The 72,089-nt window shown below is 46.9% G+C and overlaps 1 protein-coding gene across 2 annotated transcripts; it reads right to left on the bottom strand.

Moving 5' to 3' along the window:
- Positions 1 to 35,435: 35,435 nt before the first annotated feature.
- Positions 35,436 to 65,678, bottom strand: LOC110514776 (RNA polymerase-associated protein LEO1). Of its 2 annotated transcripts, none has more exons than XM_036974367.1 (14): positions 65,503 to 65,678; positions 64,917 to 65,062; positions 64,553 to 64,827; positions 63,948 to 64,423; positions 62,571 to 62,933; positions 61,588 to 61,682; positions 55,749 to 55,897; positions 55,453 to 55,537; positions 52,885 to 52,979; positions 51,051 to 51,185; positions 41,121 to 41,256; positions 38,744 to 38,942; positions 38,209 to 38,306; positions 35,436 to 35,750 (listed from the first exon to the last, which is right to left on the bottom strand). In XM_036974367.1, the coding sequence occupies exons 1-14, from the start codon at positions 65,558 to 65,560 to the stop codon at positions 35,631 to 35,633; spliced, it is 2,430 nt and encodes an 809-aa protein (XP_036830262.1). In that variant the 5' UTR covers positions 65,561 to 65,678; the 3' UTR covers positions 35,436 to 35,630. The 2 variants fall into 2 exon arrangements, with proteins under 2 accessions (XP_036830262.1, XP_036830261.1); XM_036974366.1 differs by having other exon boundaries at positions 62,565 to 62,933; positions 65,503 to 65,677.
- Between the last annotated feature and the right edge of the window lie 6,411 nt (positions 65,679 to 72,089).

Below are 72,089 nucleotides of genomic sequence, written 5' to 3'. Positions count from 1 at the left end.
TAAAGAACAGCAGAGGACCTGTATCCCTCCATACCACAGTGTAAAGAACAGCAGAGGACCTGTATCCCTACATACAACAGTGTAAAGAACAGCAGCTCTCCATACCACAGTGTAAAGAACAGCAGAGGACCTGTATCCCTCCATACCACAGTGTAAAGAACAGCAGCTCTCCATACCACAGTGTAAAGAACAGCAGCTCTCCATACCACAGTGTAAAGAACAGCAGAGGACCTGTATCCCTCCATACCACAGTGTAAAGAACAGCAGCTCTCCGTACCATGGGAACCAGGCAGCAGCAGCACATACAGGGCATGGGAACCAGGCAGTAGGCCGTCATTGTAAATAAGAGTGTGTTCTTAACTGGCTTGCCTAGTTAAATAAAGGTTCAATAAAAAATACATGTTGAAAGCAGCAGCACATACATGGCATGGGAAACTTCATGACTCGCCAGGGAAGAATGAGAACAAAAGAGAGGAAGTTAGAGAGGGAGAGATAGGAGGGGAAGGGAGTGAGAGAAGGGTTGGGGAAAGGAATAGAATGAGAGAGAGAGAGTGAGAGAGTGAGAGAGAGAGAGAGAGAGAGACAGAGAGAGAGAGAGAGAGAGACAGAGAGAGAGAGAGAGAGAGAGACAGAGAGAGAGAGAGAGAGAGAGAGAGAGAGAGACAGAGAGAGAGACAGAGAGAGAGAGAGAGAGAGACAGAGAGAGAGAGCTATAGATCACAGAGAGGGGTACTTTAGTCATGGAGACATTCAACGACCAGTAACAATGTGGTCTAGTCCGTCTGGCTAATCACTCTAGTGACAGGCCAGAGGAAACAGAGAGAGAGAGTCCGTCTGGCTAATCACTCTAGTGACAGGCCAGAGGAAACAGAGAGAGAGAGTCCGTCTGGCTAATCACTCTAGTGACAGGCCAGAGGAAACAGAGAGAGAGAGTCCGTCTGGCTAATCACTCTAGTGACAGGCCAGAGGAAACAGAGGTCACACTTTATGTGGATGGTCTGGATGTTCCATGTGTAGATGCTCTACAGATGGTCATACTATCAACAAACTATCCGCTGATAGACAACTGCTTGCTATGGTTAGGGTCAGGGTCAGGTTTAGAATAAGGGTTAAGTCAAGGGTTAAGGTTAAGGTTAGGGTTAGTAGATAGTTAGTTGAAATGTTACTGATAGTGAAGAGCATCTCCAGACAGACTATCTAAATATAGTGTCAGCAAAGCAGCCAGATGTTGTGACTATAAGTGACCTCCTCACAATGGAGGAGGTGACCGATAACCCACAGTGGAAACCAGCACCACAAGCACGGATGGAAATTAAACCAGCCCGCTTGCCCGAGGCTAGTACTTTTCATGACGGGCTGGTTGAAAATGTGCCAAATTAGCCCGGCTGTGCAAAAACCTCAACTACATTCCTGACTACTAAATGCAGTACAGATGTGGTATCTTAATTTGATTACCCTGTTGTAGGAGAGGTTTAAAAAAATATATGATTTTCTTACTGTAGCAAACTGGCTCAAATGAAGATCCTACATCTGTACATCCACAGCCACTTAACTATCTCTGGTACATCAACGTCTAGCCACAGAACAGAACCCTCAGAGCGACTGGAGAAGCTTTGGTTTCGGTCAGCAACACAACCTGTTGAGTCATTTATTGTATGAGGGACTGAGACTGAGGCTGCAGACGATAGTACATCATTAGAAATGAACATTAACATTTTGGTCTGAACACTAAACCCTGACAGTTCAACATGTACTGAACATCAACTGACTGACTGAATGACTGGGTGTGAGGTATAAGGACAGGACAGGAGGACAGGACAGAACAGGACAGGACAGGGTTTGACTGACTCTTCAACCTCTACACACGCAGAGATATCAAAGTCCACACGCCTCTCCCTCTCCTTCCCTCTCCTTCCTCCTCTACCTCTCCTTCCCTCTCCTTCCCTGTCCAACAGACCCCAGCAGACCACAGACCCCTAACACATCACAACAGACCCCAACACAAATCAACAGAACAGACCCCCAACACAACACACACACACACAAAACGGTATGAAATCCTAAGAAGGGGAAGTATGGGAGGTGTCAGTAGAACCGAGCAGTAAAGGCTGTGTTCTGCAGTAAAACGCTGAGCTGTAGGCTCATGACATGTTGATAATGTGTTGTTGAAACAAACACTTCTAATCTCCCACTGGAGGTATGTAGGTGGGCACGGAACCTTCCAGATCAATCCTGACCTGCTAGTTAAACGGATTATGTCCGAACCAAATGTTTAAGTCCTGACACACGATCCAGCAGGTCAGGTCAGATCAGGTCAGACCCAAAACACGGTTAGAGAACACAATCTGTCCCAAATCTCACCCTGCTCCCTATGGGCCCTGATCAAATGTAGTGCACTATATAGGGAATAGGGCCCTGATCAAATGTAGTGCACTATATAGGGAATAGGGCTCTGGTCTATAGTAGTGCACTATATAGGGAATAGGGCCCTGACCAAATGTAGTGCACTATATAGGGAATAGGGCCCTGATCAAATTGAGTACAATATATAGGGAATAGGGCTCTGGTCTATAGTAGTACCACTATATAGGGAATAGGCCTCTGGTCTATAGTAGTGCACTATATAGGGAATAGGGCTCTGGTCTATAGTAGTGCCACTATATAGGGAATAGGGCCCTAGTCTATAGTAGTACCACTATATAGGGAATAGGGCTCTGGTCTATAGTAGTACCACTATATAGGGAATAGGACTCTGGTCTATAGTAGTACCACTATATAGGGAATAGGGCTCTGGTCTATAGTAGTACCACTATATAGGGAATAGGGCCCTAGTCTATAGTAGTACCACTATATAGGGAATAGGGCTCTGGTCTATAGTAGTGCCACTATATAGGGAATAGGGCTCTGGTCTATAGTAGTACCACTATATAGGGAATAGGGCCCTGGTCTATAGTAGTACCACTATATAGGGAATAGGGCTCTGGTCTATAGTAGTACCACTATATAGGGAATAGGGCTCTGGTCTATAGTAGTACCACTATATAGGGAATAGGGCTCTGGTCTATAGTAGTACCACTATATAGGGACTAGGGCTCTGGTCTACAGTAGTACCACTATATAGGGAATAGGACTCTGGTCTATAGTAGTACCACTATATAGGGAATAGGGCTCTGGTCTATAGTAGTACCACTATATAGGGAATAGGGCTCTGGTCTATAGTAGTACCACTATATAGGGCTCTGGTCTATAGTAGTACCACTATATAGGGAATAGGACTCTGGTCTATAGTTGTACCACTATATAGGGAATAGGGCTCTGGTCTATAGTAGTACCACTATATAGGGAATAGGGCTCTGGCCTATAGTAGTACCACTATATAGGGAATAGGGCTCTGGTCTATAGTAGTACCACTATATAGGGACTAGGGCTCTGGTCTACAGTAGTACCACTATATAGGGAATAGGACTCTGGTCTATAGTAGTACCACTATATAGGGAATAGGGCTCTGGTCTATAGTAGTACCACTATATAGGGAATAGGGCTCTGGTCTATAGTAGTACCACTATATAGGGCTCTGGTCTATAGTAGTACCACTATATAGGGAATAGGACTCTGGTCTATAGTTGTACCACTATATAGGGAATAGGGCTCTGGTCTATAGTAGTACCACTATATAGGGAATAGGGCTCTGGCCTATAGTAGTACCACTATATAGGGAATAGGGCTCTGGTCTATAGTAGTACCACTATATAGGGAATAGGGCTCTGGTCTATAGTAGTACCACTATATAGGGAATAGGGCTCTGGTCTATAGCAGTACCACTATATAGGGAATAGGGCCCTGGTCTATAGTAGTACCACTATATAGGGAATAGGGCTCTGGTCTATAGTAGTGCACTATATAGGGAATAGGGCTCAATTTGGGACACAGTTTGAGGCTGATTAGCTACAAGGTTTACAGTCGTTATCCCCTAAAGCTGGACTGGCAACAGACTGTACAGGAGACCACAATGGTTACATGACGACTGTCTTAATACTGTAACAACACAGTCACTATGAACACTGAGTGTGGAAAACGTGTTGAATAAGATTCATGATTCATTATTCATTATTGGTGTATCTGTATGAAAAATGTATGAACTCACCAGTGTAAATTGCTCTGGATACGAGTGTAAGGAGCCATTTGGGACCCAGTCTTGGAGTGAAGGTAGTTCCGTGTGGCTCAGTTGGTAGGGTATGGCGCTTACGATGCCAGGGTCGTGGGTTTGATTCTCACCGTGAGTTGCCCTGGATAAGAGTGTCTGCTAAATGACTAGAATGTAAAGTGGGGATCTCTGTTCTAACTGATGCCAGGACAGTGTGGGTGTGTTCGATATCCCGAACTACAGGAGGGTCATCTCTCTGTTGGTGTGGGATATACTTTTCCCACAAGGCTGTTGGTCATCGTTGGTGTCTATCCTGTGACTGGGAGGGGTTTTCCCGCCTGTATCCTGATTCCCTGTGTGAGCGTGTGAAAATGTGTCCTCGTCTCATTGCCCCTCTGTTATCTGTGGTTATGAAACGGCCCTGCAGTGAACTACTTTAGGAGCTGCAGTAGTTCAGCTCTCTGCATACACAGAGCATTCACAGTATTCAGACCCCTTCCTGCAGTAGTTCAGCTCTCTGCATATACAGAGCATTCACAGTATTCAGACCCCTTCCTGCAGTAGTTCAGCTCTCTGCATACACAGAGCATTCACAGTATTCAGACCCCTTCCTGCAGTAGTTCAGCTCCCTGCATACACAGAGCATTCACAGTATTCAGACCCCTTCCTGCAGTAGTTCAGCTCTCTGCATAGACAGAGCATTCACAGTATTCAGACCCCTTCCTGCAGTAGTTCAGCTCCCTGCATATACAGAGCATTCACAGTATTCAGACCCCTTCCTGCAGTAGTTCAGCTCCCTGATTAGACAGAGCATTCACAGTATTCAGACCCCTTCCTGCAGTAGTTCAGCTCCCTGCATATACAGAGCATTCACAGTATTCAGACCCCTTCCTGCAGTAGTTCAGCTCCCTGATTAGACAGAGCATTCACAGTATTCAGACCCCTTCCTGCAGTAGTTCAGCTCCCTGATTAGACAGAGCATTCACAGTATTCAGACCCCTTCCTTTTCTCCACATTGTCTTACGTTACAGCCTTATTCTGAAATGGATTAAATCATCGTTTCCCCTCATCAATCTCCACACAATACCCCATAACGACAAAGCGAAAACAGGTTTTTAGAAATGTTATGTTATATATAAATAAAACAAACTGAAATACCTCATTTACAAAAGTATTCAGAACATTTGCTATGTGATGTTTCTAGAACTTGATCGGAGTCCACCTGTGGCAAATTCAATTGATTGGACATGACACATCAATTGAATTTGCCAAAAAGGCACACACCTGTCTATATAAGGTCCAACAGTTGACAGTGCATGTCAGAGTAAGGACCTCAGACTGGGTGGCTGGTTCACCTTCCAACAGGACAACGACCCTAAGCACACAGCCAAGACAACGCAGAACTGGCTTCGGTACAAGTCTCTGAATGTCCTTGAGTGGCCCGGACAAAACCCAGACTTGAACTCGATCTAACATCTCTGGAGAGACCTAAAAATAGCTACTCAGCGACGCTCCTTTCCCATCCTGACAGAGCGCGAGAGGATCTGCAGAGAACAATGGGAGAAACTCAACAAAGTACTCAGTACTTCAACAAAGTACTCAGTAAAGGGCCTGAATACTTATGTAAATGTGATATTACTAATGTTTTTTTTTTTTTTTACATTTGCAAACATTTCTAAAAACCTGTTTTTGCTTTGTCATTATGGGGTATTGTGATGTCATTATGGGGTATTGTGATGTCATTATGGGGTATTGTGTGTTGGTTGATGTGGAAAATCGATATTTTTTAATGCATTTTAGAATGAGGCTGTAACGGAATAAAATGTGGAAAAAGTCAAGGGGTCTGAATACTTTCTGAATGCACTGTATGTAGAAATAATACCCCTGTGATCTATATTTAACCAGGTAGGCTAGTTGGTAGGCTAGTTGAGAACAAGTTCTCATTTACAACTGCGACCTGGCCAGTATAATGCCTCTGTGATCTATTTCCTGTGTTATATATTTAAATAATACCCCTGTGATCTATTTCCTGTGTTTTATATATATATATATAATACCCCTGTGATCTATTTCCTGTGTTATATATATATATATATATATATATATATATATATATATATATATATATATATAAATAATACCCCTGTGATCTATTTCCTGTGTTATATGTATATATATATATATATATATAAATAATAACCCTGTGATCTATTTCCTGTGTTATATATATATATATATATATATATATATATATATATATATATATATATATAATACCCCTGTGATCTATTTCCTGTGTTATATATATATATATATATAAATAATACCCCTGTGATCTATTTCCTGTGTTATATATATATATATATATATATATATATATATATATATATATATATATATATATATATATATATACCCCTGTGATCTATTTCCTGTGTTATATATATATATATATATATATATATAAATAATACCCATGTGATCTATTTCCTGTGTTATATATATATATATATAAATAATACCCCTGTGATCTATTTCCTGTGTTATATATATATATATATAAATAATACCCCTGTGATCTATTTCCTGTGTTATATATATATATATATATATAAATAATACCCCTGTGATCTATTTCCTGTGTTATATATATATATATATATATATATATACCCCTGTGATATATTTCCTGTGTTATATACATATATATATAAATAATACCCCTGTAATCTATTTCCTGTGTTATATATATATATATATATATATATATATATATATACCCCTGTGATCTATTTCCTGTGTAATATATATAAATAATACCCCTGTGATCTATTTCCTGTGTTATATATATATATATAAATAATACCCCTGTAATCTATTTCCTGTGTTATATATATATATATACCCCTGTGATCTATTTCCTGTGTAATATATATAAATAATACCTCTGTGATCTATTTCCTGTGTTATATATATAAATAATACCTCTATGATCTATTTCCTGTGTTATATATATATATATATATATATATATATATATATATATAAATAATACACCTGTGATCTATTTCCTGTGTTATATATATATAAATAATACCCCTGTGATCTATTTCCTGTGTTATATATATATATATATATATATATATATATATAAATAATACCTCTATGATCTATTTCCTGTGTTATATATATATATATATATATATATAAATAATACCCATGTGATCTATTTCCTGTCTAATATATTTAAATAATACCCCTGTGATCTATTTCCTGTGTTATATTCCCTCTTCCTTTACTGTGTCCCTCCTTCAGAGAATCAGACACAGTCATGCCACCAGGAAACCCCTCTGTTAAAGTGCTCTAATATAAATCCTCACTCTTGACATTAACATTAAGAAGAAGTAGTGTTGTGTTAATTCAGGACATCTGACTCAGTCGCTCTGTTTTTATCATGTTCTATTCACACAAACTGTTTTTAGAACAGACGATTGATTGAAGCTGTATCGGATTCATTGAGTACTTAAATGACCCAAGTTCCCCAAAAAGGTCAGACATTAGACGTGTGATTAGCCATCATCATACAGACACACAGGGTATTTAGGCTGAGGAGCGACTCCCAGTGTGAGTCCAAAATGACACCCTATTATGGGCCCTCGTCAAATGTAGTGCACTACAGTATATAGATACAGGAAGTAGGGTGCCATTTGGGACGGACAGGTGCTGTGTGATAAATCCCCCCCCCCACTACTTCTAAATCTGGTTTCATTTGAATGTACATAGCATTCAGATGACTCTTGACATTAACGATGAGATGTGTTACATCAATACGAACACAGCCATGATGGGAAAGACCTCGTTCAGGGGCGGACTGGGACTAGAACACCTCTAACACACCGGGCTATTTTCTTCCCTGAGGCACCACCCACTAATAATTAGATGGTTTTTTAAATGCAATTTAGACTTTAAGATGGACCAGCCCATCTGGCATTTGCCGAAACTGCCCAATGACCAGTTAATTTCTGACTTTGTTTGGTGATATTTCATAACTGATGTATAGATATAAATAAAATAAAAAGCATTTCTGAAAAGAGGATTGATATAGCAAACGATTTGTGTAACACAGTCACTTTGAGGTGGCAGGTTGGGACAGTAACTGAAAGGTCACTAGTTCAAATCCCTGAGCTGACAAGATGAAAAGGTCTGTTGATGTGCTGTTAAGCAAGGCACTGAACCCCTAAATACCTCTATGGTTGCTGTTGATAATGGCAGACCCAGGTCGTGACCCCACTCTCAGGGGTTGGGGTTAGGGTTAGGGTTAGGGTTAGGGTTGCTGTTGATAATGGCAGACCCAGGTCAAGACCCCACTCTCAGGGGTTAGGGTTAGGGTTGCTGTTGATAATGGCAGACCCAGGTCAAGACCCCACTCTCAGGGGTTAGGGTTAGGGTTGCTGTTGATAATGGCAGACCCAGGTCAAGACCCCACTCTCAGGGGTTAGGGTTAGGGTTGCTGTTGATAATGGCAGACCCAGGTCGTGACCCCACTCTCAGGGGTTAGGGTTAGGGTTGCTGTTGATAATGGCAGACCCAGGTCAAGACCCCACTCTCAGGGGTTAGGGTTAGGGTTGCTGTTGATAATGGCAGACCCAGGTCAAGACCCCACTCTCAGGGGTTAGGGTTAGGGTTGCTGTTGATAATGGCAGACCCAGGTCAAGACCCCACTCTCAGGGGTTAGGGTTAGGGTTGCTGTTGATAATGGCAGACCCAGGTCGTGACCCCACTCTCAGGGGTTAGGGTTAGGGTTGCTGTTGATAATGGCAGACCCAGGTCGTGACCCCACTCTCAGGGGTTAGGGTTAGGGTTAGGGTTGCTGTTGATAATGGCAGACCCAGGTCGTGACCCCACTCTCAGGGGTTAGGGTTAGGGTTAGGGTTGCTGTTGATAATGGCAGACCCAGGTCGTGACCCCACTCTCAGGGGTTAGGGTTAGGGTTAGGGTTGCTGTTGATAATGGCAGACCCAGGTCGTGACCCCACTCTCAGGGGTTAGGGTTAGGGTTGCTGTTGATAATGGCAGACCCAGGTCGTGACCCCACTCTCAGGGGTTAGGGTTAGGGTTAGGGTTAGGGTTGCTGTTGATAATGGCAGACCCAGGTCAAGACCCCACTCTCAGGTGTTAGGGTTAGGGTTAGGGTTGCTGTTGATAATGGCAGACCCAGGTCGTGACCCCACTCTCAGGGGTTAGGGTTAGGGTTAGGGTTGCTGTTGATAATGGCAGACCCAGGTCGTGACCCCACTCTCAGGGGTTAGGGTTAGGGTTAGGGTTGCTGTTGATAATGGCAGACCCAGGTCGTGACCCCACTCTCAGGGGTTAGGGTTAGGGTTAGGGTTGCTGTTGATAATGGCAGACCCAGGTCGTGACCCCACTCTCAGGGGTTAGGGTTAGGGTTAGGGTTGCTGTTGATAATGGCAGACCCAGGTCGTGACCCCACTCTCAGGGGTTAGGGTTAGGGTTAGGGTTGCTGTTGATAATGGCAGACCCAGGTCGTGACCCCACTCTCAGGGGTTAGGGTTAGGGTTAGGGTTGCTGTTGATAATGGCAGACCCAGGTCGTGACCCCACTCTCAGGGGTTAGGGTTAGGGTTAGGGTTGCTGTTGATAATGGCAGACCCAGGTCGTGACCCCACTCTCAGGGGTTAGGGTTAGGGTTAGGGTTGCTGTTGATAATGGCAGACCCAGGTCGTGACCCCACTCTCAGGGGTTAGGGTTAGGGTTAGGGTTGCTGTTGATAATGGCAGACCCAGGTCGTGACCCCACTCTCAGGGGTTAGGGTTAGGGTTGCTGTTGATAATGGCAGACCCAGGTCGTGACCCCACTCTCAGGGGTTAGGGTTAGGGTTAGGGTTGCTGTTGATAATGGCAGACCCAGGTCGTGACCCCACTCTCAGGGGTTAGGGTTAGGGTTGCTGTTGATAATGGCAGACCCAGGTCGTGACCCCACTCTCAGGGGTTAGGGTTAGGGTTAGGGTTGCTGTTGATAATGGCAGACCCAGGTCGTGACCCCACTCTCAGGGGTTAGGGTTAGGGTTAGGGTTGCTGTTGATAATGGCAGACCCAGGTCGTGACCCCACTCTCAGGGGTTAGGGTTAGGGTTGCTGTTGATAATGGCAGACCCAGGTCGTGACCCCACTCTCAGGGGTTAGGGTTAGGGTTGCTGTTGATAATGGCAGACCCAGGTCGTGACCCCACTCTCAGGGGTTAGGGTTAGGGTTGCTGTTGATAATGGCAGACCCAGGTCGTGACCCCACTCTCAGGGGTTAGGGTTAGGGTTGCTGTTGATAATGGCAGACCCAGGTCGTGACCCCACTCTCAGGGGTTAGGGTTAGGGTTGCTGTTGATAATGGCAGACCCAGGTCGTGACCCCACTCTCAGGGGTTAGGGTTAGGGTTAGGGTTGCTGTTGATAATGGCAGACCCAGGTCGTGACCCCACTCTCAGGGGTTAGGGTTAGGGTTGCTGTTGATAATGGCAGACCCAGGTCGTGACCCCACTCTCAGGGGTTAGGGTTAGGGTTAGGGTTAGGGTTGCTGTTGATAATGGCAGACCCAGGTCAAGACCCCACTCTCAGGTGTTAGGGTTAGGGTTAGGGTTGCTGTTGATAATGGCAGACCCAGGTCGTGACCCCACTCTCAGGGGTTAGGGTTAGGGTTAGGGTTGCTGTTGATAATGGCAGACCCAGGTCGTGACCCCACTCTCAGGGGTTAGGGTTAGGGTTAGGGTTGCTGTTGATAATGGCAGACCCAGGTCGTGACCCCACTCTCAGGGGTTAGGGTTAGGGTTAGGGTTGCTGTTGATAATGGCAGACCCAGGTCGTGACCCCACTCTCAGGGGTTAGGGTTAGGGTTAGGGTTGCTGTTGATAATGGCAGACCCAGGTCGTGACCCCACTCTCAGGGGTTAGGGTTAGGGTTAGGGTTGCTGTTGATAATGGCAGACCCAGGTCGTGACCCCACTCTCAGGGGTTAGGGTTAGGGTTAGGGTTGCTGTTGATAATGGCAGACCCAGGTCGTGACCCCACTCTCAGGGGTTAGGGTTAGGGTTAGGGTTGCTGTTGATAATGGCAGACCCAGGTCGTGACCCCACTCTCAGGGGTTAGGGTTAGGGTTAGGGTTGCTGTTGATAATGGCAGACCCAGGTCGTGACCCCACTCTCAGGGGTTAGGGTTAGGGTTAGGGTTGCTGTTGATAATGGCAGACCCAGGTCGTGACCCCACTCTCAGGGGTTAGGGTTAGGGTTGCTGTTGATAATGGCAGACCCAGGTCGTGACCCCACTCTCAGGGGTTAGGGTTAGGGTTAGGGTTGCTGTTGATAATGGCAGACCCAGGTCGTGACCCCACTCTCAGGGGTTAGGGTTAGGGTTGCTGTTGATAATGGCAGACCCAGGTCGTGACCCCACTCTCAGGGGTTAGGGTTAGGGTTAGGGTTGCTGTTGATAATGGCAGACCCAGGTCGTGACCCCACTCTCAGGGGTTAGGGTTAGGGTTAGGGTTGCTGTTGATAATGGCAGACCCAGGTCGTGACCCCACTCTCAGGGGTTAGGGTTAGGGTTGCTGTTGATAATGGCAGACCCAGGTCGTGACCCCACTCTCAGGGGTTAGGGTTAGGGTTGCTGTTGATAATGGCAGACCCAGGTCGTGACCCCACTCTCAGGGGTTAGGGTTAGGGTTGCTGTTGATAATGGCAGACCCAGGTCGTGACCCCACTCTCAGGGGTTAGGGTTAGGGTTGCTGTTGATAATGGCAGACCCAGGTCGTGACCCCACTCTCAGGGGTTAGGGTTAGGGTTGCTGTTGATAATGGCAGACCCAGGTCGTGACCCCACTCTCAGGGGGGGGGTCGGAATAGGCAACAACAACAAAAACACATTTCCAATTCACACTTGTACATGTGTAAAATAGGACAAATATAGGCACCCACGAAATTAATATGCACAATTATTGGCACCCTTGATGAAGATTTTAAAAAATGCTATATAATAGATAATACAAACCCTGAGCTATATTATATGATATAAAAACATTGGGAAATGATATAATTTTATACTAATACAATTTCTCAGAGAAAAATATATTGTTTAAACAAGTAGTTTTTTTTTTCTCTCAAAAATATACAGTGGTTTCAACAACCTGGTTTCCTGTGCCAGGAGACTGAAACTTGGCCACCATCTCTACAGTAACATGGTGGTGGATCTTTGATGTTACGGGTCATCTCTACTGTAACATAGTGGTGGATCTTTGATGTTACGGGTCATCTCTACTGTAACATAGTGGTGGATCTTTGATGTTACGGGTCATCTCTACTGTAACATAGTGGTGGATCTTTGATGTTACGGGTCATCTCTACAGTAACATGGTGGTGGATCTTTGATGTTACGGGTCATCTCTACTGTAACATAGTGGTGGATCTTTGATGTTACGGGTCATCTCTACTGTAACATAGTGGTGGATCTTTGATGTTACGGGTCATCTCTACTGTAACATAGTGGTGGATCTTTGATGTTACGGGTCATCTCTACTGTAACATAGTGGTGGATCTTTGATGTTACGGGTCATCTCTACTGTAACATGGTGGTGGATCTTTGATGTTAGGGGACTGTTTTGCTTCCACAGGTCCTGGAGCTCTTGATAAGGTCAACAGCATCATGAACTTTACCAAGGAACAGGACATTTTGGCCAAAACCACCTGGTTTCCTCTGCCAGGAGGCTGAAACTTGTCCACCAGTGGATCTTCCAGCACAACATTAACCCCAAGAACACGTCAAAATACACAAGGAAATGGTTAACTGACCACAAAATGTACATTTTGCAAAATCAATTTCAGTCTCTGGACTTGAACCCCATTGAAAACCTTTGAATTTAAGAGGGCAGACTGAAGGATATAAAAGTTCTGGAAAGATTCTGCATGGAGGAATGGTCTCAGATCCTTCAATTGATAAAAAACATATTCTGTGTGGAGGAATGGTCTCAGATCCTTCAATCGATAAAAAACATATTCTGTTTGGAGGAATGGTCTCAGATCCTTCAATCGATAAAAAAAACATATTCTGTTTGGAGGAATGGTCTCAGATCCTTCAATCGATAAAAAAACATATTCTGTTTGGAGGAATGGTCTCAGATCCTTCAATCGATAAAAAAAACATATTCTGTTTGGAGGAATGGTCTCAGATCCTTCAATCGATAAAAAAAACATATTCTGTTTGGAGGAATGGTCTCAGATCCTTCAAGCGATAAAAAACATATTCTGTTTGGAGGAATGGTCTCAGATCCTTCAATCGATAAAAAACATATTCTGTTTGGAGGAATGGTCTCAGATCCTTCAATCGATAAAAAAACATATTCTGTTTGGAGGAATGGTCTCAGATCCTTCAATCGATAAAAAACATATTCTGTTTGGAGGAATGGTCTCAGATCCTTCAATCGATAAACAACATATTCTGTTTGGAGGAATGGTCTCAGATCCTTCAATCGATAAAAAACATATTCTGTTTGGAGGAATGGTCTCAGATCCTTCAATCGATAAAAAACATATTCTGTTTGGAGGAATGGTCTCAGATCCTTCAATCGATAAAAAACATATTCTGTTTGGAGGAATGGTCTCAGATCCTTCAATCGATAAAAAAACATATTCTGTTTGGAGGAATGGTCTCAGATCCTTCAATCGATAAAAAAACATATTCTGTTTGGAGGAATGGTCTCAGATCCTTCAATCGATAAAAAAACATATTCTGTTTGGAGGAATGGTCTCAGATCCTTCAATCGATAAAAAACATATTCTGTTTGGAGGAATGGTCTCAGATCCTTCAATCGATAAACAACATATTCTGTTTGGAGGAATGGTCTCAGATCCTTCAATCGATAAAAAAACATATTCTGTTTGGAGGAATGGTCTCAGATCCTTCAATCGATAAAAAACATATTCTGTTTGGAGGAATGGTCTCAGATCCTTCAATCGATAAAAAACATATTCTGTGTGGAGGAATGGTCTCAGATCCTTCAATCGATAAAAAACATATTCTGTTTGGAGGAATGGTCTCAGATCCTTCAATCGATAAAAAAACATATTCTGTTTGGAGGAATGGTCTCAGATCCTTCAATCGATAAAAAAACATATTCTGTGTGGAGGAATGGTCTCAGATCCTTCAATCGATAAAAAAACATATTCTGTTTGGAGGAATGGTCTCAGATCCTTCAATCGATAAAAAACATATTCTGTTTGGAGGAATGGTCTCAGATCCTTCAATCGATAAAAAACATATTCTGTGTGGAGGAATGGTCTCAGATCCTTCAATCGATAAAAAAACATATTCTGTGTGGAGGAATGGTCTCAGATCCTTCAATCGATAAAAAACATATTCTGTTTGGAGGAATGGTCTCAGATCCTTCAATCGATAAAAAACATATTCTGTTTGGAGGAATGGTCTCAGATCCTTCAATCGATAAAAAACATATTCTGTTTGGAGGAATGGTCTCAGATCCTTCAATCGATAAAAAAACATATTCTGTTTGGAGGAATGGTCTCAGATCCTTCAATCGATAAAAAACATATTCTGTTTGGAGGAATGGTCTCAGATCCTTCAATCGATAAAAAACATATTCTGTGTGGAGGAATGGTCTCAGATCCTTCAATCAATAAAAAACATATTCTGTTTGGAGGAATGGTCTCAGATCCTTCAATCGATAAAAAACATATTCTGTTTGGAGGAATGGTCTCAGATCCTTCAATCGATAAACAACATATTCTGTTTGGAGGAATGGTCTCAGATCCTTCAATCGATAAAAAACATATTCTGTTTGGAGAAATGGTCTCAGATCCTTCAATCGATAAAAAACATATTCTGTGTGGAGGAATGGTCTCAGATCCTTCAATCGATAAAAAAACATATTCTGTTTGGAGGAATGGTCTCAGATCCTTCAATCGATAAAAAAAACATATTCTGTGTGGAGGAATGGTCTCAGATCCTTCAATCGATAAAAAACATATTCTGTTTGGAGGAATGGTCTCAGATCCTTCAATCGATAAAAAACATATTCTGTTTGGAGGAATGGTCTCAGATCCTTCAATCGATAAAAAACATATTCTGTGTGGAGGAATGGTCTCAGATCCTTCAATCGATAAAAAACATATTCTGTTTGGAGGAATGGTCTCAGATCCTTCAATCGATAAAAAACATATTCTGTTTGGAGGAATGGTCTCAGATCCTTCAATCGATAAAAAACATATTCTGTGTGGAGGAATGGTCTCAGATCCTTCAATCGATAAAAAACATATTCTGTTTGGAGGAATGGTCTCAGATCCTTCAATCGATAAAAAACATATTCTGTTTGGAGGAATGGTCTCAGATCCTTCAATCGATAAACAACATATTCTGTTTGGAGGAATGGTCTCAGATCCTTCAATCGATAAAAAACATATTCTGTTTGGAGAAATGGTCTCAGATCCTTCAATCGATAAAAAACATATTCTGTGTGGAGGAATGGTCTCAGATCCTTCAATCGATAAAAAAACATATTCTGTTTGGAGGAATGGTCTCAGATCCTTCAATCGATAAAAAAAACATATTCTGTGTGGAGGAATGGTCTCAGATCCTTCAATCGATAAAAAACATATTCTGTGTGGAGGAATGGTCTCAGATCCTTCAATCGATAAAAAACATATTCTGTTTGGAGGAATGGTCTCAGATCCTTCAATCGATAAAAAACATATTCTGTTTGGAGGAATGGTCTCAGATCCTTCAATCGATAAACAACATATTCTGTTTGGAGGAATGGTCTCAGATCCTTCAATCGATAAAAAACATATTCTGTGTGGAGGAATGGTCTCAGATCCTTCAATCGATAAAAAAAAACATGATATAAAAAGTGCTTTTATCCTCGCAAGGGGACGGTGCACAAAGTATTTAAAACAAGGTGCCAATCATTTTGGATTTTAGAGTTAGATTTTTGTATTACTAAACTAAATATCTTTCTCTGAGTCATTGTTTTACTATAAAATTATATAATTTCCTACTCTTTTTTTGTTGTTGCATACAATATAGCTCAGTATTTTTTGTTCATTTTTTTTTTATCAAGGGTGCAAATAATTTCTATTTCACAAAAAGTAGCAGACTCATACTTGTCCAACAAACATTGGCCTTTTCTAGTTTTTCTGTTTGGCTCCAATATCAGTCTCAAAGAAAAGCCAACGTGGCAGTACAGTTATTTCAATGCAGAGAACATTCATGACAAGACTCCTCTTCTCCTTCGATGTCCTGTTAGAAGTGCTAAAAATGGAATCTCTCAATATAAATAGTCAACTCTCTACCCATCACAACGTTGATCATGTCCATTAACAGTATTGAAACTATGTATGACTGGACAATATAGTGCTCGTATGTTTTGACTGTTGCTGGGTCAGGGTAGCCTAGTGGTTAGAGTGTTGGACTAGTAACCGAAAGGTTGCAAGTTCATATCCCCGAGCTGACAAGGTACACTGTTCCTAGGCTGTCATTTAAAATAAGAATTTGTTCTAAACTGACTTGCCTAGTTAAATAAAGGTTTTAAAAAAAAGTACTGTGCTTTCTGTCTGTCTTATGGTCGTGTTTATAAAAAGCATGGCCTGGGAAAACGGTCCAACTGTTCTATCAGAAACATAACAAAAACAGACCACGCTGTGTTCTGATTTCATCACTTTCAGTCTTGATTTGTTTTTGAATTCATTTATGTGTTTATGTAGAAATTGAGGCATGCAGCTTTGTTGTATTTAATATAACCATTTAGTCTGCTCTCTCTTCTCTCTGACACTGTTATGATGTTGGCCCATATAGGTCATCTACTGCTGCAGTTCTCTACCAGTCTACCAGTTATCTAACCGGTCAGATGGTGTGTGAGTGAGAGTGAGTGAGTGAGTGAGTGAGTGAGTGAGTGAGTGAGTGAGTGAGTGGCAGTTAGAGAGGCAGTTAGAGAGGCAGTTAGAGAGAGAGAGAAAGAGAGAGAACAGGAGGGGGGATTTGAGAGAGATAGACCTGAGACAGGAGAGAGAACGAGAGAGGCAGAGGCAGAGAGAGGGAGGGAGAGATGGGCCTACTACAGAGACACAGAGAGAGAGAGCGAGAGAGATGGGCATACTAGAGAGAAGGAGAGAGAGAGAGAGAGAGAGAGAGAAGGAGAGAGAGAGAGATGGGCCTTCTACATAGAGAGAGAGGGAGAGAGGCACATAGAGAGAGCAATAGAGTAAGAGAGAGAGAGAGAGAGCTAAAGAGAGAGCTAAAGAGAGAGAGCTAAAGAGAGAGAGCTAAAGAGAGAGAGAGCTAAAGAGAGAGAGAGAAAGAGAGAGAGAGAGAGAGACAGAGAGAGAGAGAGAGAGAGAGGAAGAGATAGATAGATGAGTTGGCAGTGGTAAAGGAGGAGGTAGAGGAGGAGGTAGATAACCAGAGGTCAGTGGTAGAGGAGGAGGTAGAGGAGGTAGAGGAGGAGGTAGATAACCAGAGGTTAGTGGTAGAGGAGGAGGTAGAGGAGGAGGTAGATAACCAGAGGTCAGTGGTAGAGGAGGAGGTAGAGGAGGAGGTAGAGGAGGAGGTAGATAACCAGAGGTCAGTGGTAGAGGAGGAGGTAGAGGAGGAGGTAGAGGAGGTAGATAACCAGAGGTCAGTGGTAGAGGAGGAGATAGAGGAGGAGGTAGAGGAGGAGGTAGATAACCAGAGGTCAGTGGTAGAGGAGGAGGTAGAAGAGGAGGTAGAGGAGGTAGATAACCAGAGGTCAGTGGTAGAGGAGGAGGTAGAGGAGGAGGTAGAGGAGGAGGTAGATAACCAGAGGTTAGTGGTAGAGGAGGAGGTAGAGGAGGAGGTAGATAACCAGAGGTCAGTGGTAGAGGAGGAGGTAGAGGAGGAGGTAGAAAACCAGAGGTCAGTGGTAGAGGAGGAGGTAGAGGAGGAGGTAGATAACCAGAGGTTAGTGGTAGAGGAGGAGGTAGAGGAGGAGGTAGATAACCAGAGGTTAGTGGTAGAGGAGGAGGTAGAGGAGGAGGTAGAGGAGGAGGTAGATAACCAGAGGTCAGTGGTAGAGGAGGAGGTAGAGGAGGAGGTAGAAAACCAGAGGTCAGTGGTAGAGGAGGAGGTAGAGGAGGAGGTAGATAACCAGAGGTTAGTGGTAGAGGAGGAGGTAGAGGAGGAGGTAGAGGAGGAGGTAGAGGAGGAGGTAGAAAACCAGAGGTCAGTGGTAGAGGAGGAGGTAGAGGAGGAGGTAGATAACCAAAGGTTAGTGGTAGAGGAGGAGGTAGAGGAGGAGGTAAAGGAGGAGGTAGATAACCAGAGGTCAGTGGTAGAGGAGGAGGTAGAGGAGGAGGTAGATAACCAGAGGTCAGTGGTAGAGGAGGAGGTAGAGGAGGAGGTAGATAACCAGAGGTCAGTGGTAGAGGAGGAGGTAGAGGAGGAGGTAGATAACCAGAGGTCAGTGGTAGAGGAGGAGGTAAAGGAGGAGGTAGATAACCAGAGGTCAGTGGTAGAGGAGGAGGTAGAGGAGGAGGTAGATAACCAGAGGTCAGTGGTAGAGGAGGAGGTAGAGGAGGAGGTAAAGGAGGAGGTAGATAACCAGAGGTCAGTGGTAGAGGAGGAGGTAGAGGAGGAGGTAGAAAACCAGAGGTCAGTGGTAGAGGAGGAGGTAGAGGAGGAGGTAGATAACCAGAGGTTAGTGGTAGAGGAGGAGGTAGAGGAGGAGGTAAAGGAGGAGGTAGATAACCAGAGGTCAGTGGTAGAGGAGGAGGTAGAGGAGGAGGTAGATAACCAGAGGTCAGTGGTAGAGGAGGAGGTAGAGGAGGAGGTAGATAACCAGAGGTCAGTGGTAGAGGAGGAGGTAGAGGAGGAGGTAGATAACCAGAGGTCAGTGGTAGAGGAGGAGGTAAAGGAGGAGGTAGATAACCAGAGGTCAGTGGTAGAGGAGGAGGTAGAGGAGGAGGTAGATAACCAGAGGTCAGTGGTAGAGGAGGAGGTAGAGGAGGAGGTAGATAACCAGAGGTCAGTGGTAGAGGAGGAGGTAGAGGAGAGAGAGAGAAAGAGAGAGAACAGGAGGGGGGATTTGAGAGAGATAGACCTGAGACAGGAGAGAGAACGAGAGAGGCAGAGGCAGAGAGAGGGAGGGAGAGAGAGATGGGCCTACTACAGAGACACAGAGAGAGAGAGCGAGAGAGATGGGCATACTAGAGAGAAGGAGAGAGAGAGAGAGAGAGAGAGAGAGAAGGAGAGAGAGAGAGATGGGCCTTCTACATAGAGAGAGAGGGAGAGAGGCACATAGAGAGAGCAATAGAGTAAGAGAGAGAGAGAGAGAGCTAAAGAGAGAGCTAAAGAGAGAGAGCTAAAGAGAGAGAGCTAAAGAGAGAGAGAGCTAAAGAGAGAGAGAGAAAGAGAGAGAGAGAGAGAGAGAGACAGAGAGAGAGAGAGAGAGAGAGGAAGAGATAGATAGATGAGTTGGCAGTGGTAAAGGAGGAGGTAGAGGAGGAGGTAGATAACCAGAGGTCAGTGGTAGAGGAGGAGGTAGAGGAGGTAGAGGAGGAGGTAGATAACCAGAGGTTAGTGGTAGAGGAGGAGGTAGAGGAGGAGGTAGATAACCAGAGGTCAGTGGTAGAGGAGGAGGTAGAGGAGGAGGTAGAGGAGGAGGTAGATAACCAGAGGTCAGTGGTAGAGGAGGAGGTAGAGGAGGAGGTAGAGGAGGTAGATAACCAGAGGTCAGTGGTAGAGGAGGAGATAGAGGAGGAGGTAGAGGAGGAGGTAGATAACCAGAGGTCAGTGGTAGAGGAGGAGGTAGAAGAGGAGGTAGAGGAGGTAGATAACCAGAGGTCAGTGGTAGAGGAGGAGGTAGAGGAGGAGGTAGAGGAGGAGGTAGATAACCAGAGGTTAGTGGTAGAGGAGGAGGTAGAGGAGGAGGTAGATAACCAGAGGTCAGTGGTAGAGGAGGAGGTAGAGGAGGAGGTAGAGGAGGTAGATAACCAGAGGTCAGTGGTAGAGGAGGAGATAGAGGAGGAGGTAGAGGAGGAGGTAGATAACCAGAGGTCAGTGGTAGAGGAGGAGGTAGAAGAGGAGGTAGAGGAGGTAGATAACCAGAGGTCAGTGGTAGAGGAGGAGGTAGAGGAGGAGGTAGAGGAGGAGGTAGATAACCAGAGGTTAGTGGTAGAGGAGGAGGTAGAGGAGGAGGTAGATAACCAGAGGTCAGTGGTAGAGGAGGAGGTAGAGGAGGAGGTAGAAAACCAGAGGTCAGTGGTAGAGGAGGAGGTAGAGGAGGAGGTAGATAACCAGAGGTTAGTGGTAGAGGAGGAGGTAGAGGAGGAGGTAGAGGAGGAGGTAGAGGAGGAGGTAGAAAACCAGAGGTCAGTGGTAGAGGAGGAGGTAGAGGAGGAGGTAGATAACCAAAGGTTAGTGGTAGAGGAGGAGGTAGAGGAGGAGGTAAAGGAGGAGGTAGATAACCAGAGGTCAGTGGTAGAGGAGGAGGTAGAGGAGGAGGTAGATAACCAGAGGTCAGTGGTAGAGGAGGAGGTAGAGGAGGAGGTAGATAACCAGAGGTCAGTGGTAGAGGAGGAGGTAGAGGAGGAGGTAGATAACCAGAGGTCAGTGGTAGAGGAGGAGGTAAAGGAGGAGGTAGATAACCAGAGGTCAGTGGTAGAGGAGGAGGTAGAGGAGGAGGTAGATAACCAGAGGTCAGTGGTAGAGGAGGAGGTAGAGGAGGAGGTAAAGGAGGAGGTAGATAACCAGAGGTCAGTGGTAGAGGAGGAGGTAGAGGAGGAGGTAGAAAACCAGAGGTCAGTGGTAGAGGAGGAGGTAGAGGAGGAGGTAGATAACCAGAGGTTAGTGGTAGAGGAGGAGGTAGAGGAGGAGGTAAAGGAGGAGGTAGATAACCAGAGGTCAGTGGTAGAGGAGGAGGTAGAGGAGGAGGTAGATAACCAGAGGTCAGTGGTAGAGGAGGAGGTAGAGGAGGAGGTAGATAACCAGAGGTCAGTGGTAGAGGAGGAGGTAGAGGAGGAGGTAGATAACCAGAGGTCAGTGGTAGAGGAGGAGGTAAAGGAGGAGGTAGATAACCAGAGGTCAGTGGTAGAGGAGGAGGTAGAGGAGGAGGTAGATAACCAGAGGTCAGTGGTAGAGGAGGAGGTAGAGGAGGAGGTAGATAACCAGAGGTCAGTGGTAGAGGAGGAGGTAGAGGAGAGAGAGAGAAAGAGAGAGAACAGGAGGGGGGATTTGAGAGAGATAGACCTGAGACAGGAGAGAGAACGAGAGAGGCAGAGGCAGAGAGAGGGAGGGAGAGAGAGATGGGCCTACTACAGAGACACAGAGAGAGAGAGCGAGAGAGATGGGCATACTAGAGAGAAGGAGAGAGAGAGAGAGAGAGAGAGAGAGAAGGAGAGAGAGAGAGATGGGCCTTCTACATAGAGAGAGAGGGAGAGAGGCACATAGAGAGAGCAATAGAGTAAGAGAGAGAGAGAGAGAGCTAAAGAGAGAGCTAAAGAGAGAGAGCTAAAGAGAGAGAGCTAAAGAGAGAGAGAGCTAAAGAGAGAGAGAGAAAGAGAGAGAGAGAGAGAGAGACAGAGAGAGAGAGAGAGAGAGAGGAAGAGATAGATAGATGAGTTGGCAGTGGTAAAGGAGGAGGTAGAGGAGGAGGTAGATAACCAGAGGTCAGTGGTAGAGGAGGAGGTAGAGGAGGTAGAGGAGGAGGTAGATAACCAGAGGTTAGTGGTAGAGGAGGAGGTAGAGGAGGAGGTAGATAACCAGAGGTCAGTGGTAGAGGAGGAGGTAGAGGAGGAGGTAGAGGAGGAGGTAGATAACCAGAGGTCAGTGGTAGAGGAGGAGGTAGAGGAGGAGGTAGAGGAGGTAGATAACCAGAGGTCAGTGGTAGAGGAGGAGATAGAGGAGGAGGTAGAGGAGGAGGTAGATAACCAGAGGTCAGTGGTAGAGGAGGAGGTAGAAGAGGAGGTAGAGGAGGTAGATAACCAGAGGTCAGTGGTAGAGGAGGAGGTAGAGGAGGAGGTAGAGGAGGAGGTAGATAACCAGAGGTTAGTGGTAGAGGAGGAGGTAGAGGAGGAGGTAGATAACCAGAGGTCAGTGGTAGAGGAGGAGGTAGAGGAGGAGGTAGAAAACCAGAGGTCAGTGGTAGAGGAGGAGGTAGAGGAGGAGGTAGATAACCAGAGGTTAGTGGTAGAGGAGGAGGTAGAGGAGGAGGTAGATAACCAGAGGTTAGTGGTAGAGGAGGAGGTAGAGGAGGAGGTAGAGGAGGAGGTAGATAACCAGAGGTCAGTGGTAGAGGAGGAGGTAGAGGAGGAGGTAGAAAACCAGAGGTCAGTGGTAGAGGAGGAGGTAGAGGAGGAGGTAGATAACCAGAGGTTAGTGGTAGAGGAGGAGGTAGAGGAGGAGGTAGAGGAGGAGGTAGAGGAGGAGGTAGAAAACCAGAGGTCAGTGGTAGAGGAGGAGGTAGAGGAGGAGGTAGATAACCAAAGGTTAGTGGTAGAGGAGGAGGTAGAGGAGGAGGTAAAGGAGGAGGTAGATAACCAGAGGTCAGTGGTAGAGGAGGAGGTAGAGGAGGAGGTAGATAACCAGAGGTCAGTGGTAGAGGAGGAGGTAGAGGAGGAGGTAGATAACCAGAGGTCAGTGGTAGAGGAGGAGGTAGAGGAGGAGGTAGATAACCAGAGGTCAGTGGTAGAGGAGGAGGTAAAGGAGGAGGTAGATAACCAGAGGTCAGTGGTAGAGGAGGAGGTAGAGGAGGAGGTAGATAACCAGAGGTCAGTGGTAGAGGAGGAGGTAGAGGAGGAGGTAAAGGAGGAGGTAGATAACCAGAGGTCAGTGGTAGAGGAGGAGGTAGAGGAGGAGGTAGAAAACCAGAGGTCAGTGGTAGAGGAGGAGGTAGAGGAGGAGGTAGATAACCAGAGGTTAGTGGTAGAGGAGGAGGTAGAGGAGGAGGTAAAGGAGGAGGTAGATAACCAGAGGTCAGTGGTAGAGGAGGAGGTAGAGGAGGAGGTAGATAACCAGAGGTCAGTGGTAGAGGAGGAGGTAGAGGAGGAGGTAGATAACCAGAGGTCAGTGGTAGAGGAGGAGGTAGAGGAGGAGGTAGATAACCAGAGGTCAGTGGTAGAGGAGGAGGTAAAGGAGGAGGTAGATAACCAGAGGTCAGTGGTAGAGGAGGAGGTAGAGGAGGAGGTAGATAACCAGAGGTCAGTGGTAGAGGAGGAGGTAGAGGAGGAGGTAGATAACCAGAGGTCAGTGGTAGAGGAGGAGGTAGAGGAGGAGGTAGATAACCAGAGGTCAGTGGTAGAGGAGGAGGTAGAGGAGGAGGTAGATAACCAGAGGTCAGTGGTAGAGGAGGAGGAGGTAGATAACCAGAGGTTAGTGGTAGAGGAGGAGATAGAGGAGGAGGTAGATAACCAGAGGTCAGTGGTAGAGGAGGAGGTAGAGGAGGAGGTAGAGGAGGTAGATAACCAGAGGTCAGTGGTAGAGGAGGAGATAGAGGAGGAGGTAGAGGAGGAGGTAGTCTCAGTTGTGAGGCTTGCATCTAATTGTTGTATAAAATGAATGAGTAAAGATGAAACTATTTATGAAATGATGTAATGTGATTTTAAACTGTTTAATGCAGGAAACTCCAATTGCCTTTGGAGTTTAACTAAATCATTGGCCCGCCCCATGAGCACAGACATTGATCTGGCATCGTGGGACAGCCCCTTTCTGCTCTTCCGAATATAACCCCCACCATGGGAATTTATCTTCAGACCATGTTTCTCTCAATTACGAGAGGGCTAAGGTTTTAGTAGAGGCCATCTTACCTCGATACCCGAGAGGGCTAAGGTTTGAGTAGATTGCTGAGATCTTAACCATACCACGTGGTTAAACTCTGAGACTATCGATACAGACAGAATAAGAACAAATATTTGATACTAATTACTAGTCTGCAGCTAGGAATTCGGTGTAATTGAACGTGATGGCCAACAACCGCCGAAACATCTATTCTATAACAACATTGCTGAATGTTACTCTGAACTATCCATTCTAAGCACGGCAGACAGAGAGAGAGAGCGGACAAACTCTCCAACAGAAACAAACTTTTCAACAGAGATCCCGACGACACACTGAGCGTAAATATATATATATATATTGATTGCAATTGTTCCCGAATGAGTGAGCGTTCATGTGCAAAGGATTAGCATTTCAATTGTTATAATTATCAACTTTGTCGTGTCTCATCTCAGTTGACCCCCACTTCCCTTTTGTCCACCAAGCTGCAATGCTGGTTTATCCCCCTAGGGAAACTCCGTTATCATTTCCTTGTAACTATCTACTGTTTGTTTGTTACTGCATTTCTGGGATTATTTAGTTAGTAAATAAATGATTTAAGACAATTTATGTATGATTCATAGTGAAGACTGGGTTCGTGCAGATAACCAACAATTTACGACGTTTGGAATGAGATTAACGTGAGGTAAAGAATAATTCATTAATTATAAGACTAATTGACCAGATATTAAAATATCTTTAAGTTATTTTAGGAAAATTCTAACTTTGTAATCTGAATATTTTCCTTGGTGCCCCTACTTCCTAGTTAATTACATTTACATGGTTAGACTAATCACGTAATAATAATTACAGAGAATTGATTTGATAAACTAAGTCTTCAGTTTAATGATGCCAAAGACACGACAGCACAAAGCGAGGTCCATACAGAAATGGTTTGTCGAGATCGGTGTGGAAGAACTTGACTGGCCTGCACAGAGCCCTGATCTCAACCCCATCGAACACCTTTGGGATGAAGTGGAACGCTGACTGCTAGCCAGGCCTAATCACCCGACATCAGTGTACGACCTCACTAAGGCTTTTGTTGCTGAATGGAATCAAGCCCTTACAGCAATGTTCCAACATCTAGTGGAAAGCCTTTCCGGAAGATTGGACGCTGCTATAGTGGAGGCAGTTAATGCCCATGATTTTGGAACAAGATGTTCGACTTTTGGTCATGTAGTATATGTTGCCAATGCCAATAAAGCCCTTTGAATGGAATTAAAGTATGTGTGTGTGTGTGTGTGTGTGTGTGTGTGTGTGTGTACACCCTGGTGAGTGCTGAGTATTAGGTTTCTATGTAATTTATTAGCTTGTTATACAAGACCTAGAAAGAGAGAGGGGGGAGGGAGAGGGAGAACAGAAGAGGGGGCAGAGAGAGAGGGGAGGGGTAGAGTGGGGGGGGGGGGGCAGAGAGAGGGGGGAGGGAGAGGGAGAACAGAAGAGGGGGCAGGGAGACAGTGAGAAAGGGCAGACAGTCTGTATAGATAGAATGACAGAGAGAAAGAGACTCAACACAGAGAAAGAAGGAGAGCCAACTGGAGGTGGGTAGAACATTAAGAAAAGAGTTACCTTCACACCTACATGGCAACATGGACTTTTCCACAGCAGCACAGTGAGATATTACATTTCAGTTTTACTCTCCATCTTCTCTGCTGGCTGCAATATTAATGGCCTGAAACAAACAAACAAACAAACAAACAAACAAACAAAGAGAGAGAGAGAGAGAGAGAGCGAGAGAGAGAGAGAGAGAGAGAGAGAGAGAGAGAGAGAGAGAATGAACACAGTAATGTTTGGAGTCATGTCTGGAATAATGTTTGTAATAATGTCTGTGATAATGTCTAGAATAAGGTTTTTAATAATGTCTGTAATAATATCTAGAATAATGTCTAGAATAATGTTTTTAATCATGTCTGTAATAACGTGTAGAATAATGTCTGTAATAATGTTTGTAATCATGTCTAGAATAATGTTTGTAATAATGTCTGTGATAATGTTTTTAATAATGTCTGTAATAGTGTTTGTAATCATGTCTAGAATAATGTTTGTAATAATGTCTGTGATAATGTTTGTAATCATGTCTAGAATAATGTTTGTAATAATGTCTGTGATAATGTTTTTAATAATGTCTGTAATAGTGTTTGTAATCATGTCTAGAATAATGTTTGTAATAATGTCTGTGATAATGTTTTTAATAATGTCTGTAATAGTGTTTGTAATCATGTCTAGAATAATGTTTGTAATAATGTCTGTAATAATGTTTGTAATCATGTCTAGAATAATGTTTGTAATAATGTCTGTGATAATGTTTTTAATAATGTCTGTAATAGTGTTTTTAATATTGTCTAGAATAATAATAATAAACAATTGGCCTAGCGTCGTCCGGGTTAGGAAGGGCTTGGCCGGTAGGGGTGTCCTTGTCTCATCGCGCACCAGTGACTTCTGTGGCGGGCCGGGCGCAGTGCACGCTAACCAAGGTTGCCAGGTGCACGGTGTTTCCTCTGACACATTGAACCTTTACAGTTATGAAACAAGAACATGCTCTGTAACAGGGTGTGTATTTGTGTGAGAACATGCTCTGTAACAGGGTGTGTATTTGTGTGAGAACATGCTCTGTAACAGGGTGTGTATTTGTGTGAGAACATGCTCTATAATAGGGTGTGTATTTGTGTGAGAACATGCTCTGTAACACGGTGTGTATTTCTGTGAGAACATGCTCTGTAACAGGGTGTGTATTTGTGTGAGAACATGCTCTGTAACAGGGTGTGTATTTGTGTGAGAACATGCTCTGTAATAGGGTGTGTATTTGTGTGAGAACATGCTCTGTAACAGGGTGTGTATTTGTGTGAGAACATGCTCTGTAATAGGGTGTGTATTTGTGTGAGAACATGCTCTGTAACAGGGTGTGTATTTGTGTGAGAACATGCTCTGTAACAGGGTGTGTATTTGTGTGAGAACATGCTCTGTAAAGGGTGTGTATTTGTGTGAGAACATGCTCTGTAACAGGGTGTGTATTTGTGTGAGAACATGCTCTGTAACAGGGTGTGTATTTGTGTGAGAACATGCTCTGTAACAGGGTGTGTATTTGTGTGAGAACATGCTCTGTAACAGGGTGTGTATTTGTGTGAGAACATGCTCTGTAACAGGGTGTGTATTTGTGTGAGAACATGCTCTGTAATAGGGTGTGTATTTGTGTGAGAACATGCTCTGTAATAGGGTGTACCCCACATGACACTACCTCCTTTCTGATTCCTCCATATGACTTCAGCCTTTATTTTTGATGTTTTTTTCACTTCAGCCTTTATCTTCGCCCTGCATGACACCAGCATGACATCACCTCAAATGACTTAAACCTGCAGGGTGTTTCTACGGCCAGGGAGCCTGTCTGCTCTGCTTTCTAACAGCAGTGATGTCAGCCCTGCAGAGAGAGGGGAGCGGGGGAACGAGAGAGGGGAAGGAGAAAGATAGAGAGAGATGGAGAAAGAGGGGGGAGAGAGAGAGAGATGAGGGAAGGGGGGGTGACATGGGAAGATGAAATGCTGCAGCACCCCTGCCGTACGTGTCCATAGCTGTGCCAACTCCCCCCCCCACACCTCTTCTGTCTCCTGTCTCGCTCCTCTCGCTACTCTCGCTCCTGTCACTCTCTTCTCTCTCTCCTGTCTCTCTCCTGTCTCTCTCCTGTCTTTCTCCTGTCTCTCTCCCCCTCTCCTGTCTCTCTCCTGTCTCTCCTGTGTCTCTCCTGTGTCTCTCCTGTCTCTCTCCTGTCTCTCTCCCCCTCTCCTGTCTCTCTCCTGTCTCTCCTGTGTCTCTCTTCCTCTCCTGTCTCTCCTCCTCTCCTGTCTCTCCTACTCTCCTGTCTCTCTCCTCCTCTCCTGTCTCTCTTCTTTACACACTCTCTCTACACACTACACACTATCCCTACACACTGTCCCTACACTCTCCCTCTACACACTATCCCTACACACTCTCTCTACACACTACACACTATCCCTACACACTCTCTCTACACACTGTCCCTACACACTCTCTCTACACACATATCAGATCATTACCCATGCATGACACACCTGTATTTTAAATAGCCCTACATGTGTGATTGTCTCCTGTATTTTAAATAGCCCTACATGTGTGATTGTCTCCTGTATTTTAAATAGCCCTACATGTGTGATTGTCCCCTGTATTTTAAATAGCCCTACATGTGTGATTGTCTCGTGTCAGATGCACACAGTGAATTTAGTATAATATAGTATTATTGACGTGGCCAAAGGTTTTGAGAATGACACAAATATTAATTTTCACAAAGTCTGCTGCCTCAGTTTGTATGATGGCAATTTGCATATACTGTTATGAAGAGTGATCAGATGAATTGCAATTAATTGCAAAGTCCCTCTTTGCCATGCAAATGAACTGAATCCCCCAAAAACATTTCCACTGCATTTCAGCCCTGCCACAAAAGGACCAACTGACATCATGTCAGTGATTCTCTCGTTAACACAGGTGTGAGTGTTGACGAGGACAAGGCTGAAGATCACTCTGTCATGCTGATTGAGTTAAAATAACAGACTGGATGCTTCAAAAGGAGGGTGGTGCTTGGAATCATTGTTCTTCCTCTGTCAACCATGGTTACCTGCAAGGAAACACTTGCTGTCATCATTGCTTTGCACAAAAGGGATTCACAGGCAAGGATATTGCTGCCAGTAAGATTGCACCTAAATCAACCATTTATTTGATCCATCAATAGGAGAGCAGTTCAATTGTTGTGAAGAAGGCTTCAGGGCGCCCAAGAAAGTCCAGCCAGCGCCAGGACCGTCTCCTAAAGTTGATTCAGCTGTGGGATCGGGGCACCACCAGCACAGAGCTTGCTCAGGAATGGCAGAAGGCAGGTGTGAGTGCATCTGCACGCACAGGGAGGCAAATACATTTGGAGGATGGCCTGGTGTCAAGAAAGGCAGCAAAGAAGCCACTTCTCTCCAGGAAAAACATCAGGGACAAACTGATACTCTGCAAAAGGTACAGGGATTGGACTGCTGAGGACTGAGGTAAAGTCATTTTCTCTGATGAATCCCCTTTCCAATTGTTTGGGGCATCAGAAAAAAGCTTGTCCGGAGAAGACAAGGTGAGCTCTACCATCAGTCCTGTGTCATGCCAACACGAAAGCATCCTGAGACCATTCATGTGTGGGGTTGCTTCTCAGCCAAGGGAGTGGGCTCACTTACAATTTTGCCTAAGAACACAGCCATGAATAAAGAATGGTACCAACACATCCTCCGAGAGCAACTTCTCCCAACAATCCAGGAACAGTTTGGTAATGAACAATGCCTTCTCCAGCATGATGGAGCACCTTGCCAGAAGGCAAAAGTGACTCGGGGAACAAAACATCTATATTTTGGGTTCATGGCCAGGAAACTCCCCAAACCTTAATCCCATTGAGAACTTCAAATCAAATCAAATTTTATTGGTCACATACACATCGTTAGCAGATGTTAAGGCGAGTGTAGTGAAATGCTTGTGCTTCTAGTTCCGACAATGCAGTAATAACCAACAAGTAATCTAACTAACAATTCCAAAACTACTGTCTTATACAAGGGGATAAAGAATATGTACATAAGGATATATGAATGAGTGATGGTACAGAGCAGCATAGGCAGGATACAGTAGATGGTATCGAGTACAGTATATACATGAGGTGAGTATGTAAACAAAGTGGCATAGTTAAAGTGGCTAGTGATACATGTATTACATAAGGATGCAGTCGATGACATAGAGTACAGTATATACGTATGCATATGAGATGAATAATGTAGGGTAAGTAACATTATATAAGGTAGCATTGTTTAAAGTGGCTAGTGATATATTTACATCATTTCCCATCAATTCCCATTATTAAAGTGGCTGGAGTTGAGTCAGTGTCAGCGTCAGTGTGTTGGCAGCAGCCACTCAATGTTAGTGGTGGCTGTTTAACAGTCTGATGGCCTTGAGATAGAAGCTGTTTTTCAGTCTCTCGGTCCCAGCTTTGATGCACCTGTACTGACCTCGCCTTCTGGATGATAGCGGGGTGAACAGGCAGTGGCTCGGGTGGTTGATGTCCTTGATGATCTTTATGGCCTTCCTGTAACATCGGGTGGTGTAGGTGTCCTGGAGGGCAGGTAGTTTGCCCCCGGTGATGCGTTGTGCAGACCTCACTACCCTCTGGAGAGCCTTACGGTTGTGGGCGGAGCAGTTGCCGTACCAGGCGGTGATACAGCCCGCCAGGATGCTCTCGATTGTGCATCTGTAGAAGTTTGTGAGTGCTTTTGGTGACAAACCGAATTTCTTCAGCCTCCTGAGGTTGAAGAGGCGCTGCTGCGCCTTCTTCACAATGCTGTCTGTGTGAGTGGACCAATTCAGTTTGTCTGTGATGTGTATGCCGAGGAACTTAAAACTTGCTACCCTCTCCACTACTGTTCCATCGATGTGGATAGGGGGGTGTTCCCTCTGCTGTTTCCTGAAGTCCACAATCATCTCCTTAGTTTTGTTGACGTTGAGTGTGAGGTTATTTTCCTGACACCACACTCCGAGGGCCCTCACCTCCTCCCTGTAGGCCGTCTCGTCGTTGTTGGTAATCTGGCCTACCACTGTTGTGTCGTCCGCAAACTTGATGATTGAGTTGGAGGCGTGCGTGGCCACGCAGTCGTGGGTGAACAGGGAGTACAGGAGAGGGCTCAGAACGCACCCTTGTGGGGCCCCAGTGTTGAGGATCAGCGGGGTGGAGATGTTGTTGCCTACCCTCACCACCTGGGGGCGGCCCGTCAGGAAGTCCAGTACCCAGTTGCACAGGGCGGGGTCGAGACCCAGGGTCAAACTCCAAACATTGATTATGCAAGAATGGGCTGCTATCATTCAGGATGTGGCCCAGAAGTTAATTGACAGCATGCCAGGGCGGATTGCAGAGGCCTTGAAAAAGAAGGGTCAACACTGCAAATATTGACTCTTTGCATCAACTTCATGTAATTGTCAATAAAAGCCTTTGACACTTATGAAATGCTTGTAATTATACTTCAGTATTCCATAGCAACATCTGACAAAAATATCTAAAGACACTGAAGCAGCAAACTTTGTGGAAATTAATATTTGTGTCATTCTCCAAACTTTTGGCCACGACTGTACACATGCCTGATATCAGCAGACAGTAGTATAGGGCTGGTCCTGTATGGGACTGTACCCAAATCATACCCACCCAGACTCTAACCCTGGACTCTAACCCCAGACATGAGTCAGCTAATTACACCAGTAAACTTCCACTCTCAGACACTCCAGGGCTCTGTCCCAAATCGAACCCTCACTCTCAGTCACTCCAGGGCTCTGTCCCAAATAGAACCCTGACTCTCAGTCACTCCAGGGCTCTGTCACAAATGAAACCCTCACACTCAGTCACTCCAGGGCTCTGTCCCAAATAGAACCCTGACTCTCAGTCACTCCAGGGCGCTGTCCCAAATCGAACCCTCACACTCAGTCACTCCAGGGCTCTGTCCCAAATCGAACCCTCACTCTCAGTCACTCCAGAGCTCTGTCTCAAATGGAACCCTCACTCTCAGTCACTCCAGGGCTCTGTCCCAAATAGAACCCTCACTCTCAGTCCCTCCAGAGCTCTGTCCAAAATGGAACCCTCACTCTCAGTCACTCCAGGGCTCTGTCCTCACTCTCAGTCACTCCAGGGCTCTGTCCTCACTCTGTCACTCCAGGGCTTTGTCCTCACTCTCAGTCACTCCAGGGCTCTGTCCTCACTCTGTCACTCCAGGGCTCTGTCCTCACTCTTAGTCACTCCAGGGCTCTGTCCTCACTCTCAGTCACTCCAGGGCTCTGTCCTCACTCTCAGTCACTCCAGAGCTCTGTTCTCACTCTCAGTCACTCCAGGGCTCTGTCCTCACTCTGTCACTCCAGGGCTCTGTCCTCAATCTGTCACTCCAGGGCTCTGTCCTCATTCTCAGTCACTCCAGGGCTCTGTCCTCACTCTCAGTCACTCCATGGCTCTGTCCTCACTCTGTCACTCCAGGGCTCTGTCCTCACTCTCAGTCACTCCAGGGCTCTGTCCTCACTCTGTCACTCCAGGGCTCTGTCCTCACTCAGTCACTCCAGGGCTCTGTCCTCACTCTCAGTCACTCCAGGGCTCTGTCCTCACTCTGTCACTCCAGGGCTCTGTCCTCACTCAGTCACTCCAGGGCTCTGTCCTCACTCTCAGTCACTCCAGGGCTCTGTTCCAAATCGAACCCCATTCACTATAATGCTCTACTTTTACAATGTGTGTGTGTGTGTGTGTGTGTGTGTGTGTGTGTGTGTGTGTGTGTGTGTGTGTGTGTGTGTGTGTGTGTGTGTGTGTGTGTGTGTGAACTCTGGGTGTCAGCAGAAACACTAAGATCTGTCTCACTGTTCGATGCTTTGTCTGCGTATGTCTCATATGCACACACACACACACCAACACACACAGCGAGAGAGAAACACACAGACAGAGAGAGAGAGAGAGAGAGAGAGAGACAGAGAGAGAGAGAGAGAGAGAGAGAGAGAGACAGAGAGAGAGAGACAGAGAGAGAGAGACAGAGAGAGAGAGACAGAGAGAGAGAGAGAGACACACAGACAGACAGAGAGAGAGAGAGAGAGAGAGAGAGAGAGAGAGAGAGAGAGAGACACAGACACAGAGAGAGAGAGAGAGAGAGAGAGAGAGAGAGAGAGAGAGAGAGAGAGAGACACACACACACACACAAACAAACACATGCTCTGAGCCTAATCAGGCTGAGCCACTAAGAAGCATGCAGTGTCTGTGTTAGTGTTGCAGTGTGTGTGTTAGTGCTGCAGTGTGTGTGTGTCTGTGTGGAACAGAGCTGCTGTTGTCTAGGGGAAAACAACAGGGTCATTTTACGTAACAACTCTTTAATCTCCTAGTTACCTTTTTACTGCTCTGTGTTCTGATTATCTACCACCGGTTCTGTCTGGCTGGGGCTGCCCTCTCTCTGTGCGCACAGGGCTGTTCTTGCCCCGTGTGTATGAATATACAATGTGTGGTGTGGCCAGTGGGTAACTTGAGGACACTCTCTGAGAGAACAGTAATGACCCGTGTGTGTGTGTGTGTGTGTGTAAACGTGTCCCAGAAATAATGGCACTGTCTCTATGCACACTGACAGGACCCAACACACTGACAGGACTCTACACACCCAACACACTGACAGGACTCTGCACACTGACAGGACTCTACACACCCAACACACTGACAGGACTCTACACACTGACAGGATTCTACACACCCAACACTCAGACAGGACCCAACACACTGACAGGACTCTACACACTGACAGGACTCTACACACCCAACACACTGACAGGACTCTGCACACTGACAGGACTCTACACACCCAACACACTGACAGGACTCTACACACCCAACACACTGACAGGACCCAACACACTGACAGGACCCAACACACTGACAGGACCCAACACACTGACAGGATTCTACACACTGACAGGACCCAACACACTGACAGGACTCTACACACTGACAGGACCCAACACACTGACAGTACTCTACACACTGACAGGACTCTCTCTACACACTGACAGGACCCAACACACTGACAGGACTCAACACACTGACAGGACCCAACACACTGACAGGACCCAACACACTGACAGAACTCTACACACTGACAGGACTCTACACACCGACAGGACTCTACACACCGACATTTTGGATGTGATGTTTGGAACGTGGTAGTGAGTGTTGCAAACGAGGACAGACGATTTTTACGCGCTTCAGCACTCGGCTGTCCTGCTCTGTGAGCTTGTGTGGCCTACCACTTTGCGGCTGAGCCGTTGTTTCTCCTAGACGTTTCCACTTCACAACAGCACTTACAGTTTATCGGAGCAGCTCTAGCTGGGCAGACATTTGACGAACTGACTTGATTGAAAGGTGGCATCCTATGACGGTGAAAGTCACTGAGCTTTTCAGTACAGGCCATTTAACTGCCAATGTTTGTCTATGGAGATTGCATGGCTGTGTGCTCAATCTTATACACCCGACAGCAAACAGGTGTGTCTGAAATAGTCTAATCCATTAATTTGAAGGGGGTGTCCACATACTTTTGGCCATGTAGTGTGTCAACCTCTATCACTCCAGTATCTCTGCACATTGTAAATATGGTATTGGATCTGTCCCTGTAAAAAGCTTCTTACTTTCTCCTGTTCTTGCTTTCTGATTTCTGGTGTTTTTCTTTCTACCTTGTTATTTTCAGTACCACATTGTTGGTGTCAGAGTTGGTAAGAAAAAGGCATTTCACTGTACTTGTGCAGGTGACGTTAAAACTTCAACTTGTAGGGTTGAATGTGGCCTGTGTATATGAGCCTGTGTCAGAGTGTAGGATTGAATGTGCCCTGTGTATATGAGGCTGTGTGTCAGAGTGTAGGGTTGAATGTGCCCTGTGTATATGAGGCTGTGTGTCAGAGTGTAGGGTTGAATGTGCCCTGTGTATATGAGGCTGTGTGTCAGAGTGTAGGGTTGAATGTGCCCTGTGTATATGAGGCTGTGTGTCAGAGTGTAGGGTTGAATGTGGCCTGTGTATATGAGCCTGTGTCAGAGTGTAGGGTTGAATGTGGCCTGTGTATATGAGGCTGTGTGTCAGAGTGTAGGGTTGAATGTGGCCTGTGTATATGAGCCTGTGTGTCAGAGTGTAGGGTTGAATGTGGCCTGTGTATATGAGGCTGTGTGTCAGAGTGTAGGGTTGAATGTGCCCTGTGTATATGAGGCTGTGTGTCAGAGTGTAGGGTTGAATGTGCCCTGTGTATATGAGGCTGTGTGTCAGAGTGGCTGGTGCAACAATCACTAACCAGCCTCCCATTGTCCTCATCACTCTCTTATTTTCCCCTCGCTCTCTTTCTCTCTCTCTTACTCACCCCTCTTTCTCTCAATTCTACTCCCGCTATATTCCTCATCACCTTCTCAAAACCCATTTCTGATCCAATTGGTTTTGAGTAGACGAGGGGACGAGAGGAGTATGAGATGTTCAAAGACTGGTCACTAACCCCCCTCTCTCCTTTCTTACCCATCTTCATCCTCCACTCTCCACCACCCTTCTCTCTTACCCATCCTCATCCTCCACCACTCCGCTCTCCTCTTACCCATCCTCATCCTCCACCACTCCTCTCTCCTCTTACCCATCCTCATCCTCCTCTCTCCTCTTACCCATCCTCATCCTCCACCCCTCCATTCCTTCTCTCTCTGCTGTGCCAGATGGATTGAACAGTATCTACTGTTAGTGAAGAGGTCTGACAGTCCATCATCCCCCAGACAGTCCATCATCCCCCAGACAGTCCATCATCCCCCAGACAGTCCATCCCCCCCCATCAACTCTCCATCTTTAACCTCCATTAGAAAATGGACATCTCAAAACAAAAACAGTCAAACTGAACTTATAAAAATGAATCATAACAAAGAGACTGAGGTTTGGTCATTGAGATAAACACTTAGTTCATCTGGTCTTTATTCCTACAGCTGTACAGAGCTCTCTCTCTCTCTCACTCACACACAGGCATCATTAGAAAATATACAAACTACAAATGAAACGTTTAGGTCTACATCGCAACGCACTGGATATAACAACACACTGATAATACAGTGGTATGATCAACAACATGACATCATTCATCATCTTCCTCCTCCTCCTCTTCGTCGCTGATGACGTATTTCTTTGCCTTCTTGGGTTCCACCTCCTCCTCCTCATCCTCCTCAGCCTTCCTCTTCCCCGAACTCTCCCCTTCCTACAGAGAGGGGAGAAAAGAAGAGGGGGGGAGAGAAAGAGGGGGGAGAAAACAAAGAGGGGGAGAAAACAAAGAGGGGGAGAGAGAAAGAGGGGGGAGAAAACAAAGAGGGGGAGAGAGAAAGAGGGGGGAGAAAAGAAAGAGGGGGGGAGAAAACAAAGAGGGGAGAGAGAAAGAGGGGGGAGAAAAAACAAAGAGGGGGGAGAAAAGAAAGAGGGGGGAGAGAGAAAGAGGGGGGAGAAAACAAAGAGGGGGGGAGAGAAAGAGGGGGGAGAAAAAACAAAGAGGGGGGAGAAAAGAAAGAGGGGGGAGAGAGAAAGAGGGGGGAGAAAACAAAGAGGGGGGGAGAAAACAAAGAGGGGGGAGAGAAAGAGGGGGAGAAAACAAAGAGGGGGAGAGAGAAAGAGGGGGGAGAAAACAAAGAGGGGGAGAAAACAAAGAGGGGGAGAAAACAAAGAGGGGGAGAAAACAAAGAGGGGGGAGAAAACAAAGAGGGGGGAGAAAACAAAGAGGGGGGAGAAAACAAAGAGGGGGGAGAAAACAAAGAGGGGGGAGAAAACAAAGAGGGGGGAGAAAACAAAGAGGGGGGAGAAAAAGAGGGGGAGAGAGAAAGAGGGGGGAGAAAACAAAGAGGGGGAGAGAGAAAGAGGGGGGAGAAAACAAAGAGGGGGAGAAAACAAAGAGGGGGAGAAAACAAAGAGGGGGGAGAAAACAAAGAGGGGGGAGAAAACAAAGAGGGGGGAGAAAACAAAGAGGGGTGAGAAAACAAAGAGGGGTGAGAAAACAAAGAGGGGGGAGAAAACAAAGAGGGGGGAGAAAAAGAGGGGGAGAGAGAAAGAGGGGGGAGAAAACAAAGAGGGGGGAGAAAACAAAGAGGGGGAGAGAGAAAGAGGGGGGAGAAAACAAAGAGGGGGAGAGAGAAAGAGGGGGGAGAAAACAAAGAGGGGGAGAAAACAAAGAGGGGGAGAAAACAAAGAGGGGGGAGAAAACAAAGAGGGGGGAGAAAACAAAGAGGGGGGAGAAAACAAAGAGGGGGGAGAAAACAAAGAGGGGGGAGAAAACAAAGAGGGGGAGAAAAAGAGGGGGAGAGAGAAAGAGGGGGGAGGAAACAAAGAGGGGGGAGAAAAGAAAGAGGGGGGAGAGAAAGAGGGGGGAGAGAGAAAGAGGGGGGAGAGAGAAAGAGGGGGGAGAGAGAAAGAGGGGGGAGAAAAGAAAGAGGGGGAGAAAACAAAGAGGGGGAGAGAGAAAGAGGGGGAGAAAACAAAGAGGGGGAGAGAGAAAGAGGGGGGAGAAAAGAAAGAGGGGGGAGAAAACAAAGAGGGGGGAGAAAACAAAGAGGGGGGAGAAAACAAAGAGGGGGGGAGAAAAGAAAGAGGGGGAGAAAACAAAGAGGGGGAGAAAACAAAGAGGGGGAGAGAGAAAGAGGGGGGAGAAAACAAAGAGGGGGGAGAAAACAAAGAGGGGGGAGAAAACAAAGAGGGGGGAGAGAGAAAGAGGGGGGAGAAAAGAAAGAGGGGGGAGAAAACAAAGAGGGGGGAGAGAGAAAGAGGGGGGAGAAAACAAAGAGGGGGGAGAAAACAAAGAGGGGGGAGAAAACAAAGAGGGGGGAGAGAGAAAGAGGGGGGAGAGAGAAAGAGGGGGGGAGAAAACAAAGAGGGGGAGAGAGAAAGAGGGGTGAGAAAAGAAAGAGGGGGAGAAAACAAAGAGGGGGAGAGAGAAAGAGGGGGGAGAAAAGAAAGAGGGGGGAGAAAAGAAAGAGGGGGGGAGAAAAGTAAGAGGGGGGAGAAAACAAAGAGGGGGGAGAGAGAAAGAGGGGGGAGAAAACAAAGAGGGGGGAGAAAACAAAGAGGGGGGAGAAAACAAAGAGGGGGGAGAGAGAAAGAGGGGGGAGAGAGAAAGAGGGGGGGAGAAAACAAAGAGGGGGAGAGAGAAAGAGGGGTGAGAAAAGAAAGAGGGGGAGAAAACAAAGAGGGGGGAGAAAACAAAGAGGGGGGAGAAAACAAAGAGGGGGGAGAAAACAAAGAGGGGGGAGAAAACAAAGAGGGGGGAGAAAACAAAGAGGGGGGAGAAAACAAAGAGGGGGGAGAAAACAAAGAGGGGGGAGAAAACAAAGAGGGGGGAGAAAACAAAGAGGGGGGAGAAAACAAAGAGGGGGGAGAAAACAAAGAGGGGGGAGAGAGAAAGAGGGGGGAGAAAACAAAGAGGGGGGAGAAAACAAAGAGGGGGGAGAAAAGAAAGAGGGGGGAGAAAAGAAAGAGGGGGGAGAAAACAAATAGGGGGGAGAAAACAGGAAAAATGTGATTTGACTCACTTCAGATCTGCCTCAAAGTGCTTTGTTAGCTGAACTAGATTCCTATATGTAGTGATTCACAATGTCTCCTGCTGGTAGATCATAGGACTGCACCCTCTGTCATCTCTCCATTCTCTCACTGTACTAACACCTGTGTGTGTGTCTCACCTCGTCAGAGTCTAGTTTCTTGGCCTTGAGCAGTCTCTGGGCTTTATCATCATCAGAACCCTCATCACTGTCAGACGAGTAGATCCGAGCACGCTCCTCTATATGGAGAGAGGAGAGGGACGGAGGAGAGGAGGGGGACGGAGGAGAGGAGGGGGACGGAGGAGAGGGAAGGGACAGAAGAGAGGAAGGGGAGAGAACGCATTAAAATGAGCAAATACAAACACTTTCACTGTCTCCTCAGCCCTCCTCCTCCTCCTCCCTTGTATTTGATCTGGATGTCTCTGTTTAGATATGGTGTGTGTGTCCTCACCCCTCAGCCCTCCTCCTCCTCCCTTGTACTTGATCTGGATGTCTCTGTTTAGATATGGTGTGTGTGTCCTCACCCCTCAGCCCTCCTCCTCCTCCTCCTCCCTTGTATTTGATCTGGATGTCTCTGTTTAGATATGGTGTGTGTGTCCTCACCCCTCAGCCCCCCTCCTCCTCCCTTGTATATGATCTGGATGTCTCTGTTTAGATATGGTGTGTGTGTCCTCACCCCTCAGCCCTCCTCCTCCTCCTCCCTTGTATTTGCTCTTGATGGCGGCCAGGCTGACCGACTCGTCCCCCTCCTCATCGTCGTCATAGCGATCGGGCTCCAGGTAACCGGCGCTCAGCCCTCGTTGGTGCTGCTTCTCTCTCATCCGCCGCTGTTGTCCCTCACGACGGATAGACGCACGCAGGCGCTCCTCCTCTTTCTGTAGGGGGGGGGTCAACATTTTAACCCCTCAAATGAGATAAGGTGTCGTCCTGTCTATTTTAAATGTTCTGAGAAAATATAGGAGACTGTAATCAGCAACAGAAGCCCAGTCGGTGCTTCTAGAAACAACAGAAAGTCTGTCTCGTCTCCAGACTGTAGTTATTACACTGAACAAAAATATAAACCTCAACATGTAAAGTGTTGGTCCCATGTTTTTAAATGAGCTGATGATATAAATGATTCAAGAAATGGTCACATATTCACAAAAAGTTTATTTCTCTCAAATGTTGTCCACAAATGTATTTACATCCCTGTTAGTGAGAATTTCTCTTTTGCCAAGATAATCCATCCACCTGACAGGTGTGGAATATCAAGAAGCTGATTAAAACAGCATGATCATTACACAGGTGCACCTTCTGCTGGGGGACAATAAAAGGCCACTCTAAAATGTGCAGTTTTGTCACATAATACAATGTCACAGATGTCTCAAGTTTTGAGGGATCGGGCAATTGGCATGCTGACTGCAGGAATGTCCTGAGAATTTGATGTTCATTTCCCTACCATAAAGCACCTCCGTAAACATCGTCTTAGAGAATTTGGCAGTACGTCCAACCGGCCTTACAACCGCACCAGCCCCAGGACCTTCACATCCGACTTCTTCACCTGCGGGATCGTCTGAAACCTGCCACCCAGACAAACTGTTGAAACTGTGGGTTTGCACAACAGTTCTGTACAAACGGTCGGAAACCGTCTCGGGGAAGCTCATCTGAGTGTTCGTCATCCTCACCGGGGTCTTGACTTGACTGCAGTTCAGTTGTAACCAACTTCAGTGGACGAATGCTCCCCTTCGACGGCCACTGGCACACAGGAGTTTCAACTGTACCAGGCAGATGGCACACAGGAGTTTCAGCTGTACCAGGCAGATGGCACACAGGAGTTTCAACTGTACCAGGCAGATGGCACACAGGAGAAGTTTCAACTGTACCAGGCAGATGGCACACAGGAGCAGTTTCAACTGTACCAGGCAGATGGCACACAGGAGTTTCAACTGTACCAGGCAGATGGCACACAGGAGTTTCAACTGTACCAGGCAGATGGCACACAGGAGAAGTTTCAACTGTACCAGGCAGATGGCACACAGGAGAAGTTTCAACTGTACCAGGCAGATGGCACACAGGAGCAGTTTCAACTGTACCAGGCAGATGGCACACAGGAGTTTCAACTGTACCAGGCAGATGGCACACAGGAGAAGTTTCAACTGTACCAGGCAGATGGCAAACAGGAGTTTCAACTGTACCAGGCAGATGGCACACAGGAGTTTCAACTGTACCAGGCAGATGGCAAACAGGAGTTTCAACTGTACCAGGCAGATGGCAAACAGGAGTTTCAGCTGTACCAGGCAGATGGCAGACAGCGTGTATGGTGTTGTGTGGGCCAGCAGTTTGCTGATGTCAACGTTGTGAACAGAGGACACACACCGTGATGGTATGGGGCAAGCATAAACTATGAACAACGAACACAATTGCATTTTAAATCAATGGAAATTTGAATGCACAGAGATACCGTGACGAGATCCTGAGGTTCATTGTTGTGCCGTTCATCACCTCATGTTTCAGCATGATAATGCACGGCCCCATGTCGCAAGGATCTGTACACAATTCCTGGAACCTGAAAATGTCCCAGTTCTTCCATGGCCTGTATACTCACCAGATATGTAACCCATTGAGCATGTTTGGGATGCTCTGGATCGACATATACGACAGCGTGTTCCTAGTTCCCAGCAACTTCACACAGCCATTGAAGAGGAGTGGGACAACATTCCACAGGCCACAATCAACAGCCTGATCAACCCTATGTGAAGGAGATGTGTCACGCTGCATGAGGCAAATGGAGGTGACACCAGATACTGACTGGTTCTCTTTATCTAAGGTATCTGTGACCAACAGATGCATATCTGTATTCCCAGTCATGTCAAATCCATAGATTAGGGCCTAATGCATTTCTTTCAATTGACTGATTTACTGATATGAACTGTAACTCAAAATATTTTAAAATCGTTCCATTTTTTTGCGTTAATATTTTTGCTGAGTGTAGTTCTGCTAACATTACACCACACATCTCATAACCTTTATTACATGACATCCTATATGAAATGACACCGTCCAGCGTGTGTTACCTTGATCATCTCGTTGCGTTGAGACTCGGGGTCTCGTCCAGCCATGGGCAGTATTCTGATCTTCTGGGTCTTCGAGCAGCGGTCAGCCAGAGAGAGGGTCATCTTCCTGTGGGTGGCACTGTCTGTGGAGTGGGGTCTGGAGAGAAAACACACAATAAACAGCTTTATATCTCAAATCAGACATTCATGTTTGTTCCTTTAAACTGAAAGAGGAACAGCGTCTCATACTACTGTACCAAAACAAGTCCCCTTCTAATACTGTACCAAAACAAGTCCCCTTCTACTACTGTACCAAAACAAGTCCCCTTCTAATACTGTACCAAAACAAGTCCCCTTCTACTACTGTACCAAAACAAGTCCCCTTCTACTACTGTACCAAAACAAGTCCCCTTCTACTACTGTACCAAAACAAGTCCCCTTCTAATACTGTACCAAAACAAGTCCCCTTCTACTACTGTACCAAAACAAGTCCCCTTCTACTACTGTACCAAAACAAGTCCCCTTCTACTACTGTACCAAAACAAGTCCCCTTCTAATACTGTACCAAAACAAGTCCCCTTCTACTACTGTACCAAAACAAGTCCCCTTCTACTACTGTACCAAAACAAGTCCCCTTCTATTGTAATACTGTACCAAAACAAGTCCCCTTCTAATACTGTACCAAAACAAGTCCCATTCTATTGTAATACTGTACCAAAACAAGTCCCATTCTATTGTAATACTGTACCAAAACAAGTCCCCTTCTATTGTAATACTGTACCAAAACAAGTCCCCTTCTATTTTAATACTGTACCAAAACAAGTCCCCTTCTATTGTAATACTGTACCAAAACAAGTCCCCTTCTAATACTGTACCAAAACAAGTCCCCTTCTAATACTGTACCAAAACAAGTCCCCTTCTACTACTGTACCAAAACAAGTCCCCTTCTACTACTGTACCAAAACAAGTCCCCTTCTACTACTGTACCAAAACAAGTCCCCTTCTAATACTGTACCAAAACAAGTCCCCTTCTACTACTGTACCAAAACAAGTCCCCTTCTACTACTGTACCAAAACAAGTCCCCTTCTACTACTGTACCAAAACAAGTCCCCTTCTAATACTGTACCAAAACAAGTCCCCTTCTACTACTGTACCAAAACAAGTCCCCTTCTACTACTGTACCAAAACAAGTCCCCTTCTATTGTAATACTGTACCAAAACAAGTCCCCTTCTAATACTGTACCAAAACAAGTCCCATTCTATTGTAATACTGTACCAAAACAAGTCCCATTCTATTGTAATACTGTACCAAAACAAGTCCCCTTCTATTGTAATACTGTACCAAAACAAGTCCCCTTCTATTTTAATACTGTACCAAAACAAGTCCCCTTCTATTGTAATACTGTACCAAAACAAGTCCCCTTCTAATACTGTACCAAAACAAGTCCCGTTCTAATACTGTACCAAAACAAGTCCCCTTCTATTGTAATACTGTACCAAAACAAGTCCCGTTCTAATACTGTACCAAAACAAGTCCCATTCTATTGTAATACTGTACCAAAACAAGTCCCGTTCCATTCTAATACTGTACCAAAACAAGTCCCCTTCTAATACTGTACCAAAACAAGTCCCATTCTACTGTAATACTGTACCAAAACAAGTCCCCTTCTATTGTAATACTGTACCAAAACAAGTCCCCTTCTATTGTAATACTGTACCAAAACAAGTCCCATTCTACTGTAATACTGTACCAAAACAAGTCCCATTCTACTGTAATACTGTACCAAAACAAGTCCCCTTCTAATTCTGTACCAAAACAAGTCCCCTTCTATTGTAATACTGTACCAAAACAAGTCCCCTTCTAATACTGTACCAAAACAAGTCCCCTTCTAATACTGTACCAAAACAAGTCCCCTTCTAATACTGTACTAAAACAAGTCCCCTTCTAATACTGTACCAAAACAAGTCCCCTTCTAATACTGTACCAAAACAAGTCCCCTTCTAATACTGTACCAAAACAAGTCCCCTTCTAATACTGTACCAAAACAAGTCCCATTCTATTGTAATACTGTACCAAAACAAGTCCCATTCTATTGTAATACTGTACCAAAACAAGTCCCCTTCTATTGTAATACTGTACCAAAACAAGTCCCCTTCTATTTTAATACTGTACCAAAACAAGTCCCCTTCTATTGTAATACTGTACCAAAACAAGTCCCCTTCTAATACTGTACCAAAACAAGTCCCGTTCTAATACTGTACCAAAACAAGTCCCCTTCTATTGTAATACTGTACCAAAACAAGTCCCGTTCTAATACTGTACCAAAACAAGTCCCATTCTATTGTAATACTGTACCAAAACAAGTCCCCTTCTATTGTAATACTGTACCAAAACAAGTCCCGTTCCATTCTAATACTGTACCAAAACAAGTCCCCTTCTAATACTGTACCAAAACAAGTCCCATTCTACTGTAATACTGTACCAAAACAAGTCCCCTTCTATTGTAATACTGTACCAAAACAAGTCCCATTCTACTGTAATACTGTACCAAAACAAGTCCCATTCTACTGTAATACTGTACCAAAACAAGTCCCCTTCTAATACTGTACCAAAACAAGTCCCCTTCTATTGTAATACTGTACCAAAACAAGTCCCCTTCTAATACTGTACCAAAACAAGTCCCCTTCTAATACTGTACCAAAACAAGACCCCTTCTATTGTAATACTGTACCAAAACAAGTCCCCTTCTAATACTGTACCAAAACAAGTCCCCTTCTATTGTAATACTGTACCAAAACAAGTCCCATTCTATTGTAATACTGTACCAAAACAAGTCCTGTTCTAATACTGTACCAAAACAAGTCCCCTTCTATTGTAATACTGTACCAAAACAAGTCCCCTTCTATTGTAATACTGTACCAAAACAAGTCCCCTTCTAATACTGTACCAAAACAAGTCCCCTTCTATTGTAATACCGTACCAAAACAAGTCCCCTTCTAATACTGTACCAAAACAAGTCCCCTTCTAATACTGTACCAAAACAAGTCCCCTTCTAATACTGTACCAAAACAAGTCCCCTTCTAATACTGTACCAAAACAAGTCCCCTTCTATTGTAATACTGTACCAAAACAAGTCCCCTTCTATTGTAATACTGTACCAAAACAAGTCCCCTTCTATTGTAATACTGTACCAAAACAAGTCCCCTTCTATTGTAATACTGTACCAAAACAAGTCCCCTTCTATTGTAATACTGTACCAAAACAAGTCCCCTTCTATTGTAATACTGTACCAAAACAAGTCCCATTCTAATACTGAACCAAAACAAGTCCCATTCTAATACTGAACCAAAACAAGTCCCATTCTATTGTAATACTGTACCAAAACAAGTCCCCTTCTAATACTGTACCAAAACAAGTCCCCTTCCATTCTAACACTGTACCAAAACAAGTCCCCTTCTATTGTAATACTGTACCAAAACAAGTCCTGTTCTAATACTGTACCAAAACAAGTCCCCTTCTAATACTGTACCAAAACAAGTCCCATTCTATTGTAATACTGTACCAAAACAAGTCCCATTCTATTGTAATACTGTACCAAAACAAGTCCCCTTCTATTGTAATACTGTACCAAAACAAGTCCCCTTCTATTTTAATACTGTACCAAAACAAGTCCCCTTCTATTGTAATACTGTACCAAAACAAGTCCCCTTCTAATACTGTACCAAAACAAGTCCCGTTCTAATACTGTACCAAAACAAGTCCCCTTCTATTGTAATACTGTACCAAAACAAGTCCCGTTCTAATACTGTACCAAAACAAGTCCCATTCTATTGTAATACTGTACCAAAACAAGTCCCCTTCTATTGTAATACTGTACCAAAACAAGTCCCGTTCCATTCTAATACTGTACCAAAACAAGTCCCCTTCTAATACTGTACCAAAACAAGTCCCATTCTACTGTAATACTGTACCAAAACAAGTCCCCTTCTATTGTAATACTGTACCAAAACAAGTCCCATTCTACTGTAATACTGTACCAAAACAAGTCCCATTCTACTGTAATACTGTACCAAAACAAGTCCCCTTCTAATACTGTACCAAAACAAGTCCCCTTCTATTGTAATACTGTACCAAAACAAGTCCCCTTCTAATACTGTACCAAAACAAGTCCCCTTCTAATACTGTACCAAAACAAGACCCCTTCTATTGTAATACTGTACCAAAACAAGTCCCCTTCTAATACTGTACCAAAACAAGTCCCCTTCTATTGTAATACTGTACCAAAACAAGTCCCATTCTATTGTAATACTGTACCAAAACAAGTCCTGTTCTAATACTGTACCAAAACAAGTCCCCTTCTATTGTAATACTGTACCAAAACAAGTCCCCTTCTATTGTAATACTGTACCAAAACAAGTCCCCTTCTAATACTGTACCAAAACAAGTCCCCTTCTATTGTAATACCGTACCAAAACAAGTCCCCTTCTAATACTGTACCAAAACAAGTCCCCTTCTAATACTGTACCAAAACAAGTCCCCTTCTAATACTGTACCAAAACAAGTCCCCTTCTAATACTGTACCAAAACAAGTCCCCTTCTATTGTAATACTGTACCAAAACAAGTCCCCTTCTATTGTAATACTGTACCAAAACAAGTCCCCTTCTATTGTAATACTGTACCAAAACAAGTCCCCTTCTATTGTAATACTGTACCAAAACAAGTCCCCTTCTATTGTAATACTGTACCAAAACAAGTCCCATTCTAATACTGAACCAAAACAAGTCCCATTCTAATACTGAACCAAAACAAGTCCCATTCTATTGTAATACTGTACCAAAACAAGTCCCCTTCTAATACTGTACCAAAACAAGTCCCCTTCCATTCTAACACTGTACCAAAACAAGTCCCCTTCTATTGTAATACTGTACCAAAACAAGTCCTGTTCTAATACTGTACCAAAACAAGTCCCCTTCTATTGTAATACTGTACCAAAACAAGTCCCCTTCTATTGTAATACTGTACCAAAACAAGTCCCCTTCTAATACTGTACCAAAACAAGTCCCCTTCTAATACTGTACCAAAACAAGTCCCCTTCTATTGTAATACTGTACCAAAACAAGTCCCATTCTATTGTAATACTGTACCAAAACAAGTCCTGTTCTAATACTGTACCAAAACAAGTCCCCTTCTATTGTAATACTGTACCAAAACAAGTCCCCTTCTAATACTGTACCAAAACAAGTCCCCTTCTATTGTAATACTGTACCAAAACAAGTCCCATTCTATTGTAATACTGTACCAAAACAAGTCCTGTTCTAATACTGTACCAAAACAAGTCCCCTTCTATTGTAATACAGTACCAAAACAAGTCCCCTTCTATTGTAATACTGTACCAAAACAAGTCCCCTTCTAATACTGTACCAAAACAAGTCCCCTTCTATTGTAATACTGTACCACAACAAGCCCCATTCTAATACTGAACCAAAACAAGTCCCATTCTATTGTAATACTGTACCAAAACAAGTCCCATTCTATTGTAATACTGTACCAAAACAAGTCCTGTTCTAATACTGTACCAAAACAAGTCCCATTCTAATACTGAACCAAAACAAGTCCCATTCTATTGTAATACTGAACCAAAACAAGTCCCCTTCTAATACTGTACCAAAACAAGTCCTGTTCTATTGTAATACTGTACCAAAACAAGTCCCCTTCTATTGTAATACTGTACCAAAACAAGTCCTGTTCTAATACTGTACCAAAACAAGTCCTGTTCTAATACTGTACCAAAACAAGTCCCCTTCTATTGTAATACTGTACCAAAACAAGTCCCCTTCTAATACTGTACCAAAACAAGTCCCCTTCTAATACTGTACCAAAACAAGTCCCCTTCTAATACTGTACCAAAACAAGTCCCCTTCTAATACTGTACCAAAACAAGTCCCGTTCCATTGTAATACTGTACCAAAACAAGTCCCCTTCTATTGTAATACTGTACCAAAACAAGTCCTGTTCTAATACTGTACCAAAACAAGTCCCATTCCATTGTAATACTGTACCAAAACAAGTCCCCTTCTATTGTAATACTGTACCAAAACAAGTCCCCTTCTATTGTAATACTGTACCAAAACAAGTCCCCTTCTATTGTAATACTGTACCAAAACAAGTCCCCTTCTATTGTAATACTGTACCAAAACAAATCCCCTTCTATTGTAATACTGTACCAAAACAAGTCCCCTTCTATTGTAATACTGTATCAAAACAAGTCCCCTTCTATTCTAATACTGTACCAAAACAAGTCCCATTCTAATACTGTACCAAAACAAGTCCCATTTTAATACTGTACCAAAACAAGTCCCATTTTAATACTGTACCAAAACAAGTCCCCTTCTATTGTAATACTGTACCAAAACAAGTCCCATTCTATTCTAATACTGTACCAAAACAAATCCCCTTCTATTGTAATACTGTACCAAAACAAGTCCCCTTCTATTGTAATACTGTATCAAAACAAGTCCCCTTCTATTCTAATACTGTACCAAAACAAGTCCCATTCTAATACTGTACCAAAACAAGTCCCATTTTAATACTGTACCAAAACAAGTCCCATTTTAATACTGTACCAAAACAAGTCCCCTTCTATTGTAATACTGTACCAAAACAAGTCCCCTTCTATTGTAATACTGTACCAAAACAAGTCCCCTTCTAATACTGTACCAAAACAAGTCCCCTTCTACTACTGTACCAAAACAAGTCCCGTTCTCAGATTAGATACTGTGTTGTTGTCCACTATTCCATCTGGAGGGAGCTCAGCTTAGATACTGTGTTGTTGTCCACTATTCCATCTGGAGGGAGCTCAGCTTAGATACTGTGTTGTTGTCCACTATTCCATCTGGAGGGAGCTCAGCTTAGATACTGTGTTGTTGTTCACTATACCATCTGGAGGGAGCTCAGCTTAGATACTGTGTTGTTGTCCACTATACCATCTGGAGGGAGCTCAGCTTAGATACTGTGTTGTTGTCCACTATTCTATCTGGACGGAGCTCAGCTTAGATACTGTGTTGTTGTCCACTATTCCATCTGGAGGGAGCTCAGCTCAGCTTAGATACTGTGTTGTTGTCCACTATTCTATCTGGAGGGAGCTCAGCTTAGATACTGTGTTGTTGTTCACTATTCCATCTGGACGGAGCTCAGCTAAAATACTGTGTTGTTGTCCACTATTCTATCTGGACGGAGCTCAGCTTAGATACTGTGTTGTTGTCCACTATACCATCTGGAGGGAGCTCAGCTTAGATACTGTGTTGTTGTCCACTATTCTATCTGGACGGAGCTCAGCTTAGACACTGTGTTGTTGTCCACTATTCCATCTGGACGGAGCTCAGCTTAGATACTGTGTTGTTGTTCACTATACCATCTGGAGGGAGCTCAGCTCAGCTTAGATACTGTGTTGTTGTTCACTATACCATCTGGAGGGAGCTCAGCTTAGATACTGTGTTGTTGTTCACTATACCATCTGGAGGGAGCTCAGCTCAGCTTAGATACTGTGTTGTTGTCCACTATTCCATCTGGACGGAGCTCAGCTAAAATACTGTGTTGTTGTCCACTATTCCATCTGGAGGGAGCTCAGCTCAGCTTAGATACTGTGTTGTTGTCCACTATTCCATCTGGAGGGAGCTCAGCTCAGCTTAGATACTGTGTTGTTGTCCACTATTCCATCTGGAGGGAGCTCAGCTCAGCTTAGATACTGTGTTGTTGTCCACTATTCCATCTGGAGGGAGCTCAGCTCAGCTTAGATACTGTGTTGTTGTCCACTATTCCATCTGGAGGGAGCTCAGCTCAGCTTAGATACTGTGTTGTTGTCCACTATTCCATCTGGAGGGAGCTCAGCTCAGCTTAGATACTGTGTTGTTGTTCACTATTCCATCTGGACGGAGCTCAGCTTAGATACTGTGTTGTTGTCCACTATTCCATCTGGACGGAGCTCAGCTTAGATACTGTGTTGTTGTTCACTATTCCATCTGGAGGGAGCTCAGCTTAGATACTGTGTTGTTGTTCACTATTCCATCTGGAGGGAGCTCAGCTTAGATACTGTGTTGTTGTCCACTATTCCATCTGGAGGGAGCTCAGCTCAGCTTAGATACTGTGTTGTTGTCCACTATTCCATCTGGAGGGAGCTCAGCTCAGCTTAGATACTGTGTTGTTGTTCACTATTCCATCTGGAGGGAGCTCAGCTTAGATACTGTGTTGTTGTCCACTATTCCATCTGGAGGGAGCTCAGCTTAGATACTGTGTTGTTGTCCACTATTCCATCTGGAGGGAGCTCAGCTCAGCTTAGATACTGTGTTGTTGTTCACTATTCCATCTGGAGGGAGCTCAGCTTAGATACTGTGTTGTTGTTCACTATTCCATCTGGAGGGAGCTCAGCTCAGCTTAGATACTGTGTTGTTGTCCACTATTCTATCTGGAGGGAGCTCAGCTTAGATACTGTGTTGTTGTCCACTATTCCATCTGGAGGGAGCTCAGCTTAGATACTGTGTTGTTCACTATTCCATCTGGAGGGAGCTCAGCTTAGATACTGTGTTGTTCACTATTCCATCTGGAGGGAGCTCAGCTTAGATACTGTGTTGTTGTTCACTATTCCATCTGGAGGGAGCTCAGCTTAGATACTGTGTTGTTGTTCACTATTCCATCTGGAGGGAGCTCAGCTTAGATACTGTGTTGTTGTCCACTATTCCATCTGGAGGGAGCTCAGCTTAGATACTATGTTGTTGTTCACTATTCCATCTGGAGGGAGCTCAGCTTAGATACTGTGTTGTTGTCCACTATTCCATCTGGAGGGAGCTCAGCTTAGATACTGTGTTGTTGTCCACTATACCATCTGGAGGGAGCTCAGCTTAGATACTGTGTTGTTGTCCACTATTCCATCTGGAGGGAGCTCAGCTTAGATACTGTGTTGTTGTTCACTATTCCATCTGGAGGGAGCTCAGCTTAGATACTGTGTTGTTGTCCACTATTCCATCTGGAGGGAGCTCAGCTTAGATACTGTGTTGTTGTCCACTATACCATCTGGAGGGAGCTCAGCTTAGATACTGTGTTGTTGTTCACTATTCCATCTGGAGGGAGCTCAGCTCAGCTTAGATACTGTGTTGTTGTTCACTATTCCATCTGGAGGGAGCTCAGCTTAGATACTGTGTTGTTGTTCACTATACCATCTGGAGGGAGCTCAGCTTAGATACTGTGTTGTTGTTCACTATACCATCTGGAGGGAGCTCAGCTTAGATACTGTGTTGTTGTCCACTATTCCATCTGGAGGGAGCTCAGCTCAGCTTAGATACTGTGTTGTTGTTCACTATTCCATCTGGAGGGAGCTCAGCTTAGATACTGTGTTGTTGTTCACTATTCCATCTGGACGGAGCTCAGCTTAGATACTGTGTTGTTGTTCACTATACCATCTGGAGGGAGCTCAGCTTAGATACTGTGTTGTTGTCCACTATTCCATCTGGACGGAGCTCAGCTTAGATACTGTGTTGTTGTTCACTATACCATCTGGAGGGAGCTCAGCTTAGATACTGTGTTGTTGTTCACTATTCCATCTGGAGGGATCTCAGCTCAGCTTAGATACTGTGTTGTTGTTCACTATACCATCTGGACGGAGCTCAGCTTAGATACTGTGTTGTTGTCCACTATTCCATCTGGACGGAGCTCAGCTCAGATACTGTGTTGTTGTTCACTATACCATCTGGACGGAGCTCAGCTCAGCTTAGATACTGTGTTGTTGTTCACTATACCATCTGGACGGAACGTGTTCCTGTATTCGGTGCATGACGTCTTTCAGAGCTTTGGGTTGGGGTTCAGACAAAGAGCAAGGTGTGTGTATGCCTACATACAGTGTGTGTGTGTGTGTGTGTGTGTGTGTGTGTGTGTGTGTGTGTGTATAGACAGTGTTACCTGAAGGTGAGTTTGGTCTTGAACACAGCCTGTCCCTGTAGTCCAGTTCCTTGTCTGATGAACAGGTGGTTGTGGTCTCCTTGGAGAGGAGCTTTATACACATCAAACACCTCGTTGCCCAGGTGGAGAGACATGCTGTGGAGACAGAACACATCAAACACCTTCGTTACCCAGGTGGAGAGACATGCTGTGGAGACAGAACACATCAAACACCTTCGTTACCCAGGTGGAGAGACATGCTGTGGAGACAGAACACATCAAACACCTTCGTTACCCAGGTGGAGAGACATGCTGTGAAGACAGAACACATCCACAGATACATACACACGTAAACACACATTTCCCCATTGTTAAATCAATGTATTAATTATTCAAACACAATCATCAGGAGTCCCAGCGTTACTCCTCTTCATCAGGAGTCCCAGCGTTACTCCTCTTCATCAGGAGTCCCAGCGTTACTCCTCTTCATCAGGAGTCCCAGCGTTACTCCTCTTCATCAGGAGTCCCAGCGTTACTCCTCTTCATCAGCTGTCCCAGCGTTACTCCTCTTCATCAGGAGTCCAGCGTTACTCCTCTTCATCAGGAGTCCCAGCGTTACTCCTCTTCATCAGCTGTCCCAGCGTTACTCCTCTTCATCAGCTGTCCAGCGTTACTCCTCTTCATCAGGAGTCCCAGCGTTACTCCTCTTCATCAGGAGTCCAGCGTTACTCCTCTTCATCAGGAGTCCCAGCGTTACTCCTCTTCATCAGCTGTCTCAGCGTTACTCCTCTTCATCAGGAGTCCCAGCGTTACTCCTCTTCATCAGGAGTCCAGCGTTACTCCTCTTCATCAGGAGTCCCAGCGTTACTCCTCTTCATCAGGAGTCCCAGCGTTACTCCTCTTCATCAGGAGTCCCAGCGTTACTCCTCTTCATCAGCTGTCCAGCGTTACTCCTCTTCATCAGGAGTCCCAGCGTTACTCCTCTTCATCAGGAGTCCCAGCGTTACTCCTCTTCATCAGGAGTCCCAGCGTTACTCCTCTTCATCAGGAGTCCCAGCGTTACTCCTCTTCATCAGGAGTCCCAGCGTTACTCCTCTTCATCAGGAGTCCCAGCGTTACTCCTCTTCATCAGGAGTCCCAGCGTTACTCCTCTTCATCAGGAGTCCCAGCGTTACTCCTCTTCATCAGCTGTCCAGCGTTACTCCTCTTCATCAGGAGTCCCAGCGTTACTCCTCTTCATCAGGAGTCCCAGCGTTACTCCTCTTCATCAGGAGTCCCAGCGTTACTCCTCTTCATCAGGAGTCCCAGCGTTACTCCTCTTCATCAGCTGTCCCAGCGTTACTCCTCTTCATCAGGAGTCCCAGCGTTACTCCTCTTCATCAGGAGTCCCAGCGTTACTCCTCTTCATCAGGAGTCCCAGCGTTATTCCTCTTCATCAGGAGTCCCAGCGTTACTCCTCTTCATCAGCTGTCCCAGCGTTACTCCTCTTCATCAGCTGTCCCAGCGTTACTCCTCTTCATCAGGAGTCCCAGCGTTACTCCTCTTCATCAGCTGTCCCAGCGTTATTCCTCTTCATCAGCTGTCCCAGCGTTACTCCTCTTCATCAGCTGTCCCAGCGTTACTCCTCTTCATCAGCTGTCCCAGCGTTACTCCTCTTCATCAGGAGTCCCAGCGTTACTCCTCTTCATCAGCTGTCCCAGCGTTATTCCTCTTCATCAGCTGTCCCAGCGTTACTCCTCTTCATCAGCTGTCCCAGCGTTACTCCTCTTCATCAGCTGTCCCAGCGTTACTCCTCTTCATCTAGCCCTCTGAGGGTCTTGTGTGTGTGTGTACGTGTGTGTGTGCGCGCGCTGACCTGCCGTCAGACCACTTGACGATGCGGGCGTTACTCTCTCTGCTCTCGTTCCCCTCCTCGTCTTTCTTGGCTCTCCACCGGATAGTATTCTCAACCTGAACACAGAGCACTGTTACATTACAACACTGTTACATTACAACACTGTTACATCACACAGAACACTGTTACATCACACAGAACACTGTCACATCACAGTCCCATCACACATATCACTGTTCCATCACAACACTGTTACATCACACAGAGCACTGTTACATCACACAGAACACTGTTACATCACACAGAACACTGTTACATCACACAGAACACTGTTACATCACACAGAACACTGTTACATCCCACAGAACAATGTCACATCACAGTCCCATCACACATATCACTGTTCCATCACAACACTGTTACATCACACAGAGCACTGTTACATCACACAGAACACTGTTACATCACAACACTGTTACATCACACAGAACACTGTTACATCACACACACACACAACACTGTTATATCACACAGAGCACTGTTATATCACAACACTGTTACATCACACAGATCACTGTTACATCACAACACTGTTACATCACACAGAACACTGTTACATCACACACACACACAACACTGTTATATCACACAGAGCACTGTTACATCACAACACTGTTACATCACACAGATCACTGTTACATCACACAGATCACTGTTACATCACACAGAACACGTCACCGTCACATCACTCAGAACACGTCACCGTCACATCACAAACATCACCGTCCCATCACAAACATCACCGTCCCATCACATACAACACCGTCCCATCACACACACAACACCGTCCCATCACACACAACACCGTCACATCACACACAACACTGTCACATCACACACAACACCGTCACATCACAACACTGTCACATCACACAGAACACCGTCACATCACAACACCGTCCCATCACACACAACATTGTTACATCACACAGAACACGGTCACATCACACACACAACACTGTCCCATCACACACAAACACAACACTGTCACATCACACACAACACTGTCACATCACACACAACACTGTCACATCACACACAACACTGTCACATCACAACACTGTCACATCACACACACACACACAACACTGTCAAATCACACACAAACACATCACACGCAACACTGTCACATCACACACACACAACACTGTCACATCACACACACACACACACACACACAACACTGTCACATCACACACAACACTGTCACATCACACACACACAACACTGTCACATCACACACACACAACACTGTCACATCACAACACTGTCACATCACACACACACACAACACATCACACACACAACACATCACACACACAACACATCACACACACAACATTGTCACATCACAACACTGTCACATCACATCACTCACAACACTGTCACATCACTGTCACATCACACACACAACACTGTCACATCACTCACAACACTATCACACCACATCACTGTCACATCACACACACAACACTGTCACATCACACACACAACACTGTCACATCACACACACAACACTGTCACATCACACCACTGTCACATCACTGTCACATCACACACACACACAAAACACTGTCACATCACACACACACACACACAACACTGTCACATCACACACAACACTATCACATCAAAACACAACACTGTCACATCAAAACACAACACTGTCACATCAAAACACAACACTATCACATCACTCCCAACACTGTCACATCAAAACACAACACTATCACATCACACACAACACTGTCACATCAAAACACAACACTGTCACATCAAAACACAACACTGTCACATCACACACAACACTATCACATCAAAACACAACACTGTCACATCAAAACACAACACTGTCACATCACTCCCAACACTATCACATCACACACACAACACTGTCACATCACTCCCAACACTGTCACATCAATACACAACACTGTCACATCAAAACACAACACTGTCACATCAAAACACAACACTGTCACATCACTCCCAACACTGTCACATCAATACACAACACTGTCACATCACTCCCAACACTGTCACATCAATACACAACACTGTCACATCAAAACACAACACTGTCACATCAAAACACAACACTGTCACATCAAAACACAACACTGTCACATCAAAACACAACACTGTCACATCACTCCCAACACTATCACATCACTCCCAACACTATCACATCACTCCCAACACTATCACATCACTCCCAACACTGTCACATCAATACACAACACTATCACATCACTCCCAACACTGTCACATCAATACACAACACTGTCACATCAAAACACAACACTGTCACATCAAAACACAACACTGTCACATCACTCCCAACACTGTCACATCACTCCCAACACTGTCACATCAATACACAACACTATAACATCAATACAAACCACTGTCAACACACAAAACTGTCACATCAATACACAACACTGTCACATCACAAAACTGTCACATCACAACACACACAATACTGTCACATCACACACACAGGGCAAGAACTGAGCACACACACACCTTCAGTTTGAGCCTGGTCCGTCCCTCTTCATCCAACATCTCCTCATCCTCAAACTCATCTTCATAGTACTGGGAGTCAAAGGGTCTGAACAGAGAGGAACACACACATCACATCAGATACAGAGTTCAGAGAGAAGACACTGCTTCTACCTATCCAGACCCTTCACATCTGAAAACATGGGATGCTCAGGAGAAGGTCAGAGTTAGGGGTCAGGGTTAGGGTCCGGGGGGTGTCAGGGTCTAGGGTCAGGGGGAGGGTCAGTAAGTGAACTGGGACCATCTGGGGTGAGTCTAACCTGGGCTCAACAGAGAGGAAGTTGGGTAGTTTGACGAAGTAGAGGTCTGATCCTAGATCAGTGCTGACTTTAGGAATCTCCACCTCGATACGAGTCTCTGGGACGGGCTCCTCCTCAGCCTGCTCCCCTTCCATACCATCCTCTTGGTCCTGGGGAGAGAAACACGCACAGAGACACACACACAGAGAGACACGCACACACAGAGAGACACGCACACACAGAGACACACACACACAGAGAGACACACACACACAGAGAGACACACACACACAGAGAGACACACACACACAGAGAGACACACACACACAGAGAGACACACACACACAGAGAGACACACACACACAGAGAGACACACACACAGAGAGACACACACACAGAGAGACACACACAGACTCTTCATTATTAGTTATTGTAACATGCAGAGGTAAAGTGTCTCTCACCAGGGGTTGTCCTGGAGTGGGGGGGGGGGGGAAGTGTGTCTCACCAGGGGTTGTCCTGGAGTGGGGGGGGGGGGGGGGGGGGGGTGGTACAGTATGTCTCACCAGGTTGTCCTGGAGTGGGGGGGTAAAGTATGTCTCACCAGGGGTTGTCCTGGAGTAGTGGGGGGGGGATAAAGTGTCTCTCACCAGGGGTTGTCCTGGAGTGGGGGGGGGGGGGGGGAAGTGTGTCTCACCAGGGGTTGTCCTGGAGTGGGGGGGGGGGGGTTAAGTGTGTCTCACCAGGGGTTGTCCTGGAGTGGGAGGGGGGGGGGGGGGTGGTACAGTATGTCTCACCAGGTTGTCCTGGAGTAGTGGGGGGGGGGATAAAGTGTGTCTCACCAGGGGTTGTCCTGGAGTGGGGGGGGTGAGGTATGTCTCACCAGGGGTTGTCCTGGAGTGGGGGGGGGGGGGGTAGTATGTCTCACCAGGGGTTGTCCTGGAGTGGGGGGGGTAAAGTGTGTCTCACCAGGGGTTGTCCTGGAGTGGGGGGGGGGGGGGGGGGTAAAGTGTGTCTCACCAGGGGTTGTCCTGGAGTGGGGGGGGTAAAGTATCTCTCACCAGGGGTTGTCCTGGAGTGGGGGGGGGGGGGGGTAAAGTATGTCTCACCAGGGGTTGTCCTGGAGTGGGGGGGGGGGGGGGTAAAGTATGTCTCACCAGGGGTTGTCCTGGAGTGGGGGGGTAAAGTATGTCTCACCAGGGTTTGTCCTGGAGTGGGGGGGGGGGGGGGGGGTAAAGTGTGTCTCACCAGGGTTTGTCCTGGAGTGGGGGGGGTAAAGTATCTCTCACCAGGGTTTGTCCTGGAGTGGGGGGGGTAAAGTATCTCTCACCAGGGGTTGTCCTGGAGTGGGGGGGGGTAAAGTGTGTCTCACCAGGGGTTGTCCTGGAGTGGGGTAAAGTATCTCTCACCAGGGGTTGTCCTGGAGTGGGGGGGGGGGGAAGTGTGTCTCACCAGGGGTTGTCCTGGAGTGGGAGGGGGGGGGTGGGGGGGGTGGTACAGTGTGTCTCACCAGGGGTTGTCCTGGAGTAGTGGGGGGGGGATAAAGTGTGTCTCACCAGGGGTTGTCCTGGAGTGGGGGGGGGTAAGGTATGTCTCACCAGGGGTTGTCCTGGAGTGGGGGGGGGGGGGGGGGTAGTATGTCTCACCAGGGGTTGTCCTGGAGTGGGGGGGGGGGTAAAGTGTGTCTCACCAGGGGTTGTCCTGGAGTGGGGGGGGGGGGGGGGGTAAAGTGTGTCTCACCAGGGGTTGTCCTGGAGTGGGGGGGGGTAAAGTATCTCTCACCAGGGTTTGTCCTGGAGTGGGGGGGGTAAAGTATCTCTCACCAGGGGTTGTCCTGGAGTGGGGGGGGGGGGGGTAGAGTATGTCTCACCAGGGGTTGTCCTGGAGTGGGGGGGGGGGGGGTAAAGTATGTCTCACCAGGGGTTGTCCTGGAGTGGGGGGGGGGGGGGGGGGGGTAAAGTATGTCTCACCAGGGGTTGTCCTGGAGTGGGGGGGGGGGGGTAGAGTATGTCTCACCAGGGGTTGTCCTGGAGTGGGGGGGGGGGGGGGGGGGGAGGGTAAAGTATGTCTCACCAGGGGTTGTCCTGGAGTGGGGGGGGGGGGGGGGGGTAAAGTGTGTCTCACCAGGGTTTGTCCTGGAGTGGGGGGGGTAAAGTATCTCTCACCAGGGGTTGTCCTGGAGTGGGGTAAAGTATCTCTCACCAGGGTTTGTCCTGGAGTGGGGGGGGGGGGGGGGGTGGTAAAGTGTGTCTCACCAGGGTTTGTCCTGGAGTGGGGGGGTAAAGTATCTCTCACCAGGGGTTGTCCTGGAGTGGGGTAAAGTATCTCTCACCAGGGGTTGTCCTGGAGTGGGGGGGGGGGGTGGTAAAGTGTGTCTCACCAGGGGTTGTCCTGGAGTGGGGGGGTAAAGTGTGTCTCACCAGGGGTTGTCCTGGAGTGGGGGGGTAAAGTATGTCTCACCAGGGGTTGTCCTGGAGTGGGGGGGGGGGTAAAGTGTGTCTCACCAGGGTTTGTCCTGGAGTGGGGGGGGGGTAAAGTGTGTCTCACCAGGGTTTGTCCTGGAGTGGGGGGGGTAAAGTATCTCTCACCAGGGGTTGTCCTGGAGTGGGGGGGGAAGTGTGTCTCACCAGGGGTTGTCCTGGAGTGGGGGGGGGGGGGGGGGGGTAAAGTGTGTCTCACCAGGGGTTGTCCTTGAGTGGGGGGGGGGGGGTAAAGTGTGTCTCACCAGGGTTTGTCCTGGAGTGGGGGGGGGTAAAGTATCTCTCACCAGGGGTTGTCCTGGAGTGGGGGGGTAAAGTATCTCTCACCAGGGGTTGTCCTGGAGTGGGGGGGGGGGGGGGAGTGTGTCTCACCAGGGGTTGTCCTGGAGTGGGGGGGGGGGGTAAAGTGTGTCTCACCAGGGGTTGTCCTGGAGTGGGAGGGAGGTACAGTATGTCTCACCAGGTTGTCCTGGAGTGGGGGGGTAAAGTATGTCTCACCAGGGGTTGTCCTGGAGTAGTGGGGGGGGATAAAGTGTGTCTCACCAGGGGTTGTCCTGGAGTGGGGGGGGGTAAAGTATCTCTCACCAGGGGTTGTCCTGGAGTGGGGGGGGGTAAAGTATCTCTCACCAGGGGTTGTCCTGGAGTGGGGGGGGGGTAAAGTGTGTCTCACCAGGGGTTGTCCTGGAGTGGGGGGGTAAGGTATGTCTCACCAGGGGTTGTCCTGGAGTGGGGGGGGGGGGGGTAAAGTGTGTCTCACCAGGGGTTGTCCTGGAGTGGGGGGGGTAAAGTATCTCTCACCAGGGTTTGTCCTGGAGTGGGGGGGGTAAAGTATCTCTCACCAGGGGTTGTCCTGGAGTAGGGGGGGGGGGGTAAAGTATGTCTCACCAGGGGTTGTCCTGGAGTGGGGGGGGGGGGGGGGGGGTAAAGTATGCCTCACCAGGGTTTGTCCTGGAGTGGGGGGGGGGGGGGGTAAAGTGTGTCTCACCAGGGTTTGTCCTGGAGTGGGGGGGGGTAAAGTATCTCTCACCAGGGGTTGTCCTGGAGTGGGGTAAAGTATCTCTCACCAGGGGTTGTCCTGGAGTGGGGGGGGGGAAGTGTGTCTCACCAGGGGTTGTCCTGGAGTGGGGGGGGGAGGTAAAGTGTGTCTCACCAGGGGTTGTCCTGGAGTGGGGGGGGGGGGGGGGGGGTGGTACAGTGTGTCTCACCAGGGGTTGTCCTGGAGTGGGGGGGGGGGAAGTGTGTCTCACCAGGGGTTGTCCTGGAGTGGGAGGGGGGGGTGGTACAGTATGTCTCACCAGGTTGTCCTGGAGTGGGGGGGGGGGGGGGGGGGGGGGTAGTATGTCTCACCAGGGGTTGTCCTGGAGTGGGGGGGGGGGGGGTAAAGTGTGTCTCACCAGGGTTTGTCCTGGAGTGGGGGGGGGGGGGGGTAAAGTGTGTCTCACCAGGGTTTGTCCTGGAGTGGGGGGGGTAAAGTATCTCTCACCAGGGGTTGTCCTGGAGTGGGGTAAAGTATCTCTCACCAGGGTTTGTCCTGGAGTGGGGGGGGGGGGGGGTGGTAAAGTGTGTCTCACCAGGGGTTGTCCTGGAGTGGGGGGGTAAAGTGTGTCTCACCAGGGTTTGTCCTGGAGTGGGGGGGGGTAAAGTATCTCTCACCAGGGGTTGTCCTGGAGTGGGGTAAAGTATCTCTCACCAGGGGTTGTCCTGGAGTGGGGGGGGGGGGTGGTAAAGTGTGTCTCACCAGAGGTTGTCCTGGAGTGGGGGGGTAAAGTGTGTCTCACCAGGGGTTGTCCTGGAGTGGGGGGGTAAAGTATGTCTCACCAGGGGTTGTCCTGGAGTGGGGGGGGGGGGGTAAAGTGTGTCTCACCAGGGTTTGTCCTGGAGTGGGGGGGGGGTAAAGTGTGTCTCACCAGGGTTTGTCCTGGAGTGGGGGGGGTAAAGTATCTCTCACCAGGGGTTGTCCTGGAGTGGGGGGGGGAAGTGTGTCTCACCAGGGGTTGTCCTGGAGTGGGGGGGGGGGGGGGGTAAAGTGTGTCTCACCAGGGGTTGTCCTTGAGTGGGGGGGGGGGGTAAAGTGTGTCTCACCAGGGTTTGTCCTGGAGTGGGGGGGGGTAAAGTATCTCTCACCAGGGGTTGTCCTGGAGTGGGGGGGTAAAGTATCTCTCACCAGGGGTTGTCCTGGAGTGGGGGGGGGGGGGGAAGTGTGTCTCACCAGGGGTTGTCCTGGAGTGGGGGGGGGGGGGTAAAGTGTGTCTCACCAGGGGTTGTCCTGGAGTGGGAGGGTGGTACAGTATGTCTCACCAGGTTGTCCTGGAGTGGGGGGGTAAAGTATGTCTCACCAGGGGTTGTCCTGGAGTAGTGGGGGGGGGATAAAGTGTGTCTCACCAGGGGTTGTCCTGGAGTGGGGGGGGTAAAGTATCTCTCACCAGGGGTTGTCCTGGAGTGGGGGGGGGTAAAGTATCTCTCACCAGGGGTTGTCCTGGAGTGGGGGGGGGGTAAAGTGTGTCTCACCAGGGGTTGTCCTGGAGTGGGGGGGGTAAGGTATGTCTCACCAGGGGTTGTCCTGGAGTAGGGGGGGGGGGTAAAGTATGTCTCACCAGGGGTTGTCCTGGAGTGGGGGGGGGGGGGGGGGGGTAAAGTATGTCTCACCAGGGTTTGTCCTGGAGTGGGGGGGGGGGGGGGGGGTAAAGTGTGTCTCACCAGGGTTTGTCCTGGAGTGGGGGGGGGGTAAAGTATCTCTCACCAGGGGTTGTCCTGGAGTGGGGTAAAGTATCTCTCACCAGGGGTTGTCCTGGAGTGGGGGGGGGGAAGTGTGTCTCACCAGGGGTTGTCCTGGAGTGGGGGGGGGGGGGGGGTAAAGTGTGTCTCACCAGGGGTTGTCCTGGAGTGGGGGGGGGGGGGGGGTGGTACAGTGTGTCTCACCAGGGGTTGTCCTGGAGTGGGGTAAAGTATCTCTCACCAGGGGTTGTCCTGGAGTGGGGGGGGGGGAAGTGTGTCTCACCAGGGGTTGTCCTGGAGTGGGGGGGGGGTAAAGTGTGTCTCACCAGGGGTTGTCCTGGAGTGGGAGGGGGGGGTGGTACAGTATGTCTCACCAGGTTGTCCTGGAGTGGGGGGGGGGGGGGGGGGGGTAGTATGTCTCACCAGGGGTTGTCCTGGAGTGGGGGGGGGGGGGGGGGTAAAGTGTGTCTCACCAGGGTTTGTCCTGGAGTGGGGGGGGGTAAAGTATGTCTCACCAGGGGTTGTCCTGGAGTGGGGGGGGGGGGGGGGGGGGGGGGTAAGGTATGTCTCACCAGGGGTTGTCCTGGAGTGGGGGGGGGGGGGGGGGGGGTAAGGTATGTCTCACCAGGGGTTGTCCTGGAGTGGGGGGGGGGTAAAGTGTGTCTCACCAGGGGTTGTCCTGGAGTGGGGGGTTTCTCAGCATCACTGTCTGATGAGATGTCGTCTGCCTCTCCAAACAGGTCGTCTGCTGCTGGCTTCTTACCTGAGGAAGAGATGGAGAGAGAGGAGTCATCATGCTGCACAACAGTGAGTGACTCAAGGCTCCAGAATGTAAAATAATGTGACAGGAGACAAAGCAGACCACCAAGCGTATTGCACGTTGACTGCAGGTACTGTATTTCATAACATAAAAAGTAGCTACAAATACTCGAATTAATTAAATAAATGAGATAGTTACAACGTTATTGCAAAACCATCCTGTGGCTATTTCCAAATACACCGGGATACGGTATCCTGTATATATCAGGGTTCCTCAAACGGCGGCCCACTGGCCAAACGGTTTTTATTTGCCCCCCCCCCCCCCCTAAGTTGAACAATTTTTTCTATTTTTACATAAAAGACTAAAAACACCAGGAAATCAGCTCCAAGTGATTTTAATTCTGGAAAATCGGTTCCCAAGTATTCCCATGCATTATACATACAAATGTAAGCAAGGTTTGAAATAATGATGTTTTAGTCAAATATTATCTCTGTTTGGGGTTTTTTTTGTGGTCAATTTGCAGTCTACAAATGATTTGTAATTATGTTCCGGACCCCTTCCGGAAAATCCACTCAAGAATAATATTTTTTATTTATTTAATTTTTTAAATCAGCCTGCGACTGAATCTAGTTGATGATCCCTGGTATATATGATATATACCGGCCAAGCCTACACCAGGAGGAACCTTGGATCTTCTCCCCTAGCATGCGTTGAGGAGACCTCCTATAGGACTCTTCAGATTAGGGTTGCATTTTTCTAACATTTTCCAGAATTCCCGGTTGGAAGACTCCCGGATTCAGGCGGGGATAAGCAGGAAATCCGGAATCCTCCAACCAGGATTTCTGGAAAACCAGGGATTTTTGGGAAAGTTAGATCTAGGTTTACCTTTACCCTTCTTCTTGGCTCCAACGTCGCTGTCAGAGTCTGAGCCAGACGCCGCCATATTCTTCTTGGCTCCAACGTCGCTGTCAGAGTCTGAGCCAGACGCCGCCATCTTCTTCTTGGCTCCAACGTCGCTGTCAGAGTCTGAGCCAGACGCCGCCGCCATCTTCTTCTTGGCTCCAACATCGCTGTCAGAGTCTGAGCCAGACGCCGCCATCTTCTTCTTGGCTCCAACATCGCTGTCAGAGTCTGAGCCAGACGCCGCCATCTTCTTCTTGGCTCCAACATCGCTGTCAGAGTCCGAGGCAGACGCCATCTTCTTGTTTTTCCGTCCGACGAAGTCATCCTCGCTGTCACTGCCCTTCGCAGACTCTGAAGCACACACACACACACACACACACACCATTTAATTATTATAATTCTCCTGTAGACTTCCAGTCATTGCTCAAACAAATATTAAAGATCATTTTACTGGTCAATTGCACACAAGGTCCAATCAAAATGTTACTTCCCTTTTAACCCAACCCCTCTGAAAGAAGACACATCAACATACAGCGCATTCTGAATGTATTCAGACCCCTTGACTTTTTCCACATTTCGTTACGTTACAGTCTTATTCTAAAATTGATTAAATTATTTTGACAGGATTGTATCGAGGTACAGATCTGGGGAAGGGTACCAAAAAAAATGTCTGAAGCATTGAAGGTCCCCAAGAACACAGTGGCCTCCATCATTCCATTAAATGGAAGAAGTTTGGAACCACCAAGACTCTTCCTAGAGCTGGCCGCCCGGACAAACTGAGCAGTCGGAGGAGAAGGGCCTTGGTCAGAGAGGTGACCAAGAAACCCGATGGTCACTCTGACAGAGCTCCAGAGTTCCTCTGTGGAGATTGGAGAACCTTCCAGAAGAACAACCATCTCCACAGCAGTGACCTGCATGGCCAGACAGAAGCCACTCCTCAGTAAAAGGCACATGACAGCCCACTTGGAGTTTGCCAAAAGGCACCTAAAGGACTTTTAGACCATGATAAAAAATATTTTCTGGTTTGATGAAACCAAGATTGAACTCTTTGGCCTGAATGCCAAGTGTCACAATGCGCTGTGTAGAGGTTTTTTTTTAGTGGTAAGGGGAGCTGCCAGACTGGGTTCACAGGGAACTGCTGCTGTGGGGGGGTTAAGTGCCTTGTTCAAGGGCACAGCAGCAACCAATAGCATATAGGATGTGATACAACAGTATCATATTGATAAGGCTTGATAGAGTACATTAATACAAGAGAAAAGCAGATGTGGCTGAAGGTTGCTACAATTTTCTTTTCAAACTCCAAGGCTGATCTAGTGAGTGGCTAGAGGAAGGTCCTTCAGACCACACACACACTTTCTTCAATACCTGACTTCTTCCTGCTCCTGTGCCCCGCCCCGTCCTCATCAGAATTATCTCGTTCTTCGTCCGATTGGTGCCGCTTCTTCTCCTCTTCCTCATCCTCTGATTGGTCACTCTTAGCCCCTCCTCCCCACTTTTCATCATCTGATTGGTTCTCCTTGCCTGACCCCTCCCCATCTGAGTGGGGGGTTCCAGGCCCTGAGTGGGGGGTGCCGGGCCCTGAGTGGGGGGTGCCGGGGTCTGACAGGGGGGTGCCGGGGTCTGACAGGGGGGTACCGGGGTCTGACAGGGGGGTGCCAGGCGCGGAGTGGGGGGTGCCAGGCGCGGAGTGGGGGGTGCCGGGAGCCGAGTGGGGGGTGCCGGGAGCCGAGTGGGGGGTGCCGGGAGCCGAGTGTGGGGTGCCGGGAGCCGAGTGGGGGGTGCCGGGAGCCGAGTGGGGGGTGCCGGGAGCCGAGTGGGGGGTGCCGGGGTCGCTATGGATACTGGCAGGAAAAAAAGTTATTCTGAATTATGTACATTCCAATGAAATTTGTTTTCACTCAAAGTGTTTTCAATACCAGATGAAAAAGCACTAGCCTATATAAAACCCATCCATAATCATTCCTCCTCACCTCTTCTCAGAGCGAACACTGCCCCTCCCAGACCTGGGGCTCCCTGCCCCCGATACTGGACTGCCTGCCTCTGACCTTCGATCTCCATCTTCTTCCTCTTCCTCCCGGTGCCCTCTCTCCGACCCACTGTGCTGCTCCGCGTCTGACTGGTCATTGTCCTCGGGCTCCGAGTGCACGCTGGCGTCCGACTGGTTTCCTGAGCGTTCCGACAGGTTTGATTGGTTGTCGCTGTGTCGGCTTTGGCGCTCCTCTTCACTGTCATCCCCAAACAGCTCCTGGTTCATAGAGTTATACCATGTCATTATTGAGGTTAAGAGTGTTTCCTGTGTGTGTGTGTGTATGTACTGAAACAACTGGACCTCACCTTGGTGTTGGGCTTTCCCCCATCTTGTCCATCATCATCATCTCTCCCGCTGTCGCTGCCGGAGGCGTTACTATGGGAACGGGACCTGGGCATCTCCGGCTCAGATTCAGAACCTGAACCAGAGCCAGACGCCACTGCTGAGACCACTGCGCCACACACACACACACACACACACACACACACACACACACACACACACACACACACACACACACACAGTCATGTTAGCTTTCAGCAGAGGAGAAATGTACATGCATGTGAAATAACCACAAATACTAACGTTAGCTACGCACGCCCTATGGGGAGCTTGGATAGTTAGCTAGCTAACGTTAATGTGCTGGACCAAGTATGTACTGGCTATTTTGGTTCTAGTTAGGTTGTTGATGGATATTCTCAAAGGTCCTCTTTACTAACGTTAGCTACTTGTTAGCTACTTAACGTTAGCTTCGCTAGCATCAGCCAACCGGCCTTAGCTAGATCACATTAGCTAACTTACTTGCTGTAACCGCATAAAGCTATTCATCTAGCGTAACTTTAGACGTGTTTAGCTAACTTTTCGGAACAGCATTTTGATGGCTAACTTCACCTCTTTGTTCGTTGTCACTGTCCCCATCACTCCCGAACAGTTCGTCCATGTCCGCCATTTCTTTCGATGAGGACGAACCGGAAGTGACAGATGAGCGTTTTCCCAGTTCAGCACGACACGATTAACTGCGTTGAATATCCACCGGGTGGCGGCAGATGAGCGCTGTGAAATAAGGTGCACGTAAACATGCATCAGATTAATACGTTAATGAAAATCATTGTGTTATTTTATCATTTAACCCTGACATAAAAGATTGCAGTTTATAAAAGTGCAGAATCTGTAGTCGACTGTGGTATTTTGGACGCAGTAATTGCAGAATAACTGCTGTGTACTACACTCTAATTGCAGTATTTTTTTTGTAAGGGTGCTGAGAGTGAGCAGTGCGGAGCATCAATGCTGGGTGATGACACTCAGCACAGGACCTTTCTCATCTGGTAGAGAGAGGGGCTCACCTGTTGAACAATAAAGATCCTGGAATTATTTTATTTTAAACATTTTTATTTCACTTTTATTTAAACCAGGTAGGCCAGTTGAGAACAAGTTCTCATTACCAAATGCGACCTGGCCAAGATGAAGCAAAGCAATGCGACACAAACAACAACAAACGTACAGTCAACAACACAAAAGAAAAGAAAAATAGAACAATCTATGTACAGGGTGTGCAAATGTAGAAGATTAGAGAAGTAGGCAATAAATAGGCCCTAGAGGCGAAAATAATTACAATTTAGCATTAATACTGGAGTGATGCAGTTGAAGTCGGAAGTTTGCATACACCTTAGCCAATTAAATTTAAACTCAGTTTTTCACAATTCCTGACATTTAATCCTATTAAAAATTCCCTGTCTTAGGTCAGTTAGGATCACCACTTTATTTTAAGAATGTGAAATGTCAGAATAATAGTAGGGAGAATGATTCATTTAAGCTTTTATTTCTTTCATCACATTCCCAGTGGGTCAGAAGTTTACATACACTCAATTAGTATTTGGTAGCATTGCCTTTAAATTGTTTAACTTGGGTCAAACGTTTCGGGTAGCCTTCCACAAGCTTCCGACAATAAGTTGGGTGAATTTTGGCCCATTCCTCCTGACAGAGCTGGTGTAACAGAGTCAGGTTTGTAGGCCTCCTTGCTCACACACGCTTTTTCAGTTCTGCCCACAAATTTTCGATTGGAATTGAGGTCAGGGCCTTGTGATGGCCACTCCAATACCTTGACTTTGTTGTCCTTAAGCCATTTTTCCACAAATTTGGAAGTATGCTTGGGGTCATTGTCCATTTAGAAGACCCATTTGAGATTTAACTGATGTCTTGAGATGTTGCTTCAATATATCCACATAATTTTCCTGCCTCATGATGCCATCTATTTTGTGAAGTGCACCAGTCCCTCCTGCAGCAAAGCACCCCCACAACATGATGCTGCCACCCCCGTGCTTCACAGTTGGGATGGTGTTCTTCGGCTTGCAAGCGTCCCCCTTTTTCCTCCAAACATAACGATGGTCATTATGGCCAAACAGGTCTATTTTTGTATCATCAGACCAGAGGACATTTCTCCAAAAAGTACGATTGTCCCCATGTGCAGTTGCAAACCGTAGTCTGGCTTATTTATGGCGGTTTTGGAGCAGTGGCTTCTTCCTTGATGAGCGGCCTTTCAGGTTATGTCGATATAGGACTCTTTTACTGTGGATATAGATACTTTTGTACCGGTTTCCTCCAGCATCTTCACAAGGTCCTTTGCTGTTGTTCTGGAATTGATTTGCACTTTTCGCACCAAAGTACGTTAATCTCTAGAAGACAGAACGCATCTCCTTCCTGAGCGGTATGACGGCTGCGTGGTCCCATGGTGTTTTTACTTGCGTACTATTGTTTGTACAGATGAACATGGTACCTTCAGGCATTTGGAAATAGCTCCCAAGGATGAACCAGACTTGTGGAGGTCTACAATTTGTTTTCTGAGGTCTTAACTGATTTCTTTTGATTTTCCCATGATGTCAAGCAAAGAGGCACTGAGTTTGAAGGTAGGCCTTGAAATACATCCACAAGTCCACCTCCAATTGACTCAGAAGCTTCTAAAGCCATGACATAATTTAAGCTGTTTAAAAGGCACAGTCAAATTAGTGTATGTAAACTTCTGACCCACTGGAATTGTGATACAGTGAATTCTAAGTGAAATAATCTGTCTGTAAACTATTGTTGGAAAAAGTACTTGTGTCATGCACAAAGTAGATGTCCTAACTGACTTGCCAAAACTATAGTTTGTTAACAAGAAATTTGTGGAGTGGTTGAAAAACAAGTTTTAATTACTCCAGCCTATGTGTATGTAAACTTCAGACTTCAACTGTAGATGTGCAGATGATGATGTGCAAGTAGAGATACTAGGTTTCAAAGAGCAAGAGGGTGAGTAATAATATGGGGATGAGGTAGTTGGGTGGGCTATTTACAGATTGGCTGTGTACAGGTACAGTGATCGGTAAGCTGCTCAGACAGCTGATGCCTAAAGTTAGAGAGGGAGATATAAGACTCCAGCTTCAGAGATTTTTGCAATTTGTTCCAGTCATTGGCAGCAGAGAACTGGAAGGAAAGGCGGCTAAAGGAAGTGTTGGCTTTGGGGATGACCAGTGAGATATACCTGCTGGAGTGCGTGCTATGGGTGGGTGTTGCTATGGTGATCAGTGAGATCTGAGATAAGGCAGGGCTTTACCTAGCAAAGTCTTATAGATGACCTGGAGCCAGTGGGTTTGGCGACGAATAATGTAGTGAGGTCCAGCCAACGAGAGCATACAGGTCCAGCGTCAGAGCCATGACCAGCTCTGAAACCAGATTGCATAGTGGAGAAGGTACCTGTGGGATTCGAAATGGTCAGTGATCTGTTTATTAACTTGGCTTTCGAAGATTTTAGAAGGGCAGGGCAGGATGGATATAGGTCTACAACAGTTTGGGTCTAGAATGTCTCCCCCTTTGAAGAGGGCGATGACCGTGGCAGCATTCTAATCTTTAGGGATCTCAGACAAAAGAGAGGTTGAACAGGCTAGTCATTTTTCAGTTCTTTCAGAACATCAGCTGTCTGGATTTGGGTGAAGGAGAAGCGGGTGGAGGGGGCGGGGTTGGGCAAGTTGCTGCAGGGGGGTGCTGAGATGTTGGCCAGGGTATGGGGTAGCCAGGTGGAAAGCATGGCCAGCCATGGAAAAAATGCTTATTGAAATGATCGATTATCATAGATTTATCGGTGGTGACAGTGTGTCCTATCCTCAGTGCAGTGGGCAGCTGGGAGGAGTTGCTCTTATTCTCCATGGACTTTATAGTGTCCCAAAACTTTTTGGAATTAGTGCTACAGGAAGCAAATTTCTGTTTGAAAAAGCTAGCCTTTGTTTTCCTAACTGACTGAGTATATTGGTTCCTGACTTCCCTGAAAAGTTGCATATCGCGGGGGCTATTCGATGCTAATGCAGAACGCCACAGGATGGGCTATATCTGTTCTTAGTTCATTTTTTTGAACGGGGCATGCTAATTTAAGATGGAGAGGAAGGCACTCTTGAAGAGCAACCAGGCATCCTCTGCTGACAGGATGAGGTCAATATCCTACCATGATACCCGGGCCAGGTCGATTAGAAAGGCCTGCTCGCTGAAGTGTTTTAGGGAGCTTTTGACAGTGATGCATGGTGGTCATTTGACCATGGACCCAGTACGCACGCAGGCATTGAGAAAGTGATCGCTGAGATCCTGGTTGAAGACAGCAGAGGTGTATTTAGAGGGCAGGTATGGGGAGAGAGAGAGATTTATCAAATTGGCTTTTTACCAAATTACCATACGACAGACCACGTATTCACCCTGCACACCATAATTGACAAACAAAACAACCAAAACAAAGGCAAAGTCTTCTCATGCTGTCAAAAAGAGGGAGCCGCATCGGGGTGCCCAGCCTCTGTACTCCCGGCAGAGGGAGCCATCCGCATCGGGGTGCCCAGCCTCTGTACTCCCGGCAGAGGGAGCCATCCGCATCGGGGTGCCCAGCCTTTGTACTCCCGGCAGAGGGAGCCATCCGCATCGGGGTGCCCAGCCTTTGTACTCCCGGCAGAGGGAGCCATCCGCATCGGGGTGCCCAGCCTTTGTACTCCCGGCAGAGGGAGCCATCCGCATCGGGGTGCCCAGCCTCTGTACTCCCGGCAGAGGGAGCCATCCGCATCGGGGTGCCCAGCCTTTGTACTCCCGGCAGAGGGAGCCATCCGCATCGGGGTGCCCAGCCTCTGTACTCCCGGCAGAGGGAGCCATCCGCATCGGGGTGCCCAGCCTTTGTACTCCCGGCAGAGGGAGCCATCCGCATCGGGGTGCCCAGCCTTTGTACTCCCGGCAGAGGGAGCCATCCGCATCGGGGTGCCCAGCCTTTGTACTCCCGGCAGAGGGAGCCATCCGCATCGGGGTGCCCAGCCTTTGTACTCCCGGCAGAGGGAGCCATCCGCATCGGGGTGCCCAGCCTCTGTACTCCCGGCAGAGGGAGCCATCCGCATCGGGGTGCCCAGCCTTTGTACTCCCGGCAGAGGGAGCCATCCGCATCGGGGTGCCCAGCCTCTGTACTCCCGGCAGAGGGAGCCATCCGCATCGGGGTGCCCAGCCTTTGTACTCCCTGCAGAGGGAGCCATCCGCATCGGGGTGCCCAGCCTTTGTACTCCCGGCAGAGGGAGCCATCCGCATCGGGGTGCCCAGCCTCTGTACTCCCGGCAGAGGGAGCCATCCGCATCGGGGTGCCCAGCCTCTGTACTCCCGGCAGAGGGAGCCATCCGCATCGGGGTGCCCAGCCTCTGTACTCCCGGCAGAGGGAGCCATCCGCATCGGGGTGCCCAGCCTCTGTACTCCCGGCAGAGGGAGCCATCCGCATCGGGGTGCCCAGCCTCTGTACTCCCGGCAGAGGGAGCCATCCGCATCGGGGTGCCCAGCCTTTGTACTCCCGGCAGAGGGAGCCATCCGCGTCGGGGTGCCCAGCCTTTGTACTCCCGGCAGAGGGAGCCATCCGCATCGGGGTGCCCAGCCTTTGTACTCCCGGCAGAGGGAGCCATCCGCGTCGGGGTGCCCAGCCTTTGTACTCCCGGCAGAGGGAGCCATCCGCATCGGGGTGCCCAGCCTTTGTACTCCCGGCAGAGGGAGCCATCCGCATCGGGGTGCCCAGCCTTTGTACTCCCGGCAGAGGGAGCCATCCGCGTCGGGGTGCCCAGCCTTTGTACTCCCGGCAGAGGGAGCCATCCGCGTCGGGGTGCCCAGCCTTTGTACTCCCGGCAGAGGGAGCCATCCGCATCGGGGTGCCCAGCCTTTGTACTCCCGGGAGAGGGAGCCAACGTCACATGCCCATACCTCCCCTCTATCACTAAACCCCGGGGGAGAGGTCCCTGGATACCACACCATCTACTGGGTGAAATACCACAATGTGACATCACAGCAGCAAGATTTGTGACCTGTTGCCACACGGGCAACCAATGAAGAACAAACACTATTGTAAATATGACCCATATTTATGTTTATTTATTTCCCCTTTTGTACTTTAACTATTTGCACATCGTTACAACACTGTATATATACATAATATGACATTTGAAATGTCTCTATTCCGTTGGAACTTTTGTTTATTATCTATTTCACTTGCTTTGGCATTGTACACATATGTTTCTCACGCCAATACAGCCCTTTGAATTGAATTGAAATGAGAGAGAGAGAGAGAGAGAGAGAGAGAGAGAGAGAGGGATGGAGAGGGAGGGAGAGAGAGAGAGAAAGGGAAAGAGAGAAAGGGAGGGGGAAGAGAACAAACTACCTGTGTGCTGCCAGTTGGGAGGGAGAGTGAAAGAGAGAGAGAGAGAGAGAAAGAGAGAGAGAGAGAGAGAGAGAGAGAGAGAGAGAGAGAGAGAGAGAGAGAGAGAGAGAGAGAGGGAGAGAGAGAGAGAGAGAGGGAGGGAGGGAGAGAGAGAGAGAGAGAAAGTGGGAGAGAGAGAGAGAGAGAGAGAGAGAGAGAGAGAGAGAGAGAGAGAGAGATGGTTTATGGTTGTGAGGTCTGGGGTCCGCTCACCAACCAAGACTTCACAAAATGGGACAAACACCAAATTGAGACCCTGCACGCAGAATTCTGCAAAAATATCCTCCGTGTACAACGTAGAACACCAAATAATGCATGCAGAGCAGAATTAGGCCGATACCCACAAATTATCAAAATCCAGAAAAGAGCCGTTAAATTCTACAACCACCTAAAAGGAAGCGATTCCCAAACCTTCCATAACAAAGCCATCACCTACAGAGAGATGAACCTGGAGAAGAGTCCCCTAAGCAAGCTGGTCCTGGGGCTCTGTTCACAAACACAAACACACCCTACAGAGCCCCAGGACAACAGCACAATTAGACCCAACCAAATCATGAGAAAACAAAAAGATAATTACTTGACACATTGGAAAGAATTAACAAAAAAACAGAGCAAACTAGAATGCTATTTGGCCCTAAACAGAGAGTACACAGCGGCAGAATACCTGACCACTGTGACTGACCCAAAATTAAGGAAAGCTTTGACTATGTACAGACTCAGTGAGCATAGCCTTGCTATTGAGAAAGGCCGCCGTAGG

This window comes from Oncorhynchus mykiss, unplaced genomic scaffold, assembly GCF_013265735.2.
Source record: "Oncorhynchus mykiss isolate Arlee unplaced genomic scaffold, USDA_OmykA_1.1 un_scaffold_498, whole genome shotgun sequence".
Lineage (NCBI taxonomy): Eukaryota > Metazoa > Chordata > Actinopteri > Salmoniformes > Salmonidae > Oncorhynchus > Oncorhynchus mykiss.
The sequence above is the reverse complement of the archived record's forward strand: the minus strand, read 5'-3'. Positions and strand labels throughout refer to the sequence as shown.

Bases quoted from the DNA above. Each gene is read 5' to 3' on its own strand.
- LOC110514776 (XM_036974366.1), bottom strand. From the start codon at position 65,560: ATGGCGGACATGGACGAACTGTTCGGGAGTGATGGGGACAGTGACAAC. The intron at 41,257-51,050 runs GTAACACTGTCT...TTTTCTCTCCAG, and splicing joins AAGACCAAACTCACCTTCAG to ACCCCACTCCACAGACAGTG. The intron at 38,943-41,120 runs GTAACACACGCT...CCCCCCCTACAG, and splicing joins AACGCAACGAGATGATCAAG to AAAGAGGAGGAGCGCCTGCG.